Source organism: Phocoena phocoena, chromosome 20 (assembly GCF_963924675.1).
Source record: "Phocoena phocoena chromosome 20, mPhoPho1.1, whole genome shotgun sequence".
In the NCBI taxonomy this organism is placed as follows: domain Eukaryota; kingdom Metazoa; phylum Chordata; class Mammalia; order Artiodactyla; family Phocoenidae; genus Phocoena; species Phocoena phocoena.
Genome location: NC_089238.1, coordinates 11652487 through 11712416, shown reverse-complemented (window position 1 = coordinate 11712416; position 59930 = coordinate 11652487). Strand labels below are relative to the sequence as shown.

At 45.6% G+C, this 59930-nt stretch overlaps 2 protein-coding genes across 2 annotated transcripts; both read left to right on the top strand.

The window, feature by feature from the left end:
* Positions 1-2982: 2982 nt before the first annotated feature.
* On the top strand, positions 2983-4491 carry ERICH4 (glutamate rich 4). Its single transcript, XM_065898312.1, has 2 exons — positions 2983-3156; positions 4300-4491. Exons 1-2 carry the CDS (start codon positions 2983-2985, stop codon positions 4489-4491), a joined length of 366 nt encoding a protein of 121 aa, XP_065754384.1.
* A 13288-nt stretch (positions 4492-17779) lies between these two features.
* LOC136140230 (carcinoembryonic antigen-related cell adhesion molecule 7-like) lies at positions 17780-29300 on the top strand. The gene is given in 8 exon segments (XM_065898310.1): positions 17780-17843; positions 18771-19130; positions 22890-23165; positions 26830-26992; positions 27738-27790; positions 27934-27956; positions 29182-29245; positions 29248-29300. Coding segments are annotated over 8 exon segments (1056 nt in total).
* Positions 29301-59930: the final 30630 nt, after the last annotated feature.

Here is a 59930-nt window from a genome sequence, read left to right as displayed (position 1 = left end):
AATAAGCAAGATAATTTCAGACAGTGTTTGATAAGAGGCAAATAAAAACAGGCAATATAACAGGGAGTGACTGGGGCACAGGGCCATGAGCAATGACCTCTGTGAAGTGGTGACATTTAAGTGGAGGTGAAGGATAACAAGGAAACAGCCATTCAAAGATCTGGGGGAGGGCTTCCCTGGTGGCGCAGTGGTTGAGAGTCCGCCTGCCGATGCAGGGGACGCGGGTTCGTGCCCCGGTCCGTGGAGGATCCCACGTACCACCAAGCACCTGGGCCCGTGAGCCATGGACACTGGGCCTGCGCGTCCGCAGTCTGTGCTCCGCAGCGGGAGAGGCTGCAGCAGTGAGAGGCCCGCGTACCGCAAAAACAAAAACAAAAACAAAGATCTGGGGGAAAAGTGTTTCAGGCAGAGAGGTACAGCCAGTGCAAAGGCCCAGAGGTGGGCCCAGCTTGCAGGGAGAGAGGTGGGAGACTGGGTCAGAGAGGTTAGCAAGAAACTGCTTTATTCCATTCGCCGGGGCATGCCACGATCTGATTTACATTTTGTAAAGATCATTTCTGCCAGGTGGAGAACAGACCGTAGAGAGCAAGGGGGGAAGAACGGAGCCAGCACAGAGGCTACTGCAGTCGTCCAGACAAGAGATGAATGGGGGCAGCAGCAGGGACTGAGCAGTGGAAGTGCTAAGTGCTCAGATTATGAGTCTTTTTTTTTTTTTTTTTGCGGTACGCGGGCCTCTCGCTGGACGCGGCCTCTCCCGTTGCGGAGCACAGGCTCCGGACGCGCAGGCCCAGCAGCCATGGCTCACGGGCCCAGCTGCTCGGTGGTACGTGGGATCCTCGCGGACCGGGGCACGAACCCGTGTCCCCTGCATCGGCAGGCAGACTCTCAACCACTGCGCCACCAGGGAAGCCCCTATGAGTCGGTTTTGAAGACAGAGCCAATAGTTCGAGAAACTAAAAGGATAGCGATGCCATTTTTGGAGAGGGGGAAACTGGGAAAGTAGCAGGTATGGAAGGGTAGGTGTGGTAGGCTGAATAGTTCCCCCGCCCCCCAAATGTCCACATCCTGACTCCTGGAACTCGTGAATATGTTACATTGTATGGTAAAGGGAAGATGTGATTAAGAATCTTGAGATGGGGAGATTATCCTGGATAATCCCGACAGGCCCAATGTAATCACAAGAGTTCTATTTTTTTTTCTTTATAAATGTATTTTTATTTATTTATTTATTTTTGGCTGCGTTGGGGCTTCGTTGCTGCACGCGGGCTTTCTCTAGTTGCAGCGAGCAGGGGCTACTCTTCGTTGCGGTGCACAAGCTTCTCATTGCGGTGGTTTCTCTTTGTTGAGAAGCACGGGCTCTAGGCACGCGGGCTTCAGTAGTTGTGGCTCGCGGGTTTAGTTGCTTCGCGGCATGTAGGATCTTCCCAGACCAAGGCACGAACCAATGTCCCCTGCATTGGCAGGCGGATTCTTAACCACTGCGCCACCAGGGAAGTCCCAAGGGTTCTATTTTACTTTTTTTTTTTTTTTTTTTTGGCCACGCTGCACAGCATGTGGGAATCTTAGTTCCCTGACCAGGGATCGAACCTGTGACCCCTGAAGTGGAAGTGCAGAGTCTTAACCGGTGGACCGCCAGGGAAGTCCCACAAGAGTCCTATTTGTTTATATATTTATTTATTTTAAAATATTTATTTATTTATTTGTCTGTGCCAGGTCTTAGTTGCAGCATTCAGGATCTTTAGTTGTGGCGTGCGAACTCTTAGTTGCCTCATGTGGGATTTTAGTTCCCCGCCCTGGGATCGAACCCCGGGCCCCCTGCGCTGGGAGTGCAGGGTCTTAGCCACTGGATCTCCAGGGAAGTCCCAGAGTCCTATTTAGATGGAGGCAGGAAAGTCAGTAAGTAGAGGACGTGATGACAGGTGCAAGAGGTTGGAATGATGCAGGGAAGGGCGTATGAGCCAATGAATGCAGGTGGCTTCTGGAAACTGGGAAAGGCTAGGAAATGGATTCTCCCCCACAGCCTCCAGAAGGAACCCAGACCTGTGGACACACTTTAGACTTCTGACCTCTAGAACTGTAAGATAATAAGTCTGTGTTGTTTTAAGCCACTAAGTTTGTGGTCACTTGTTACAACAGCAATAGGAAACTAAGACAGTGGGGTAGATCCCAGCTGAGAGCTCTGTTTTGACCACATTCACCCTGAGATGCCTGAGACATCCAGCAGGAGATGCTGAGTAGTGGTCTGCAGGTCAGGACTGGAGTCAGAGACTTGGGAGACTTGGGAGCCATTGGCATATAGGTGGAATTTTAACACCCCTGCAAGAGGGGTTCTAGCGGAGGGAGGCCCGCAGTGCCTCCCCACCTTCTCCATGACGGGCCCAAGCTGCTAGTGATAATGTCTCTGGGCAAGTCTAGGGTCGGCAGAACTGGCTGCTCAGCTGTGGGCCAACAGCCTGGACACCGAGGCACCCTGGCCAAGGGATTGTTTTCTCGGAAGCCACTCCTGGCTCCTCAGGCACATTGTCTGGGAAGCCCTGGGAGGGCCCGAGTGGAGAAGACTGGCAAGGACCAAGCCAGGGAAAGCCAGAGATCAAGCGGAGAAGAGGGCTGCAGGGGAGGCTGGGGAGGAGTGGGTGGGACCCAGGAGGGGGTGGGACGAGGTGAGGCCGGACATCCACACACTGGGGAGGGGTCAGGCCTGAGAAGAGGCCGGGAGAGGTGGAGTTTGACCTCCGTCAGAGGGGCTGAGGTTGGATCCCTGTGAGCAGAGTTAAGGTTAGACTTTGATGAAAACAAAACAAAAACACACGAAGCTGCTCATTCTCAGTGGAGAATGGACTTTGGGTGGCCCGAGGGGTGGGGCTGGCCCTCTCCTACCCCCCACTGCCCTTTACTCCCCACACCCAGCCCCCGGCTCCCCAGGGGACTGGGTCACTCTGGACCTTGCTACTTCCTGCTCCTGGCTGCCACTGCTCAGAGACTATGGAGCTGTGGAAGCAGCTGAGGCAGGCTGGACTGGTGCCCCCAGGGCTGGGCCCACCCCCGCGGGCCCTGAGGGTGGTGCCCCCAGTGAAGAGGGTGGATCAGACCCTCATGTTCCCAGGGGCTGACACTGGAGGTGCCAGGGAGAGTCTGCTGTGGCTCTGGGAGGAGCTGGTGAGTGAGGGGTTTGGAGGGGTAAGAGATGGGGTGGGGGGAGTGGATAAATGAATAGGAATGAATGTAAGTAAAAAGGGCCAGAGATTGAAAGAAAGTCAGAGACAGGAATAGAGAAATAGAGGCAGAGGCAGACACAGACACACCCAGAGAACGATGGACACAGACAGAGACACAGAAAGGCACAAAGAGTGAGAGACAGGACTAGAAAGAGGCAGAGACAGAGAGACCCCGAAAAAGAGATGGAAAGCAGAGATTGAGAGCCGCAACGAGGACAGACTCATTAAATCTGAAAGACAGAGAGGTGGAGACAGTCCAAGGCAAGGGCAGAAAAATAGAGACAGACAGAAAGACAGGGATATGGAAGGACAGAGACAGACAGAGACAGCCAAGTAGAGACAGAGATGGAGACAGATCACAAGAGAGGGAGACCCAAGAAGAGAGACAAAGAGACTAAGGCTCAAGACACAGAGAAAGAACGAGAGAGATGGAGACAGCGAGGGACAATGAAATGGAGAGACCAAGACAAAGGGAGACAGGGCAGAGATCAGAGACAGAAGCAGGATGGCAGAGTCCCGGGACACAGTGAGGATCCCACCTGTGGTGCTGTGGGCCAGGACTGTTAAAGAGAAAGTAATTTATGACACCTGTTAAAGATGGCAAGGCTCTAGGTATGAAGACTGCTGTGATGGGGATTTTGCAGTAGAGGAGAGAGATTGGGCTCAGCTCTGAATACAGCATGGGCAAGGGGGAATTTACGGCCAAGGAGCATGAGAGGGGTCAGGGGGTAGAAAATTCCAAGGAGGAAACATCAGGGGTATAGGGGGGATTCTGGCTCAACCTATCTAGCAGGATTCTTGCTGAAGGCAGGTCAGGGTGAGCCGCCATCACCTGGGGGAGGGTGGAGGGTGAGGAACCCGATCAAATAAGGAGGAGGGGGGATTCTTGCTAAAACTGGATTTTACAAAGAAGTGCTGATGGGCCTAGGAAAAGGTTCAGGATCCTGAGTAAAGTTTGGTCAGGCAAAGAATCTTTTCTGGGACTTGAGCTGAGACCTGCTGCCGCGCAGGTTTCATGGCAGAGGCACACTAACCCCTTGCCCTCTGGGGTGGGATGCCCATGACTCCCCCTTCCCACCCGCAGGTGAACCTCCGCCTAGTGGATGTCCAGCTGCTGGGCCAGCTATGCAGCCTGGGCTTGGAGATGGGGGCACTTCAAGAGGAACTGATCACCTTCCTGGAAGAGGAGGAGGACAGAGAGCTGGAAGGGAAGCAGGAGGGGGCCTGCGGTCCAGCCCCAGGTCACCGCCTCCCCGACTTTGAAATGACTATCTGAGGCCCTGCTGCTGTGCTTTTGGACCCATGAATAGTATGCAAATTTATGCCAAGAAGATGGGGAGATTTGCAGGTCAAATCAACCTGCAAACGTCGATTTGGCATTGGCACGCGCTCCTTGAGCAAGTGCTTTCTCTGAAAATGTCGGAGATTAGATTGAGGGGTGGGCCCCTGAGCTGCGGGCATGTTTGCAGGGGATGTGGGAGGCTTGCAGAGAAACTCTAGGTGTATTTGCAGATGTGCTGCAGGTGTGTTGCAGGGGAGGCGTGGGTCTTTGCAAATATGATGGAGATGCGTGCAGATGGCTATTAAGTGCTTGAAAAGTGGCTAGGTCTGACTGAGGTGTGCTGTACGTGTAAAATACACGCCGAATTTCCAAGTTGGGTGTGATAAAAAGAATAGACAACATTTCAATAATCGTAAAAATTAATTACATTTTGAAATGATAATATTTGAAATGATAATATTCTGGGATAAATAAAAATGTGACTAAAGCTAATTTCTCACCTGTTTGTAAACTCTTACTGTGGTAAAGTACATATAACATAAAAGTTACCATTTTGACTATTTTTAAGTGTACAATTCAGTAGTGTGAAATATATTCACGTTGTTGTGTGAATGTGTTTTCATCTTGCAAAACGGAAACTGTACCCCTTAAACAACAAGTCCCCATTCCCCCTCCCCCAGCCCCTGGCAACCACCCTTCTACTTTGTGTCTCTATGAATTTGCCTACTCTAGGGACTTCATGTAAGTGGGATCACACAGTATTTGTCTTTTCGTGACTGGCCTATATCACTTAGCATAATGTCCTCAGGGTTCATCCATGTTGCAGTGTGTATCAGAATTTCCTTCCTTTTTAAGCCTGAATAATATTCCATACATGTGGTATGTACAACCACATTTTACTTGTCGATGGGCCCTTGGGTTGTTTCTACCTTTTTTGGCTGTGGTGAAATACGTTGCTCTGAACAAGGGTGTACAAATATCTGTCCAAGTCTCTGCTTTCAATTCTTTTGGGTATGTACCCCAGAATTGGAATTCCTGGATTGTATGGTAAGTCTCTGTGTAATTATTTGAGGAAGTGCCATACTGTTGGCTGTACCATTTGTCATTCCCACCAACAGTGCACAAGAGTTCCAACTTTCCACCTCCTCGCCAACACGTTATTTTCATTTTTTTTCTTTTTCCTTTTTTCATGATAGCCATCCTAATGTCTGTGAGGTGATACCTCATTGTGGTTTTGATTTGCATTTCCCTAATAACTGATGATGTTGAGCATCTTTTCCTGTGCTTATTCATCTATTTCTTTTTACATCTTAAAATATGACTGCTAGAAAGCTTAAAGTTACATAAGTAGCTCCCACTGTATTTCTCTTGCACTGCACTATTTCAGACGTTTGAAAAAGGAATGTGGGTGTGAGCAGATGAGCGGCGAGGTTTCCTCGATATTCCCAGACGCGTTGCAATTGTGTTACAGCGCCACCTTCAGGAGACAGGCAGATAGAAGCAGGGCTGCAAATATAACTCCTGCCCAGGTCCACATTTGTAGAAAAGATGCCTAAGACAGCAGGTGGAGGGCTCCAGCCTGAGGAGAGAGCTCTTCTGGGAAGACATTTGGACATTCTTCATAAAACCATTACTCCCAGTGAGGAAAAATACACGCTTGCGTTTCTTCGATTCTTCAAAACAATTTTCTGGTTGGGAGTGAGGATATTCCCAGAGAAGTGAGATGCTGGCAGGTGCTGAATTCCTGTCCGTGGGGATTTCTGTCTTCAGAAAAACCTGCTTCTACTCTAGAGCCCGCGAGCCACAACTACTGAAGCCCGCGCGCCTAGAACAAGAGAAGCCACTTCAGTGAGAAGCCCGCTCACTGCAACGAAGACCCAACACAGACAAAAATAAATAAATAAAATAAAATTTAAAAATACTCTGCTTCTTTTTGTGCACTGGAGTCACCCAAGACTCGAGGGGTTTGGGGGTTTGGGCTCCATCCTCAAACTGGTCCTCCTTTGCCTACCTTAGCCAGGTCTGCAGCCGCTGGGAGTTCTCCTGTAGGGCGTGGTGCTGGGGAGAATGCTGGAAGTCAGACCCCAATACCCAGGGAAGGGGAAAGATAAAGCAGAGCTCCCTCTCCGATACTGGGCACTCTAGAAAGAGGCTGGGGGCAGTCCTGGTCTCTTGGCAGCTACATCGAGTCCGTGGGGGTCACCAGGGCTGGGGAGGTGGGGCTCCATGGCCACAAGGTCTGGGTCATGCTTCACAAATGCCAAGGTACTCTGCCTCTTGGGGAGAAAGAGACCGGGAGGAAGGGAGGCACAGACGGGAGACTGGAGGGGGCGACTTGGGAGGGAATGCTTACTGTTCAAGAACAGCATGGTGGGTGGCCCCTGATGTCTGGGTGGGAGTTGCTCTGGGCCATGTCCTGGGCCCTAGAGGTGACATCTATGGGGGAATCACCTCAGTCAAACACTCAGGGAAGCTTGGGTGAATGTGGTCAGCTCCCCATCCCCAGTACTGTCCTTCTCAATGCCAACTTACTGAGCTACATCCAGTAATGATCAAGTCAGCACCAAGTCTGCCCTCTGGAGCTCCCAGCCCAGCAAGGTGGGGGGACCCCTTAACACACAGAGACAGCTAAGATGATCAGGGCCGGGATGGGGGAGCACGGACTCCCCCATCTGCCAACATCTCACTTCTCTGGGAATATCCTCACTCCCAAATAGAAAGTGTTTTGAAGAAGAATTGCAAAAATGTAAGCGTGCATTTTTCCTCACCGGGGAGCATGGAGCAGGAGGGGAGAGGATTCAGATAAGGCAAGAGGCCCAGCCTGAAACATCAGGAAAGTGTTCTTGGAAAAGAACCTAAGGAATAAGTAAATATGGGCCAAGCAGAGAAAGAGAATGGAAAAGAGTAACAAGAAGGAAAATTGTACATGCGAAAGTCCTAGAAGGTCTAGTGATCTAGCTTCTTGCTACTCAAAATGCGGTCCATGGACCAGCAGGATGAGCATTGCTGCAGCTATCTACTGCTGCATAACAAACAACCCCCAAACTCAGTTATTTTAAGCAATGACAGCATGTATTTTGCACATGAATCTGCAGTCTGCGGGGATAATGTATGGTGGGGACTTCCCTGGTGGTCCAGTGGGTGAGACTCTGTGCTCCCAATGCAAGGGGCCCTGGTTCGATCCCTGGTCGGCGAACTAGATCTCGCATGCATGCCACAATTAAGAAGTCTGCGTGCCGCAATTAAAAAAAAAAAAAGATCCCACATGCCACGAGGAAGATCCCACATGCTGCAACTGAGACCTGGTGCAGCCAAAATAAATAATTAATTAATTTTAAAAAATTAATATACAAAGGGCAAGAATATACAAAGGGGAAAAGACAGTCTCTTCAGTAAATGGGAAAACTGGACAACTCATGTAAATGAATAAAATTAGGACATTTTCTAACACTATACACAAAAGTAAACTCAAAATGGATTAAAGACCTAAGTGTAAGATCTGAAGTCAAAAACACCTAGAAGAAAACATAGCAGAACACTTTTTGATATAAATCACAGCAGTAATTTTTTTTGGATTTGTCTCCTAAGGCAAAGGCAAGGATGAATGGGTAAGCAACATGTCATGTATCCATACAATTGTACATTATTCAGCCATTAAAAGGAATGAAGGACTGATACACACCACATTATGGATGAACCTTGAAAACATTATGCTACACTAAGGAAGCCAGATACAAGGCCACATATGGTATGATTTCATTTATACAAAATATCCAAAAGAGGCAACTCCATAGAGAAAGTAGCTTAGTGGCTGCCAGGGGCGGAGAGGAGGGGAGAATGAGGAACGTTGCTTAATGGGCACAAGGTTTTATTTTGAGATGATGAAAATGTTCTGGAGTTAGTTACAGTGATGGTTGTCCAACATGAATACACTATAACCACTGAATTCTATACTTTAAAAGGGTGAATTTTATCTTATTTATTTTTTTATAATTTTTTGTTTTTTGACCATGCCACGTGGCATGTGGGATCTTATTTCTCTGACCAGGGATCCAACCTGCAACCCCTGCATTAGAAGAGCGGAATCTTAACCACTGGACGGCCAGGGAAGTCTAAAAGGGTGAATTTTATGATGTGTGAATTATATTTCAAAAAGCTACAGTGTTGGTCAGTAGAGGACCCTGGTGGGCTAGGATGGGGCTGGACCAGGCAGGGCTGTGGGGAGGGGAGGAGAGCCCCGGGGGGAGGGAGGCTCAGGAGACCGATGGGCAGGGCTGGGGTGGGGAGGAGTTTAATCCTCGGGACTGGGGGACTGGGACACAGAGGAGGGTGATTCTGGGGGGAGATCACATTTGTGGTTCTGTTGCATCTTGAATGCGTGTATGGGAGGCGTGCAAAGGCCCATCTCGTGTGTGCACACACGTGGACATGTTAATGCCACTGCCTCTTGGCCTTTATGGCCAGGCCAACCCCTCCCCCAGGCTGTATCCCTTCTCAGAGTTCCCTCCCCCCACCTGCCCTCCACTCATCCCTCTCTCTGCCCCTCAATCTTCCTCTAGCTCTGTGCTGTCCAATATGGCATTCAACCGCTACGTGTGACTTCTGAGCACTTGAAATGTGGCTGGTGTGAACTGAGAGGTGCTGTTAAGTGTCAAATACCCGCCAGACTTCGAAGGCTTAGTATGAAACAAAGATTTGAAAGTACTCGCTGTTTTTGTTGTGGATTACATGTCAAAATGAGTGTGTTTTAGATACATTGGGTTAGATAAGCTATACTATTGAAATAATTTTCACCTCTTTTTCAATATGGCTATTAAAAAATGAAAAATTACATACCTGGCTTGTACTGTATTTCTATTGGACGCACACCTGCTGTGGCACGCTGTGTCCACCAGATGGCGCCAAATACAGGCCGCCGCAGCTTCACTAGAAACGGGAGAAACTGGGCGGAGCTGGCGTGGTAACCACATGTGAAGCCCTTTGAAGTAGGACCTTATTAAGGACATTGAAATATGCTCTTCCCACACAGGAGGCCACTGTGGGGGGAGAACCCCCAAGATCTGATGAACAGGAGATAGACAGTATGGTAGGCTGAATGATTACCCACTAAGACATCACTGTTGTAATCCCTGGAACCTGTGAATGTTACCTTACAAAGACGGGACTTTGCTGATGTGATTCCATTAAAGATATTGATGGGAAGGTTATGGTGGATTATCCAGGTGAGCCCTAACCCACCTTGGCCTCTCTACTCTCCAGAATCACTGGGGCTTTGGACCTCCACCCCCCTCTCAAAGGCCCCAAGAGTAACTACCCGAGGCTGAAGCAGGCTGATTGGAAACAGGAAATGAACCCTCAGACCACCTGCACTTTGTACTTATCGAGCCCAGAGCTTCCCCTTCAAGGCAGGAGGTTCTCAAAAGCCCCAGGGTTCTTAACCCCAAATTTCTCCCTCAAAAATCTTTAATTATCGTAAAAAGCACAGAGCATTAAGTTTACCATCATAACCCTTAACCAGTATACAGTTCAGTGGCTGTTATATGCAGGCTGTTAGCTGTGCAACAGATCTCTGGCACGTTTTTATCAGCAGAACTGAAATTCTACACTTTAACAACTCCTCACTTTTTCCCTCCCCACCCTAGCCACAGGCAACCACTGTTCTTTTTCTGTTTCTATGTATTTGACTACTTCAGATATCTCATATACGGGGGAGCACACAGTGTCTGTCTTTTTGTGACTGACTTATTTCACTTAGCATAAAGTCCAGAAGTACCCTCTTTTCTAAGGCTGAATAATACTCCATTGTATGTATAGACCACATTTTCTTTTTCCATTCCTCTGTCTGTGGACATTTGGGTTGCATCCATCCCTTGGCTATTGTAAAGAATGCTGCAGTGAATATGGATGTGCAAATATCTCTTCAAAATCCTGCTTTCAGTTCTTTGGGATATAAAACCAGAAGTGAGTTTGCTGGATCATATGGTAAATCTATTTCTTGCTTTTGAAAGAAACTCCATATACTGTTTTCCACAGCAGATTCACTATTTTATGCTTCCACCAACAGTGCTCAAAGTTTCCAATTTCTTCACATTCCTGCCAACGCAGGTTATTTTCTGCATGCGTGTGTGTGTGTGTGTGTGTGTGTGTGTGTGCATGCACGCATTTTATAGTGGCCATCATGATGGCCACTATAAAATGAATGTGAGGTAATATCCTACTGTTATTTTGATTTACATTCCTCTAATGATCAGTGATGTTGAGTATCTTTTCATAAGCTAGTTGGCCACTTGTATATCCTCTTTGGAGAAATGCCTATTCAAGTGTTTTGACCATGTTTTGATCAGGTAATTTGGGTTTTTTTTAGTGTTGTTGTTGTTGAATTGTAGGGTTTCTTTATATATTCTAGGCATTAACCCCTTAACAGATATATGATTTTCTTTTCTAATAAATTTATTTTATTTATTTATTTATGGCTGCATTGGGTCTTCGTTGCTGCACACGGGCTTTCTCTAGTTGTGGCGAGCGGCGGCTACTCCTTGTTGCGGTGCACGGGCTTCTCATTGTGGTGGCTTCTCTTGTTGTGGAGCACAGGCTCTAGGCGCGAGGTCTTCAGTAGTTGTGGCGCACAGGCTTAGCTGCTCCGCAGCGTGTGGGATCTTCCCAGACCAGGGATCGAACCCGTGTCCCCTGCATTGACAGGCGGATTCTTTTTTTTTTTTTTTTTTGCGGTACGCGGGCCTCTCACTGCTGTGGCCTCTTCCATTGCGGAGCACAGGCTCCGGACGTGCAGGCTCAGTGGCCATGGCTCACGGGCCCAGCCGCTCTGCGGCACGTGGGATCTTCCCCGACCGGGACACGAACCCGTGTCCCCTGCATCGGCAGGCGGACTCTCAACCACTGCACCACCAGGGCAAGCCCTGTTTTTTGTTTTGTTTTGTTTTACTGTTAATATTTCTCCCAGACTTCCTCCCCAAAGTAACTTTTGACCTTTTACCAGAGTGACTATACCTCAGGGAAAAAGACATAATCAGTTTTGGGGGGATTGATGGACACAGGCTCTGAACTGACACTAATTGCAGGTGACCCAAAATGTCACCGTAGCCCACCAGTCAGAGAAGGACCGTATGGAAATCAGACAAGCAATGGAGTTTTAGCTCCAGTCCATCTCACAAGGGCCCACTGGGTCCCTGAACTCATCTTGTGGTTATTTCCCCAGTTTTGAAATGCATAATTGGAGTAGATATATTCAGCAACTGGAAGAATCCCCACATTGGTTCCCTGACCTGTGGAGTGAGGGGGATAGGCCAAATGGAAGCCACTAGAACTGCCTCGACCTAGGAAAATAAATCAAAAGCAATACCACGTTCCTGGAGGGACTGCAGGGATTGGTGCCATCGAGGAACTGACGAATGTAGGGAGGGTGTGATATTGTGCTTTGTGATAAGAAGCAGACATTTGGTCTTCATCCCCATTTCTGACACAGAGCTCCTTAAAACCCTTGGAATTTCCTAAGTGCTTAGAGCGGAAGGTGTCTTTTGTTATGTTAATGAGAACTCTACTGGACTGCATCTAAAGATGAGGGCTGGTGGCTAGTGGACCCAAAGGAGTGATCAGAGGGTCGGAACTTTCCGTCCCATCCTGCCACTGGACAGCCACATGCAAAAGAGTAAAACTGGATGACTATCTTATACCATAAAGCAAAATTAACTCAGAATGGATGAAAGACTTGAATGTAAGACCTGAAACCATAAAAATCCTAGAAGACAAACATAAGCAGTAAGTTCCTTGACATTGCTCTTGGTGATGAGTTTTCGGATTTGACACCACAAGCAAAGGCAAGACAAGCAAAAATCGACAAGTAGGACTACATCAAACTAAAAGGCTTCTGCACAGTACAGGAAACAAACCATCAACAAAATGAAAAGGCAACCTACTGAATGGGAGATAAGATTTGCAGATCATATATCTGATAAGGGGTAAATACCCCAAATGTTTAAAGAACTGATACAACTCAATAGCACATAACCAAACGATCTGATTAAAACATGGGCAGAGGATCTGAGTAAGCATTTTTCCAAAGAAGACATACAGATGGCCAACAGGTACAGGAAACAGTGCTCAACACCACTAATCAACACGGAAATGCAGATCAAAACCGCATGAGCTATTACCTCACAGCTGTTAGAATGGCTGTTATCCAAGAGACAAGAAATAACGAGTGTTGGTGAGGGTGTGGAGAAAAGGAAACCCTTGTGCACTGTTGGTGAGAACGTAAATTGGTGCAGCCACTAGGGAAGACAGAATGGAGGTTACTCAAAAAGTTAGAAATAGAACTACCCTATGACCTAGCAATTCCACTTCTGGGAATTTATCTGAAGAAAATGAAAACACTAACTTGAAAAGATTTATGAACCCTCATGTTATTGCAGCATTATTTACATTAGTCAAGATATGAAACGAACCTAAGTGTCCATCGACGGGTGAATGGATGAAGATAATGTGGTGTACATATATATAACGGAATATTACTCAGCCATTAAAAACATGAAATCTTGCCATTTACTACAAACATGTATGGACCTTGAGGAGATTATGTTAAGTGAAATGTCAGAGAAAGACGAATGCTGTATAATCTCACTTATATGTGGAATTTAAAACAAATCAAAAAACCTCAAGCTCAAAAACAGAGGACAGATTGGTGGTTGCCAGAGATGAGGAGTCGGGTGTGTGTGAAATGGGTGAATGGAGTCAAAAGGTATATATTCGGGTTTGGGCTTCCCTGGTGGCGCAGTGGTTGAGAGTCCGCCTGCCGATGCAGGGGACACGGGTTCGTGTCCCGGTCGGGGAAGATCCCACATGCCGCGGAGCGGCTGGGCCTGTGAGCCATGGCCGCTGAGCCTGCGCGTCCGGAGCCTGTGCTCCGCAACGGGAGAGGCCGCAACAGTGAGAGGCCCACGTACCGCAAAAAATAAAAATAAAATAAAAAAGGTATATATTCCATTTTAAAATAAATAAACCATGGGGATGTAATGTACAGCAGGGTGACTATAGTTAGTAATACTGTATTACATATTTGAAAGTTGCTAAGAGAGTAGATCTTAAAAGTTCTCATCACAGGAATAAGATTCTGTAACTATGTATGGTGACAGATGTTAACTAGACCTCTTATGGTGATCATTTTGCAGTATATACAAATATTAAATCATTACGTTGTACACTTGAAAGTAATATATGTCAATTATACCTCAATTTAAAATAATTTAAATTTTTAAAAAATAAAGCACTCACTAAAAAAAGGACAGGGTTCAGAGAGCTTCCAGACCGGTGAACACATGGAGATTTGGGGAGAGTGGAACACTCAGAGAGCATGGAAGCTCTGTGCCTTTCCCCCCATACTTTGTCCTATGCATCTCTTCCATCTGGCTGTTCCTGAATTACATCTTTTAACAATAATCCCATAATCTGGTAAGTAAAATATTTTTCTGAGTTCTGTGAGCCGCTCTAGCAAATTAATCAAACCCAAGGAGAGGGCTGTTGGACACTCCCATCTGTAGCCGCTCTGTCAGAAGCACAGGTGACAACCTGGACTTGTGATTGGCATCTGAAGCAGGAGGGGAAGGCTTGGCAATCTTGTGAGGAAAAGGCCCACACAGTGGAACTGGTGACCAGAATCACGAGGAGGTGATTTCCACCGTATCCTCTTTCAGCTCCATTTGGCCTGTACAGAAGACAGACGGGTCAAGGAGAAGGCACAGTGGATTGTTATATGCTTGTCCTATCTCAGGGGTTTATCATCTCTCCAGCCCTGTGTCATAATTTAGTGCACAGGGATCATGGTAGCCTTCTCCTTTCATAAGACATCACTCTGGTCCTTGATGACATCATGCTGATTGGACTAAGAGAGCAAGAAGTAGCAACGACTCTAGGCCTAGTTTACAGACAGTTCTACTTGATATGCAGGCACCACGTGAAAGGGGAAATTGCAGCACTATAGCCCCTTTCTGAAACTTCCCTGAAGGTCAGAGTGAAGGGAAATTGTCTCGGTGGGCAGAACTTCAGGCAGTGCACCTGATTGTTCATTTTGCTTGGAAGGAGAAGCGGCCAGACGTGTGATTATATACTGATTCATGGGCTATGGCCAATGGTTTGGCTGGATGGTCAGGGATTTGGTAAGAACATGATTGGAAAATTGGTGACAAGGAGGTCTGGGGAAGAAATATGTGGATAAATCTCTCTGAATACTCACCATTCACTTCGGCAGAAGAAGATTTAAATAATCAAGTGGATAGAATGACCCATTCTGTGGACACCAGTCAGCCTCTTTCCCCAGCCACCCCTGCCTTCACCTGGTGGGCTTATGAACAAAGTGGCCACGGCGGCAGGGATGGAGGTCATACATGGGCTCAGCAACACAGACTTCCAGTCACCAAGGCCAACCTGGCTACAAGCCACTGCTGAGGGCCCAATCCGTCAGCTCAGAGACCAACTGGGCTTCTGATAGGGCACCATTCCCCAGGGCGATCAGCCAGCTACCTGGTGGCAGGTTGATCATAGTGAAGCACCTCTGTTACGAAAGGACAGCATTTTGTTCTTACTGGAATAGGCAGTTACTCTGGATACAGATTTGCCTTCCCTGCAAGCAAAAGCTTCTGCCAAAGCTACCATTCATGGACTCACAGAATGCCTTATCGTCCAGCATGGTTCTCCACACAGCATTGCTTCTGATCACAGCAAATGAAATGCGGCAGTGGGCCCGTGCTCATGGAATTCACTAGTCTTACCATCCTGACACAACTGGCTTCACAGAAGAGTAGAGTGGTCTTTCGGAAACACAATTTCAGCACCAGCTAGGTGGCAATACCTTGCAGGGCCAGGGGAAGGTACTCCAGGAGGCTGGATATGCTCAGAATCAGAGTCCACTATGTGGTGCTGTTCTCCCACAGCCAGGATTCTCAGGTCCGGGAATCAAGAGGTGGAAATGGAAGCGATGCCACTCACTTACCTCTAATGATCCACTAGCAAAATTTACACTTCCTGTTCCCGTGACTTTATGTTCTGCTGGCCTAGAGGTCTTAGTTCCAAAGGGAGGAATGCTTCCACCGGGAGACACAAAAATGATTCCACTGACACATCAGGGTTCCTGGCTTTCAAGCTGTCCAAAAAGTGTAGAACCTGGACAGTACCAATCTCAGCTTCAACCCCCTTTCCTCACAGGGATCAGGGGTCAGAGAAAATGAGAGAGACTAGTGAGGCCCAGAGATTGTGAGGGGGCAGAGATCACAGGGATAGCTGCCTAGAACGGAAGCAGGTGAGGTCACTGGCTGAGGCTGTCCACAGAGTCCCAGGGAGAAGGTGGTACAGGAGAGAAACCCCAGGAATGGGGGAGGGAGAAGCAGAGGATCACAGGCGCTGCGGGAGCTACCCCGAGGTCCTGGGTGGGACTGTGTGTGTGAAGCCACCTCAAGACCAGGGGCCTCTCCATTCATAGCCTATGTGTACAGAGAGCGCCAGCGACAACACTGGATAATAGTGGACTTAACACTTGAGAGTTCAGCCATGGGCATAGGGCACACGTGAGGCCCAGCTCTTGATGAACAAGAGGGAACCAGCTCCCTTCTCACCTGACCCAGGCCCCAGGAGCGAGAGGGGAAGTTGACTGTCCATCCTTTCCCCCTCTGCTCCCCTGACACAGACCTTCCCCTCCTGACAAGCCTGGTTCCCTGCTCCTGCCTCTTCTTCCCATAGACCCATCACCTAGTGCTCCAGCCACATTCACTACTGTCTCCCAGGGATGCACACAGTATAACCTACTGGAGACAAACACAAACTCATCTACATTCCTGGAAATCTGAGCTTGGTGACATCTCATTAAGGAACGGGGCTGGAGTTCTTGCAGCAACAGAGACTGTGACTCACAGAGCTGGGACATGATGCAGCATTAACGTGATATGTAACCCATGTAAAAAGTTCATGGTGTTGAATAAACATGCAGAGCAGCGTGGCACGGTGACTGCTGCACTTCCCTCCTTGTCCACCAGAGAGCGGCAGAGTTATTCCACAGGCTAGAGCCTCCCCAAGGGCTACAGACCTCCCTCAGCCCCGCAGAATAGGACCCTCACCAGTGTCACCTTAGGCCACAGCTCTCCAAGCTCCCCACAATGGACAGCTCCTCCATCCAGCCAGGAGTTGGCCCACTTCACACCTTTAGGAACTACTATTCCTTCAGGTCATCAGTGTGTGTCCCAGGAAGCTGTGGCCCAGCTAGACCCCCATGGAGAGAGAAGGAGCGTCCCTCTCACCAGACATCACTCACTTTGCACCCTTTCCAGCCCCTCAATCCTTTCCTGGAGCCTTCTGGCAGGAACAGAAGGAAACCTTCTCAGAGCATTTGAGAACATTGGAAAGACCCTCCGTGTCACAAAGGGAAATAATATCCTGGTTTGGGGACCTCTAGGTGTCTGTGTGGTGCTACTGAAACTGTGCTCCACAGCCAGTATGATCAGCATCACCTGAGAGCTAGTTCGATGCAGACTCTCAGGTCCACCCAACACCTGCTGAGGCAGACTCTGTGCTTTAATAGGATCTGCAGACCCTCTGTGTCTGTGTGCACAAGAGAGGGGAAGAGTCTACCCCAGCCCACATTATGGGGTCTCAGCCTGGCTGGGCATACATGTCACCTGGGCAGCTGCTGAAACAGCATTTCTAAGGGGTCATCTGTGCATTCACAGTCTTTATAAAGTTCCACAGTGATTCCCATATGCACAATGTGGGTGACATTCCTGTGACAAGGGTATGAGATGTAGCTGCAGGGCTCCTGCTCTAAAGGGAAAACCCAGAAGGGGAAGGGGAGGCTGTGGGGCAGAGGCTGACTGTGCACCCCAACTGCAAACTGTGGGGAATGCCCAGGACATTGAGCCCCAGGGTTGTGCTCCCCCCAACCAATGGCAAATAGTGTGTGTGTGTTTCTAGGCTGAGGAGTCAAGCTGAAAAAGGCAGAAAGAGCAGCGGTTCACAGGGAAATGAATTGTAAACAGAAAGGGAAGATGGAGGAAGAGAGAAGCCAGGCAGAAATTAGAGAGGAGGGAGAGGGAGAGGGAGGGCCCTGGGCAGAGACCCAGCCCCTGGCCCACGTGACCCAGCGAAGTGCTCCTGCCCCAGCAGGAGGCCCAGCACAGAGGGAGGAAGAACAGCAGAGCTCACACATCAGACAGCAGTGCTCGTGAGCGTTTCGGGAGCTGAAGCTCTTCTCACAGAGCGAGGGACACAGCAGACAGCAGACACCATGAAGCCCCCCTTAGCCCATGCCCGCAGAGGGTGCATCCCCTGGAACGGGCTCCTGCTGGCAGGTGAGAGGGGACAATTTTCAGGGTGTGGGCAGGGGTGGGAGAACAAAGACAGGCTGAGGTCTCTGGGGGAGACAGGGCTCTAAGAGTGGACAGAGGGCTTCTGTTTGGACCTGAGGGAAGAGGACATGGGAGCAGGGGAGGGTGGAGGGAGGGACTGAGCAACAGGAAAATCTCAATGAACTGGAATTGGTGAGGGGCAGGAAAACCTCAATTACTGTACATTTTCCAAATTATTCATCACTGAGCAGTAATTTTTCAAAAGTGGTGACAATAACAATTTATGTCAGGGTGTCAATCCAGAAAAAAACGCAACCAGGAAGCTAAACACTGTCCTTACCCACCACCCTTAGAAATTGACAAATAAACACCAGGCGGTGGAGGCCCTGGGAACACTCATTCCTTCCTCACCTGGTATTTGGAGCCTGGTCCAGGCCCTGGGTTACAACCAGGATCAGACAAGTCCCGGCCGTCCCAGAGCTCACACTCTATGGGGAGGAAGACAGACAAGCAAAGAGATCTAGAATGTGCTGTCAGGTGCTGACAAGTGTCATGAAGGAAACGGAGCAGGGAAAGGTCAAAAGTGAAGACGGAGGGTCTTCAGAGCAGGTGTCAGGGAGGGCAGCTCCCAACAGGCCCCTGAGTGTGAACAAGCGTGTGAGGGCAGCAAGGGAGTGAGCCAGGAAGACACCTGGGGAAACAGAGGAAATAACAAGCTCAGAGGGGCTGAAGTAATGGGGGTCATGCTGCTGACCCTGAGCCAGTAGCAAACACACATGCACACACAGACACACACACACACACACACACACACGCACTACAAAAACACACACCAAGGCTGAGGGATGAAGAGCCCTGCTCAGGACCCAGGGCCCCATTTTTCCATCCCAACACATAGGTCAGAATATTAATTTCTCTCTTCCCTCCTAGTCCCACTCATAACCTTCTGGAAGCTGCTCACCACTGTGAAACCCACCATTGAATCGGTGCCCGTCAATGCTGCAGAAGGCACGGATGTGCTTCTACTTGTCCACAGTGTGACAGGGGATCTTCTAGGCTACAGCTGGTACAGAGGAGAAAGGGTAGAGAACAACCAACGAATTGCATCACATAGAATAGACGACAGTACAAGCACCACTGGGCTTGCACACAGCGGTCGAGAGACAATATACCCCAATGGGTCCCTGCTGTTCCAGAATGTCACCCAGCACGACACAGGATACTACACCCTGTTCATGATAAAGAATGATTTACAGACTGAAAGCCTAGCTGCACAGCTCCGCGTATACCGTGAGTGATTCCTCTCTGACCTCTGGGTGTGGGGTGGGGTGAATTCTATTCCCACACAGAGGACTGACAGGCCTGGACTGTGTCTCCATCCCCCTCTGTATCACATCCCAGGTTGGGGGTTGAACATTTAGTGCAGGACACACACACAGTGGAGACAAACTTCAAAGGATCAGAATTCTTTCGCAGAATCCGGACCCTGAAGACATTCTGTGCAGGAAGAAGGACCAGGCTGATGGAAGCAACACAGCAGAGGAAGATCAGCCGCAGTTCAACCCCCTGGGCCCCTCCCTGTGCCCATGACGCTGAGGAAGACCCTGTAGGACTCAGTATGGGCCTGGCCTGAGGGCCCCCTGGGACCCCCACAGAGAAGCTCAGCGCCGGGAAGCCCCTGCCCAGCTCCTCAGCTCCCGCCTCCAACAACCCCGGAGAACATTTGCCACTGTTGGGCTTTATCCTCCTGGACGGGGTTGACTGGGAGCAGTGACTTCCCAGCTGCCTGAGTCCCAAGGCTTCAGAGCTGGTCACCAGCCAGGGCTCAGCCCCAAGAGCCACATTTGGGCAGGGGTGGAGTCTGGGCCTTCACCTGAGACTCAGCCTGGAGAGCAAGACAGGTTATTAGCCGACCACCTGGGGGACTAAGGAGACTCCAGAGGAAGGTCAGCATCCTTAGGGAGGAACAGAGGACAGAAGATGCTCCTGGCAGCTCCTTGACCACCGGGCACAGCCCAGGGAGCCCTCTCCTGTGGATGCAACTAATAATAGATGCAGTTTTTATGGTCAGCTCCTCTATGCTCAGCTTTAGGTCAGTTAATTATTAATGATTTAAGGTTAATACACAGGCAACATGGCAATCCTGAGACAATTTACCATTTTTTCTATTTTAATGAGGAGAAACTGAGTTAAAGGGGATTACACTCACTGAATCACAGTCACACAGACCATGACTGGCCAATCAGAGTCATGCCAAGATAACAGCCCCGTCCTCTCCTCCATCCCGGGGGCCTTGTTGTGCATCTTTGGACCCAGAAGCCAGCTGTTGGTTCAGATCCTTTCTTCTTGGGCATCACCAGCTCAGAGGGAGACTCTGGCATGGAAAGTGAAAGGAAATGGAAAATGAATCCTGTTTACTCTAGAACTAAATGACCTGCCACAATGATCATAGTCAGTGACAGGAATGTCCAGGCCTTCCCTCTTCAGGTAGCCAATGCACAAGCTCCTTGCACTGGATGAGAAATCATTTATTTATTTGTTTCCTAATGTGCTGGGTGTCACTCCCGCTGGAATAACATGGGAAGGACGTGGTTTCCTCACTCTCCGACCTACACCTGCAAGCAGCATAGGGCCCAACAGGTAACCTCTCAATTTTTCTTTGATGAAGGAAGGATGGAAGGTATAAGAATGAGTGAATGACCTATATAATCTCTTCAGGCACTGGAATCTGGATGCAGAATCCTAGGAGGTACTGGCCACACCTACTGCCTGTCTCTCCAGGGATGGGACCCATGTTCCATTCTCTGACCACCCGCCCCTAAAGCACGTTGGGAGCCAGGTCTCACGGTGACTGTGGGGCTGCTCGGCCATGGGAGGGTTTTCCAGGGCTGTAGGGGTCCTGCCTCTGGGCAGCAGTAGGGCTTTTGGATCTTTGATCTTTGACGGCACTTGTAACCCCCACTTTGAAGTCACTTGTAAATGGATATTTTTTGCTCTCTCTGCTGCTTCCATGTCTCGCATCTTCCTCCTCCTTCTTTCCAGCCGGGACTGGCCCTGCTCTGCACAGCTCCCCTACGCTTAAGCCTTCCACAGATACTCCCGCAAATGGCTGACTGCCCTGTTCCCGTCCTGCTAACACCTGTGGCCAGACCCACCCTCCCGGGCAACAGTAAAGACACAGAAATCAGTGGGAGCAGCAGCCTCTGTGAGGCTCCAACACGAGCCAGTTTCCCCAGGTCACCAGGAGAATGAGCTCCCACTTTGCCCTGGTCCAGGGCTCTTTCCCTCCATGATGCCAACAAGTGGAACATACCACGTAACAGGTGGTGAATCTAAGCCCTACATGACTCAACCAGGAAGTCAAAGGCAGAAAGACAGGTCTGCAGTCCCCAGTGGCTCACTTCACCTCTTTGATTTGTGACTCACATTCTTGTCCTTCTGTGAGCCTCCCATTCCTCTCAGTGGTTCCCAAGACCTTCCCAGGGTGGGGCTGACAGACCCTGTGCCATCTGACTGCTTTACTGACTGTTTCATTGCCCGTGTGTCCTCATCGTGGCACCTGTATCATAGGGCTCTCCGACGATGAGGTGCCCAAGCCACTGTCCTTTCACTTAGACTTGGCCCAACTCAGACAAATTTGATCCAGCTCTAGCTGTGTTTCCTGAGGTAGAAAGAAAAGAAAAGAAAACATGCCACACGCCAGTGGTGGGCCTCCTCCCCATTTGCCTGACTGTCCACAGAAATTGGTGACAGGGACCTCTTCTCCTAAAGTTATTAACATAACACAGAACGTTTCTACTAATTTAAATCATTCCTCTCTTTATAAAACAGACTCAGACCTCTCCCCGATCAATTCTGTCCAAGACTAAGGGCAGAGACGTTGGTTCTGCTGCCAAAGCCAGCCAGCATGTCCCCCTCACTCTTTTTTCTTTTTTTTTTAATATTTATTTATTTATTTTGGCTGGGTCTTAGCTGTGGCATGCAGGATCTTAAGTTGTGGCAGGCGGGCTTCTTAGTTGCGGCATGCGAACTCTTAGTTGGGGCATACATGCAGGATCTAGTTCCCCGACCAGGGATCGAAGCCGGGCCCTCTGCATTGGGAGCGCAGAGTCTTACCCACTGGACCACCAGGGAAGTCCCTCCCCCTCACTCTTTTCTAATCATTCTTTGGACTTGCCTAGCCTTTATGGGGTCACTGTCTTGTCAATCACCTTTAACACCTGGGCAGAACTGCCCCACCTCATGGCCCTGCAGCCTGAATACTGGACTGACCACCAGGCTTGCTCTGGGTCGTCCCATGTGTTATTTCTGCTCAAACACCCAGTTCCAGGCCATGTTGCCCAGTCTTCTTGGGGTTTAAGGACTATGGGATGGCCCATCATTACCTATCTCTAGGGAACCTTGGAAATCGAGGACTCAGTGAAAACACATCTCCGCCAGGCAATGTAGGTCTGTGCAGCTTGAAGGGTCTCAGGACCTGCATGTTCCAGGTGAACACCCCAAGGTCAGTCAGGTAGTCACCTGGTCAGTAAAATACTAAATGAGGGGGCTTCCCTGGTGGCACAGTGGTTGAGAGTCTGCCTGCCGATGCAGGGTACCTGGGTTCGTGCCCCGGTCCGGGAAGATCCCACATGCCGCAGAGCGGCTGGGCCCGTGAGCCGTGGCCGCTGAGCCTGCGCATCCGGAGCCTGTGCTCTGCAACGGGAGAGACCACAACCGTGAGGGGCCCGCGTACCACGAAAACAAACAAACAAACAAAAAACTAAATGAGGGAGCAAGGGGTCTCTAATTTCCAGGCCTGTTACTGCTATCAAACCTTGATACATGACAGACACTTGAGGAAGTCCGTGCTTTCTCTCAGACATAAGGCAGGTGGCCTTATACTCTCTGAGTTCAGATGTTCATGCATTTGTCTTGTGATACAAAGACCTGCCTTATTCTTTAAGGACTCAGTTTGGCTCAGAGGTGAGAAATGCCAACTCTGACTGAAGATGCTATTGGAGGAATCAAGGTATAAAATGGGCAATGTTCTCTCTGTTGTCTTCACAGCGGTGTTGCCCACCCCAGTCATCACCAGCAACAACTGCAACCCCATGGAGCAGGACACTGTAGTGTTAACATGTGGGACTGAGACTCAGAACACCTCCCACAAGTGGTGGGTCAACAATCGGAGCCTCCCCAACAGCACCAGGCTGGAACTGTCTGAGGACAACAGGACTCTCACTTTATTCCATGTCACGAGGAATGACACAGGACCCTATATGTGTGAAACTCGGAACCCAGTGAGTGTCAGCCGCAGTGACCCATTCACCCTGAATGTCATCTGTGAGTAGCCTCTGTTCCTATGTGCCCCAGGCAGCCCGACTGAATCTCCACTGCTGGAGGCCAGACCACACCCATCCCTCTCAGGTCCAGGTACATGGACTCTCACCTCTGGATATCAGGCTGGCCATGACTTCCTGTCCCAGGCAAATCTGGGCAGGCCCAGCCTTGAGCCAAGTCTAGGAGGCAACAGTGGCTGACAGGGGTCTCTCACTGTTTTGCGGTACACGGGCCTCTCACTGTTGTGGCCTCTCCTGTTGCGGAGCACAGGCTCCAGACGCACAGGCTCAGCGGCCATGGCTCATGGGCCCAGTCGCTCCGCGGCATGTGGAATCTTCCTGGACCGGGGCACAAACCCGCGTCCCCTGCATCTGCAGGCGGACTCTCAACCACTGCGCCACCAGGGAAGCCCCGTAATACCACACTTTTGATTACTGTAGCTTTGTAACAAATTTTGAAATCAGGAAATGCGAGTCCTCCAACTCTGTTCTTCTTTTTCCAGATTTTTTTGGCTTTTAGGGGTCTCCTGAAATGCCATATGAATTTTAGGGCTGATTTTCTATTTCAGCAAAAAAAAAAAAAAAGTCATTGGGGAATTTTGATAGGGATTGTGATGAATCTTAGATCACTTTGGGTAGTACTGTCATCTTAACCATGTTAAGTCTTCCAATCCATGGACATGGAATGTCTTTCCATTTATTTATGTCTTCTTTAATTTCTTTCAGCAGTGTTTATTTATAGTTTCTCAGTGTATAAGTCTTTCACATCCCTGGTTAATTCCTGAATATTTCATTATTTTTGATAGTATTGTAAATAAAATTTTCTTAATTTCCTTTTTGAATGTTTCATTGTTTGTGTATAGAAACAACTGATTTTTTAAATAGTATTTATTTAGTTATTTTTGGTTTTGGCTGCATTGGGCCTTCGTTGCTGTGCGTGGGCTTTCTCTAGTTGTGGCGAGCAGGGGCTAGTCTTCATTGTGGTGCACGGGCTTCTCATTGCAGTGGCTTCTCTTGTTGCGGAGCACGGGCTCTATGTGCGTGGGCTTCAGTAGTTGTGGCACGCAGGCACAGTAGTTGTGGCTTGCGGGCTCTAAAGCACAGGATGAGTAGTTGTGGTGCATGGGCTTAGTTGCTCTGCAGCATGTGGGATCTTCCCGGACCAGGGATTGAACCCATGTCCCCTGCATTGGCAGAAGGATTCTTAACCACTGCGCCACCAGGGAAGTCCTGAAACAACTGATTTTTACATGTTGATTTAGTATTCTCCAGCTTTGATTAATTTGTTTATTAGTTCTAACAGTTTTCTTGGGGATCTTTATGGTTTTCTACATATAAGGTCATGTTATCTGCAAACAGAGATAATTTTACTCTTCTTTTCCAATTTGGATGTCCTTTATTTCTTTTTCTTGCCTAATTGCTCTGGCTAATACATCCAATACTATTTTGAAAAAAAGTGGAAAAAACAGGCATTGTTGTCTTGTTCCTGACCTTAGAGGAAGAACTTTCAATCTTTCACCATTCAGGATGATGTTAGCTGTGGGTTTTTTATATATGTCCTTTATTATGTTGAGGTGGTTTCCTTCTTTTCCTAGTTTGAGTGTTTTCATCATGAAAGGTTAGTGGATTTTTGTCAAGTGTTTTTTATTGGTTTAACCTCCTTACTTTATGTCTATTCATAGTCTCTATTTCTTTGTGATTTCATCTTGGCAGCTTTCAGGTTTCTAGGAATTTGTCCATTTTGTAGAAGTTATCCAATTTGTTGCCAAATGATTATTCATAGTACTCATATTCTGTAGAATTGGTAGTAATGTTCCCACATTCATTTCTGATTTTAGTAATTTGAATCTTCTTTTCTTAGTCAACCTAATTAAAAATTTGTCAATTTTGTTAATATTTTTGAAGAACCAAATATTGGTTTTATTGATTCTCTCTACTGTTTTTCCATTCTCTAATTTATTTATCTCCATTCTAATTGCTATTGTTTCCTTCATTCTGCTAGCTTTGGTATGTTTTTTTTTTCCCTTGTTTTGTTTTTCGTGTCCCTTAAGTTGTAAATTTAGGTTGCTGACTTGAGATCTACTTTTTTAATGTAAGCATTTACAATTAGAAATTCTTGCACAGGATTCTTGACTTCTCTGAGCCTCAGATTCCTCAGCTGAAAATTGCAGTAAAAGTACCTGCTTCATGGTTTTGTTTCAGATTTAATGTAATATTCAATTAAACCCACAGCAAAATACACACAAAGGAAAATTTTTCCAAAAATGTTAGCTGCTATAATTACTACTATTATCAGTAGGTTATGTGAAATCGGGTACTCCGATTCAAGAACTACCTAACTCTAGATCCACCTCTTATTAGCCATATGACTTTGGGTTTTTCACTACTGGAAGCCTCAGATTTTCCATCTGTAAAATGGAAATAATGTTTATCTGACAGGGTTATTATATGAATTAAATGAGATATATGGGAAATATTATATATAGCACAGAATCTGGCACATAGTAAGTACATCATAACAATAGCTAACATTAGCATTAATTTTCAGTTTTGAGTTGAATGGTGAGGAAAACTGAAATAAAAAAGAACAAAGAGGGCTTCCCTGGTGGCGCAGTGGTTGAGAGTCCACCTGCCGATGCAGGGGACGTGGGTTCGTGCCCCGGTCCGGGAGGATCCCACATGCCATGGAGCAGCTAGGTCTGTGAGCCATGGCCGCTGAGCCTGTGCGTCTGGAGCCTGTGCTCCGCAGCGGGAGAGGCCACAACGGTGAGAGGCCCGCGTACCGCAAAAAAAAACCCAAAAAACAAAGAGGCAAAAGGTATTATATATTTGGGGAAGGAAGGCATAACACAAAAGACCCATAGGAACATGTTACTGAGTACATATGGAAGAGAGAAAAAAAGGAGTTGAGTGCAAAGTTTCACATCTAGTATGTTAGTTTTCATCCTGTGAGATGCATCCCAGATGGGATTCATTGGGAAAAATGCCTGTGAAGGAAAGTGGGGCAGGAGTGGGAAGAGCCTGGGAGGGTCCTCAGACCATGATGCATATTGGATCCCTAGGAAGGAGAAAGGGAAGGAGGAAGTTTTAGGCTGCAGTGCAGTTCTAAGAGAGTGTCTGCAAATCTGGTGAGGAGTCCTTGAACTAAAGTCACCCAACACAAAAAATTCATTTCTCGCAGAACTGGGATTGATTTCATATTCCTGCTGGGAACCTGTGTGAAGGGTGGTCTCTGTGCAGAGGGGCAGTGAATTCAAAGGGCCTTCCACCAATAAATCCCCACCAAGACACCTAACAGGCACATATTCATGGTGGCCACACCTGGGCCACACCCAGAGAAAGATGTACTCATGAAAAGATGGGAAGCTATAACATAGGAAAATAACCATCAGTGCTTCTTCCATTTCCAAAGCCTTCAAAAATATCTGAGTGCAGAAAGGCCACACTGGAATTGAGGCATGTCCAACCACCAACCTAGAAATACAGTCAGAGAGAAAAAGATTACAAAAATATAGTTGGCTAGTCACCTCACAGCAACCTTCCACAGAAATTTTATTCCTTGAAGGAACAAGTCGAGACTATTTCATATTGAGAGTTATTTCCCAGAGCACCCTCCACTGTAAAATAATGTCACCTTCATTGACTCTTCATTTTTCTTTCCATGACAGATGATTCAACACAAGGAAGTTTTTCTGGCCTCTCAGGTGGTGCTATTGCCGGCATCGTGACTGGAGTCCTGGCTGGCGTAGCTCTGATTGCACCCCTGGCTGGCGTAGCTCTGATTGCACCCCTGGCTGGCGTAGCTCTGATTGCACCCCTGGTGTATTTCCTGTATATGAGATAGACTGAAGGGTATGATGCCTTTCCTCTTGTTCTGCTTTCTCTGAGGCTAATCGTCATGCTCGGGAGAGGGAAGGAGACTTCATCTCTGTCTCTGGCCTGGATCTGCTCCTCATGCTTCCTAAAGCCCTGCTTCTTGGCACTAATTCTAATGGGTCTCTTCTTCCCTGGTCTTCACGCTTCCTGTGCCCTACTCTCTCTTGGACATAGTTATTCCCATCCCCACCTGGTTTAGAGGGGGCAGAACCAATTATGTTCCTCTGTCCCCAGTCAGGGAAGCCAATGTCCAAGAAGGAAAACTAATGAGGAAATGAAAGAAGCAGGAGGAAGGGGGTCCTGCGCTCTGTCGACAACAGTAGCAGGAGGAGGGAGGGACAGGACAGGACGAGAACCTAAGAAAAGCAGAAACAACCAGAGGCCTCCTGGGCAATAAATAAAGTGACAAAGAAACAGCATCTACCTACAAAAGGGGAAAGGTGTCAGGGTAGAAATAAGCTCAGAAGCAGTTGGCATGAATGGCCCCAAATGTGAACAGCCAGTAAGAAGGAGAGGAGGAAACACCAGAAGGGATGATGGGTAGATTGAAGGAGGAGGTCCTCAGAGGAAAGAGGGCCAACCAAGGTATAAAGGAACACTGAGGAGCCCCAAGGAGTCATGCTGACAGGGTCCTTCCTAATTCAAGGAGCAAAGGTCCTGTGCCTGGGAATAGCAGTCACAGTGTCTGATATTTATTTAGGGCAAGTGACCAGCGCGATCTCACAGAGCACAAATCCTCAGACCACAACCAGAGTAAGTAAACCTGCTCACCTAGTGAGAGCTCGTATGTTCTACTATATACCCTGCCCTACCAGGGAATCCCGGATTTCCAAGTGAATCCCTACCTTCTGAATTATTAGAGGGGATCTCCGTTTCCCAAGCTTAAACTGGCATAGGTCCTCACGCCCTTCCTAGCCATGTAAGATTCCCCTGAGACACAGCTGGGGGAGAGACACTCGCCCCTCCTAGGCCAGGCAAGCCAAGCAGGCCATGAGATGGACATGTTTACAGGAGCCTTTTCCTCATCCTACCTCCTTCCCCCTCCTGCCTCTATTACGGATGCGGGCATCTCCTTTGGTGAGACTTTCCCTGCCTTTGGTGCTCTGGGTACTGTGGGCCTCAATGCCCCTCCTTGCCGCTGGAGCCTGCTGCTGCTGAGACACACACCTGGGCAAAACTCGGGCCTTGTGAACTGGAAGAAATCTTCAGAAGTGCACTGAGGCCTCTCCCCACCCCTCCTTGGTCTCATGCCCTGGGGTCTGGACCGCAGACTGAGGGAAGCGAATTCCTTAAGTCTTAATCATGGGCCACCCCCCCACTCCACCCTCTCACCACCTGCCACCTCCTTCAGCTAGAAGCACAACAGCTTAGGAACACCACGTTCTGAGGCAATACGTTAGTTCTGCATTAAATGACATAACAAAGGTAAAGCACCTGATACAATGCCCAGCTCAAGGAAGGCACTAGATGATTCTCCCTCTTCTGCCTCCAATCTGACCCTGCTCTTACCATCAAATGATAATTTCCAATCTAATAGATCTGAGGTCTTAGTTCCTTTACTTTCTGATAATTGTACTGAATTTTTCTCATCTTAACCTTCAATAGAATATACATTTATATTGAAAAATGCTTCAATCATAAGTATATTTTAACAATGTTTAAGTTTCTACATACCTATGTAAACAGCACCCAAATCATTTAAAAAAAATCAACCCCCCCAACAAACACACACACAAAACGCTCCAGTTACTTCCCTCCAAAGGGTAGTGACTATCCTTATTTCCAGTGCATTAGGTTAGTTTTACCTGATTATGCACTTATATAAATGAAAAATACAGTGTATACATGTGTCTGGCTTCTTTGATTCAAAATTGTTTTGTGAGATTCATTCATATTGTTGTATGCCCTTGTGCTTAAGTTATTCTCATTGCTGTATCATCATATTCCATTGTAGCATTCCATAATCTATCTCTCCTAATGAACATTCAACAGGATGTTAGTAACCAGAGAAAATGGGTAATAAAAGCCCTTCTCTGAACTAAAAGTTTCAAAGTGGTGAAAGCATGTGGTGCTGACTCACACTGGACAAGGTGAGGGCCTGGCCTACGACACGGATTTAACTGACTGCTGTTCATTCCTTTCAGATTGACGAAGTTGCGTATTCTGCCCCGAACTTCAATGCCCAGGAATCAGAGAAACCAACTTCAGCCTCCCATCCCCAATAGCCACAGAAACAGTTTATTCAGAAGTGAAAAATAAGTAATGCAACCAGTCCTGCTCACTGCACTTATTCCAAGCTTCTCGTCCCCATCCCTAGGAGATCCCTTTGCCCTCCGGGGAAAATGCGAATAGTGTCTTTCCCCCCCTTTCATCCCTAATGAGGCTCCTCCAGGCTGCCTGGTCACAGTCCCTTCCTTCAGTGTCAGTAGATGAAAAGGTACATCCAGGAGGAGGTCTGTAGGAAACCCAACCTTCCTTGTCATTGAACTTTGGCAAAGCAGACCTGGGGAGAGAGTTGCCAGAACCTCCATGCCTCCCCATTTCCTGACCTAAACTGGTTTCAAACTTGCTCATTCCTTCCCACCCCAGTCCTTTCATACTGGAGTTTAATTTGAATTTGCCATAACCTGGAAAATTATGTCCTTGATCCACTGAAATGCATGTGCCAGAAAAGGAAAGGAAAAGGAAAAACTTCTCCTGCTCTCTGAAGCCCGGTGTGAACCCACCATTCACAGGAAAACACATACATAACCAATTCTGAACTGGGAAATTCTATACCTTTGTCCACTTTCAGGGTTGTCTACCTGCAGGACCAGGGCTAAACAACTTACTACTTAGCTAGAATACCACCTAAACCTTTGAAAGCCTGTCTTCAGAGAACCTACTAGAAGCAACTAGAAAACAACTTCTCAAAGTCCATAAGTGAATCCTAATGGAAATTGCAAAAAATGCACATACTGTTTTAATAACTTTATGGACTTCATTAAAGGCAATGCTCAGAGATGGAGGGATTATCGCTTTAGAGGACAATCAGCTCTTAACAGAGACAATCTGCTGGGATTTGGGAAAGGAATCAGAAAGCTACCCTTCAGAGATGATCTAAATAATTGCTAAAGAATGCACAGTTTGTGGTACTGAGTTTTTCCCCTTCCTTCTGAGACATTCTGCAATTTTAATTGTTGTAACTCCTTTCTATGTGAAAGGGGTTGTTTTCTTAATTTGCTATGTAAGCCAATCTGACTGCGTTAGGTGAAAGACGCCACCAAAACCCCTCAAGTCCCTCTGGCCAGGAGCTCCTCAAGCTTTTTATGTCAGGGGCTCCACATAGAAAATAAGAAGAAGCAGCTTTTTACATTCGTGGCCAGAAAGGGATCTCGCTCAGTTTCTAGGCACCTCAGACCAACCATCAGCACCATTCTATTCCGCGTTTCTGCCTGTGCACGTTCCATCTGCCCCACTCACCTTCTCAGGAAACCCTGGCCTCTGCTAAGGTGTGTTTGGTTCTTGAGAAGCAGGAGCACCTGCAGGGGACACGACCACCCACGCAGCTGGCCTCGTTTACAACCTAGAAAGCTGCACTGGTGACGTTGCTCCTTAGGACGCAAGGGGAGGATCATAGCTCAGCTCTGGGCTTCGTGAAAGCCTCTGAAATTTGTTTTCTCCCATGGGGTCTATGAGACCCAATGTGTCAGCATAAAAAGGACGGGCAGGAGAAGGAGAGGCACGTCTACTTCCCACCCAGCCTCCTTCTGCATGGATGGAACCTCCTTGAGGCTGTTGAGAGAAAGGTTTTATTCCATATTCATTACTTGATCTAATGCTGTGTGGAACTGGCCCCCTCAAAGAGGGTTGGTTGGGAGTTCTCTGTACTCAGGTACCTCTTTCAGGGTTTTTTAACCCTGACACAGACTGTATATACCTCTCCTCATCCACACTATTCTGTGTAATTTAATTTTGCCTGGCTAAGGCCGCTTCTGAATTATTTGTAAAATTTGCTCTATATTTGTAATAAAAATTATACATCAGGCATCAACATGCTGCCTCAAAGTTGGTACTATTTTCTACAATGTTTTCTTTACAGGCAGAAGAAACAGAAATTGCTTAATAGAGAGTCAGCGTGAGCCTATTTCTAAGTCCACATGGTATCTGATCTAGCGATCAGAGAATTCGCTCAATTCATTTGCCCACCTGCTAACAAAGTGAGTCTATCTGGAGCAACAAGCCACAGCTCCAACCTGCCTGGGAGAAACTGCCTGTCTTCCTCTGGGACAGAAGATGATTTCATGAGTAGAAGATCTCCTGGCCTCTTTACTAGGGACAAATCACACTTCCCACGCAGATGGCTCCAGTGAATCAGATGCAGCGATACAGCTTTCACTCCAACAGTCTCCACGGCTTCAGGGTAGAAATCTCTCTAGCACCCTCCCTCCTCCTTGTACACTGTTCCTTTTTTTCTGCCCCTCAGAGGGTCAGAGCTCTTCTAACCTGGGTAACCTTCATTCCTTAATTAGCCTGTTATCTCATTTCCTTCACTTCCAAGCAATTGAAACGTGTGCTGTCTTTCTCCTTCCTCATGCCCTGGTTTCTCCTAGCCCTCTGCAGTGCTGGCTCCCTTCCCAAGACCACTGGAAGCAGCAGAAAATCAGCACCCATCTCTTGGCCAATTCAAAGGTACTTTCACTGTCCTCACATTGTTCACTTTTACCACATCTGAGACCACACACAACTTCTTCCTTCTGGACACTCTCCTCCTACCAGCCCCACCTGTGCATTGCACCCCGACCTCAGATTTCCTACTCAGACCTGCTTGTCTCGCTCCACACCACCCTCTTTCCACAGCTTCCATGACCTCTCTGCAGGGGGCTCCTTCATCTATATCTCTAGCCCGTCTACTTCCCAGACCTCATGACACTCACATCCAAATACCTTCTGAAATTGCTCCCCATCTGAACTGGCTTTCCCCCACAGGTCACTCACTCCTCTCGGTGACGCCACTGCTTCCTCGGCTCTTGCTCTTTCGTTTTCTAGATTCAATACATCGTCGAAGCCTGTTGATTCCTTGTTTAACATCTCTCAGTTATGTCATTCTCTCCATTCCCATACACCTAAATAAGCCAGGCCCTCAACACCTCTGCTGGAAATACTGCTTCCAGTACTGAAGTTAGAGTTAGCATCCCCCGACAACTAGGGCGCCTGCCGGCCCCTGGTGGGGAACTCTGACCCCCAAGGAGACGGGAGGAACCCCAGAGTGAACCGGTAGGATGTAGGGGGACCGAGGGGGGAAGAGAAGTGAAGGCCAGACAACATCGGCACCCCTGAGGCCGGGGAGATCAGGAGAGGCAGGTGGGAGGGACTCTCCGGGAAGAGCGGGAGAGGAGCGGAGGCCGTTTGCCCCGCTCACTTGGGCCCTGGGGAGCCTGCTGAGTTCGCAGGCGTATCCCCTGCCCTCCAGACCCCTCTCCAGGCCACGTGGGTCCTTGGGGGCGTAGGAGGGAGACGGGGGACATCAGGAGAGGCAGGCAGGAGGGGCCCTCTGGGAGGAGCAGGAGAGGAGCCGAGGGTGATTGCCCCACCCACTCAAGCCCAGGAAGCCTGCTGGGCTCCCAGGTGAGGTCCCCCACCCTCTGATACCAGGGGTGGGGGGCACGCCTGGGCCCCTTCTGTTCTGTTAAGACTAAGCCCCACCCACCACAGCCCCCAGGGCCTTTTCCAGCCCTATGGGTCCTAAGCATAGGCCCCGCCCACTGCCCAAACCTCACCCTTGCTTAGGTCCCGCCCTCCACAGCCAAGGCCTTTTTCCCCTTTGTTTTTTCTTTTTTTCTTTTCCCTCCTCCTCCTCTTTTTTTTACTATTGTGGTACTGTTGCACCTTCTGGTTCATCTATATTTCTACATTTTTATTTTTATATTCTTTCTAACATATCTGTTATTTTCCTAGTCTAATTTTATTTTGTACTTTGCCATTGTTCTCTCTCTCTTTTTTTTTTTTTTTTGCCAACCCCACCCCACCCCGTGGCTTGCAGGATCTTGGTTCACAAGCTGGGGGTCGGGCTGAAGCATCTGTGGTGGGAGCTCCCTGTCAGAAGCCCTGGACTAACAGAGAACCTCAGAGCCCAGGGAATATTCATCAGAGTGAGGTTTCATGGAGGTCCTCATCTCAGCACCAAGACCCAGCTCTCCCCAACAGCCTACAAACTCCAGTGTTGGAAGCCTCAGGCCAAGCAACCAGTAAGACAAGAACACAACCCCACTCATTAAAAAAAAAAAAGAGACGGCAAAAAAATACGTCACAGATGAAGGAGCAAGGTAAAAACCTACAAGACCAAATAAATGAAGAGGAAATAGGCAATCTATCTGAAAAAGAATTCAGAGTAATGATAATAAAGATGATCCAGAATGTCGGAAATAGAATGGAAGCATGGATTGAGAAAATACAAGAAATGTTTAACAAAGATTTAGAAGAACTAAAGAACAAACAGAGATGAACAACACAATAACTGAAATGAAAAATACACTAGAAGGAATAAATAACAGAATAACGGAGGCAGAAGAACGAATAAGTGAGCTGGAAGACAAAATGGTGGAAATAACTGCCAAGGAGCAGAATAAAGAGAAAAGAATGAAAAGAATTGAAGACAATCTCAGAGACCTCTGGGACAACACTAAATGCACCAACATTCGAATTATAGGGGTCCCAGACAAAGAAGAGTAAAAGAAAGGGTCTGAGAAAATATTTGAAGAGATTATAGTGGAAAAGTTCCCTAACATGGGAAAGGTAATAGTCACCCAAGTCCAGGAAGCACAGAGAGTCCCATATAGGATAAACCCTAGGAGAAACACACCAAGATACATATTAATCAAACTAACAAAAATTAAATTCAAAGAAAAAATATTCAAAGCAGCAAGGAAAAAACAAAAAATAACATACAAAGGAATCCCCATAAGGTTATCAGCTGATTTTTCAGTGGAAACTCTGCAGGTCAGAAGGGAGTGGCAGGATATACTTAAAGTGATGAAAGAGAAAAACCTACAACCAAGGTTACTCTACCCAGCAAGGATCTCATTCAGATTTGATGGAGAAGTCAAAAGCTTTTCAGACAAACAAAAGCTAAGAGAATTCAGCACCACCAAACCAGCTTTACAACAAATGCTAAAGAAACTTCTCTAAGCAGGAAACACAAGAGAAGAAAAAGGCCCACAAAAACAAACCCAAAACAATTAAGAAAATGGTAATAGGAACATACATACTGATAATAACCTTGAATATAAATGGATTAAATGCCCCAAGCAAAAGGCACAGACTGGCTGAATGTATACAAAAACATGACCATTTATATGCTGTCTACAAGAGACCCACTTCAGACCTAGGGACACATACAGACTGAAAGTGAAGGGATGGAAAAAGATATTCCATGCAAATGGAAATCAAAAGAAAGCTGGAGTAGCAATATTCGTATCAGATAAAATAGACTTTAAAATAAAGAATGTTACAAGAGACAAGGAGGGACACTACATAATGATCAAAGGATCAATCCAAGAAGAAGATATAACAATTATAAATGTTTATGCACCCAACATAGGAGCACCTCAATACATAAGGCAAATGCTAACAACCATGAAAGGAGAAATAGACAGTAACACAATCATAGTAGGGGACTTTAACACCCCACTTACACCAATGGACAGATCATCCAAACAGAAAATAAATAAGGAAACACAAGCCTTAAATGACACATTAGAACAGATGGACTTAATTGATATTTATAGGGCATTCCACCCAAAAGTGGCAGAATACACTTTCTTCTCAAGTGCACATGGAACATTCTCCAGGATAGATCATATCTTGGGTCACAGATCAAGGCTCGGAAAATTTAAGAAAATTGAAATCATGTCAGGCATCTTTTCCGACCACAACCCTATGAGATTGGAAATCAATTACAGGAAAAAAACTGTAAAAAACACAAATACATGGAGGCTAAACAGTACACTACTAAATAACCAAGAGATCACTGAAGAAATCAAAGAAGAAATTAAAAAATACATAGAAACAAATGACAACAAAAACACGACGACCCAAAACCTATGGGACGCAGCAAAAGCAGTTCTATGAGGGAAGTTTATAGCAACTCAATCTCACGTCAAGAAACAAGAAAATCTCAAAAAAAAATCTAACCCTACACTTAAAACAATTAGAGAAAGAACAACATAAATGAAATAGAAATAAATGAAATAGAAATGAAGAAAACTATAGCAAAGATCAATAAAACTAAAAGCTGGTTCTTTGAGAAGATAAACAAAATTGATAAACCCTTAGCCAGACTCATCAATGGGAGAGGATGCAAATCAATAAAATTAGAAATGAAAAAGGAGAGATCACAACTGACACTGCAGAAATATAAAGGATTATAAGAGACCACTACAAAAAAAAAAAAAAAATAAGAGACCACTACAAACAACTATATGCCAATAAAATGGACAACCATGAAGAAATGGAAAAATTCTTGGAAAGGTACAATTTTCCAAGCCTGAACCAGGAAGAATTAGAAAATATAAACAGACCTATCACAAGTAATGAAATTGAAGCCATAATTTAAAATCTTCCAAAAAACAAAAGTTCAGGACCAGATGGCTTCACAGGTGAATTCTATCAAACATTTAGAGAAGAGCTAACACTGATCCTTCTCAAACTCTTCCAAAAAATTGCAGAGGGAGAAATACTCCCAAATTCATTCTACGAAGCCACCATCATCCTGATACCAAAAACAGGAAACGATATCACAATAAAAGAAACTTATAGACCAATATCACTGATGAACATATACTGAACAAATACTAGCAAACAGAATCCAACAGCACATTAAAGGATCATACACCATGATCAAGTGAGATTTAACCCAGGGATGCAAGGATTCTTCAATATATGCAAATCAATCAATGTGATACACCACATTAACAAATTAAGGAATAAAAACCATATGATCATCTCAATACATGCAGAAAAGCTTTTGACAAAATTCAACACTGATTTATGATAAAAACTCTCCAGAAAGTGGGCACAGAGGGAACCTACCTCAACATAATAAAGGCCATATATGACAAACCCACAGCAAGCATCATACTCAGTGGTGAAAAACTGATCCACTAGGAACAGGAACAAGACAAGGATGTCCACTCTCACCACTCTTATTCAACAAAGTTTTGGAAGTCCTAGCCACAGCAATCAGAGAAGAAAAAGAAATAAAAGGAATACAAATTGGAAAAGAAGAAGTAAAACTGTCACTGTTTGCTGATGACAGGATACTATACATAGAGAATCCTAAAGATGCCACCAGAAAACTACTAGAACTAATCAGTGAATTTGGTAAGGTTGCAGGATACAAAATTAATGCACAGAAATCTCTGGCATTCCTATACGTATACCAACAATGAAAAATCAGAAAGAGAAATTAAGGAAACACTCCCATTTACCATTACAACAAAAAGAATAAAATACCTAGGAATAAACCTGCCTAAGGAAGCAAAAGACTTGTACTCAGAAAACTATAAAACACTGATGAAAGAAATCAAAGATGACATAAACAGATGGAGAAATATACCATGTTCTTAGATTGGAAGAATCGATATTGTGAAAATGACTATACTGCCCAATGCAATCTACAGAATCAGTGCAATTCCTATCAAACTACCAATGGCATTCTTCACAGAATTAGAACAAAAAATCTTACAATTCGTATGGAAACACAAAAGACCCCAAATAGCCAAAGCAATCTTGAGAAAGAAAAATGGAGTTGGAGGAATCAGGCTCCCTGACTTCAGACTATACCACAAAGGCACAGTAATCAAGACAGTATGGTACTGGTACAAAAACAGAAATACAGATCAATGGTACAGGATAGAATGCCCAGAGATAAACCCACACACATATGGGCACCTAATTTACGACAAAGGAGGCAAGAACATACAATGGAGAAAAGACAGCCTCTTCAATAAGTGGTGCTAGGAAAACTGGACAGCTACATGTCAAAAAATGAAATTAGAACACTACCTAACACCATACACAGAAATAAACTCCAGATGGATTAAAGCCTTAAATGTAAGACCAGACATTATAAAACTTTTAGAGGAAAACATAAGAAAAACACTCTTTGACATAAAACACAGCAAGATCTTTTTTGATCCATCTCCTAGAGTAACAGAAATAAAAACAAAAATAAACAAATGGGACTTAATTAAACTTAAAAGCTTTTGCAGAGCAAAGGAAACTATAAATAAGACAAAAAGACAACCTTCAGAATGGGAGAAAATCTTTGCAAATGAAACAACAGACAAAGGATTAATCTTCAAAATATACAAACAGCTCATGGAGCTCAATTTAAAAAAAAAAAAAATCCAGACAAAAAATGAGCAGAAGACCTAAATAGACATTTCACCAAGGAAGACATATAGATGGCCAAGAAGCACATGAAAAGATGCTCAACATCACTAATTATTAGAGAAATGAAAAGCAAAACTACAATGAGGTATCACCTCACACCAGTCAGAATGGCCATTATCAAAAAAGCTAGAAACTAATAAATGCTGGAAAGGGTGTGGTGAAAAGGGAATCTTCCTACACGTTGGTGGGAATGTAAATTGATACAACCACTATGGAAAACAGCATGGAGGTTCCTTAAAAAACTAAAAATAGAACTACCGTATGACCCAGCAATCCCACTACTGGACATACACCCTGAGAAAACCATAATTCAAAAAGAGACATGCACCACAATGTTCACTGCAGCACTATTTACAATAGCCAGGACATGGAACCAACCTAAATGTCCATCGACAGATGAATGGATAAAGATGTGGCACATATATACAATGGAATATTACTCAGCCATAAAAAGAAACTAAATTGAGTTATTTGTAGTGAGGTGGATGGACCCAGAGTCTGTCATACAGAGTGAAGTAAGTCAGAAAGAGAAAAACAAATACCGTATGCTAACGCATATATACGGAATCCAAAAAGAAGAAACAAGAAAAACAAATAACATATACTAACGCATATATACGGAATCCAAAAAAGAAAAAAATGCCCCGCAACTAGGTTCGTCAATCAACTGATGAACCTAGTTGCGGGGCAGGAATAAAGAGGTAGACATAGAGAATGGACTTGATGCCATGGGGTGGGAGGGTGAAGCTGGGGCGAAGTGAGAGTAGCATCGATGTATATACACTACCGAATGTAAAATAGTTGCCTGGTGGGAAGCAGCAGCATAGCAGAGGGAGATTGGCTCCATGCTTTGCGATGACCTAGAGGGGTGGGATAGGGAGGATGGGAGGGAGGCTCAAGAGGGAGGGGATATGGGGACATATGTATGCATATGGCTGATTCCCTTTGTTGTGCAACAGAAACTAACATGGTATTGTGAAGCAATTATACTCCAAAAAAGATGTATTAAAAATAAAAAAAATGAAAGACTGATGTTACTAAGTGTTGTTGAGGATGGGAAACAACAGGTATTCTTACAGACTGCTGGTAGAAACATAAAATGGCACAACCACTCTGGAAAAGAGTTTGGCATTGTCTTATACATTTAAATGTACTTATACAGTCCAGCAATGCAACACCCAGGTATTTACCCAAGAGAAATGAAAATAGATAACCACACAAAGAGTTATACACGAACATTCATAGCAGCATTATTCATAATAGCCAAAAAGTGGAAACAACTCAAATATCCATCAACGTGTGCATGGATAAGCAGACTGGTATATCCATACAACGGAATATTAAATGGGAATTTTAAAAAAGGGGAGGGGGGCACAAACGACTACTAATATAAGATGGATGCATTTCTAAAACATTCTGCTATGCAAAAGAAGCCAGACACAAAGGAGCACATGCTCTATGATGTCATCTTAATGAAGTTTAAAAATAAACAATAGTAATTAATGGTGTTAGAATTCACCATAGTGGGGTAGAATTAACTATAAAGGTGCACACAAGAGCTTTTTGGGCTGATGGAAAGATTCTACATCTCATTTCAGGTGGTGATCACATGGGTGTGTACAGTTACCAAAAATCAAACTGTACACTTAAGATCTGTGTGCTTTTTAATGGATTTTAATTTTATCTGAATTTTTAAAAATAAAATAAACAAAGGAGCAGCTAATTCAACCTATCAGGTAAAAAGCACCTGTATTCATTTTCTACTTTTGCAAAACAAATTACCACAAATTTAGTGGCTTAAAGCAACACCCATTTTTTTAGCTTGCAGAATTCAGTTCCTTGAAGTTTTAAGACCGAGGTCCTCACTGTCCTGATACAAACACTCTCAGCTACTACAGGACCTTCTCAGGTCCTAGGCATGAGGCCCCCTCTATCTCAGTGATGGAGAACATCCCCTAAATCCAATCCCTCTTACACTTCTAATCTCTCTGATTTCCCCTTCTGAGACCAGCTGGATAAAACTGCTCACTTTTAAAGGGTTCCTGTGATTACACTAAGCCCACTTAGATCATCTCTTTTTGTTAAACTTAAAGTCAACTGATTAGTGACCCATTTACATCTGCAAAATCCCTTTTGCCACATAAGGTAACACAATCACGTGCATGATTACTCATCGTATATTCACAGTCCAGGGATTAGGAGTAAATCTTGGGGTACCATCCTAGAATGCTGCCTACCACAGCACCATATGAAAGTTGTTCATGCTCTCAGGGAGCTCCTTCAGGGTCCCTGTTCTGAGGAAATGGCAAAAAAGCCAAACGGGGTCGGTCCAAACTCAATTTGATATTACAAGAGACTAAAGACAAAAAACAGAGACAAGAAAGCAATGGCCCATTTCCTGCTAGCCTGTAAATCTAAGTCACAGGTGCATTCATTGCCCTCAAACCTTTAGTAATGTTCACAGGCACTGATAGTAGCTAGCACCGAAGTTAACCCCTAACTAAAGTTATCAGAAACCAAAAGCCATTCCAATAAACCAACCAAAAGTTACAGTAACGCTGCATTAACTCAACCAGGACATTTTATAAACTTCCGATGATTCATTTATTCAACATCACTTATTGAGGATGTACTATATGTCAAGCACTAAGCCACCTGCTGAGAACACATGATGATTATAAAATAAAGCCCTTGGGGCTTCCCTGGTGGCGCAGTGGTTGAGAGTCCGCCTGCCGATGCAGGGGACACGGGTTCGTGCCCCGGTCTGGGAAGATCCCACATGCCGTGGAGCGGCTGGGCCCGTGAGCCATGGCCGCTGAGCCTGCGCATCCGGAGCCTGTGCTCTGCAACGGGAGAGGCCACGACAGTGAGAGGCCCGTGTACCGCAATAAAAAAAATATATATTGAATAAATAAAGCCCTTATTTGGATTGTTTTTCAAAACTTCTGTAAAAAGAGGAGACAAAAAAGAAAAGTAACAAAAAATGGGAAGGGAAGGAAAGGGGAAAATTCTGAGGTAACTGCAGAAATTCAAATACTGAAAATTTTACGGTACTGAGGAAGTACTACTTTTTAGTGTGACAATGGTACTGTGATGATGTTTTTCAAAAAGCCCTTATATTTTAGTAACACAACTGAAATATTTACAGACGATATGATTTGATATCTGGGATTTGCTTCAAAACAATCCAGATTTGGAGAAGGGAGTATAGATGCAACAAGATTGGTCATGAAGGGGATTTCCCTGGTGGTCCAGTGACTAAGATTCTGCGCTCCCAATGCAGGGGGCCTGGGTTCGATCCCTGGTCAGGGAACTAGATCCTACATGCTGCAACTAAGAGTTCACACACCGCAACTTAAGATCCCACATGCTGCAATGAAGATCCCGCATGTGGCAATGAAGATCCCACATGCCTCAACTAAGACCCTACGCAGCCAAATAAATAAATAAATATTTTTTTAAAAAGACTGGCCATGAAATGATAATTGCTGAAGCTGCGTGATGAGTACACATAGATTCATTGTATTATTAGCTTTACTTTTGCAACTATCTGAAATTTTCAAGACAAAAAATCCTTGCTCTCCAGAAGCTTATAACACAAAAGTCAGATATTCCAACAAATAGACTGCTAAGTAGTTTAACAAAATATACACAAGTTGCTAGTCCAGCTCTGGGTACAGTGACTGTCCTGGAATAGGCAGAAGGAGTCAGACAAGGTGTCTAATGAGTGGCTCCCTTGACCAGAGTCTACAAGGAGGAGTCTTCCAGGCAGAAGGGCAGGTGAGCGGGTACAAAGGCATGTGGATGTGAAGCCACAGAGCTTCCGCACACTCTTCGGATGACTTACTAGAGGCCATGTTACTTAAGAGCACATGTTCTAGAGCCGGACCAGCTGTGCTGGAGTGCCTGCTCCTGAGTCCCTACTGTGAGACCTCAGGCAAGCTGTCTGTCATGTCTCTGTGCCTCAGATTATTCACCTATAAAATGCAGATTACAACAATACCTACTTCACAGGGCTGTTGTCAGGAGTCAATGCGTTAATCCATGTGCAAAGAGTTAAGAAAAAAATGGGTGAAGAATAAACATTAGCTGTTAGTGATGGAAGCGGTACCCCAGCCCACAATACCACACATCTTGAAAATCTCATCTAATTTCTATTTGTTACTTATCTTCTTTGATTAGACTGTATATTTGAAAATTAGGGACTATGTCTATTGATCTCTACAGCCCAGAACATAGCCTAAGGTCATGGCCATAACAGGCACCAATCGGTCAACTCTTCTTTCAGGCAGCAGGGGTGGGACCACCCAAAGGCTCTGTCTAGGCCCCTATTTATTCTTCTACGGATTAGACCCTGAATTCTTACAGTTCTTTGGCTTCCTTTCACTTCCCTTCCTTGTTTGCACCTTGTCCCTTACTCTGCTCCAGAGATGTTCATTCACTAATGGTGCTCTCTGGTCCACTTCCTGGCAGGTGATCCAACGCCTCCTTTATCTCTCTCCCCACTGCTATATTATCTAAACAGACACTGCAACACTTGTTCTGCAACTCATAAAGGGTGAGAGGAGGATGAATTTATAGACCACTGGCCTCACACCTATCTGTGAGAAGTAGACACCTCTGGAAAAGAGAAAAGCAAGTAAGATGGTAGCCAGAACATAAGGCCTTCACACATAGCCCCACTACTGAAGAGAACCCAGAGACACATTAGTAATAATCAGCTAACACCTCACTAGGGTTTGGGGGTACTCAGAAACTTCTGGGGAGGAGAGAGAGGCACAATGGGCCAGGAGTCCAGTTTTATGTTAATTTTTGCTGTGCAGAATAATTTCTTTCTCCCCCACTAGTAGACATCCTCAATTACCCTCCAAAGCAGAGACTTAGAGAGGGAGATCCAGAGTCTGAGAACTCAGAAGACACAAGACATATAGACTCTAAAGATGAAGGATGAAGCTCAGATGCAGGTCTCTCTTGGATCGCAACTGTCTGTACAAAGTGCCCTCTGCCCTGAGCAGCAATCTGGGGCTGGAACATGATCCTGGTCTCCCCAAGAGTGGGAAGTGCTGGTAGAACATTAACAGCTATCTGAGCGCAGAAGGAAATGGAGCCCTCTGAAGGGCCTCTCCCTCTGAGAGCTGGGCAATTCAAGGCCATGTCCCAGCCCTAGGATTTGATGATTCTTTTCTTTTATAACGTTTGGGGAGGGATCACAGAGGAGAAATAGGACACTGGAAAGGACAGACTAAAAAGAACTGGTTAAGCATGCTTTGTTTAAAGGTCAAAGTCTTGTGAACCGTGCCAACCTCCCTTCCCTGCCTGGGCTCTCTGTGATGATGAGTCTTGCCCTGTGCTTTGAGCCCCACTGAACCCAGAACTCTTCTTGCTTGAGGACTAGAGAAGTCAAGGAAAAGGGGAACTGGAAACAGGAAGACAAATGAAAAAAGCAGGGTGGCAGGACTCTTAAAATACTCAGTGTGATAAGGAAATGAAACTGGTCTTCTTGTAGGGCTCAGACTAGTTTTGAGAGCAGCTCTACATGAGTGACTAAAATATTTTGAGTAATGACAGAACTTTTGGAATAAAAAGGTAGCCAACTAGGACAACTACTTTTAAGGTGCCCATACTTATTTGGATATGATATACTTGTAAAAGGAATCCTATAACTCACTTGAGTCTCATAACTTTGTCTTAACATAGGACTGAAGAACAATTTGATACAACGGGGAGTTTAAGGAGAAAGGGAAGATTAGGGGGAAAAGGAGTGTAAATGGTGGCAGAGATTTGTAGATAAGAAAAAAGAAGACCCAAAGGAAAGAGTAATACAAAGGGAACGATAAATTCCAGAGATGGAAGCACTGTTAATTATGACCAAAATCAGCTAATAGGCCCCCTTCCCCAGCTGAAGCTTTTCTGGGTAACGCTGTCACCCAGCTCTGTGTGGTCCAGGATGAAGTGAAGTAGGAGTGGAAATGGGCAGAAACAGACATTAAAGTCTCCCAATTCCATTTAAACTGAAGAAGGGCTTTATTACCCTACACTGGAGTGTTAGACTTTGTGCATTTTATGGTTAGTTTACATTAGACAGAGAAATTTGTTTACATCAACTCTTCAATGATAAAGAATTGGTAAAGAATCAACCATGGGACACAGAGGCAACCTAGTCCCAGGGCAGAGTCTGTGTGGGGTGGTGGTGGCCATTGTTGGCACTTACTCAAATAGTTCCTCAGAAGCAGCCCAGATCTCTGAGGGCAGCTACTCCACCACAGCTCACCCTGATACATGCTGAGATCCCACATAGGCCCCACCTGCCTTGCAGCATGGTTCTACAACACAGCAGGGGTAGCAGAGGCTGGGGACAGTGACCAGCTGTGAGGGACAAAGGGGACTTGCAACCAAAGCTATGTCAGAGCAGAACCACAGGCGCCTGCACAGGCAGTGCATTGGACCTCTGTCTGCGGCCAATGCAAGCCAAGAGCCCGCAAGAGCCCCACTTACTTTGGCCCTCCCCTGCTCTGGGGCAGGGGTCTAAGTATGGGGAGTGAAAAACGTACACTTAAAGGGAACAGAGCCAGTTCAGGCCAACGCTCACAGCTTCTTCTCCAGCAACTTGGTATCAGACCCCACCTCCAATAGGGCAGTGATGGCCACTGAACAGAGGGGAAGTCCCACCAGACACCCGGCTCCAGTTCTAGCCCCTCCATCTCCAGCCCCACACCCTACCAAGGTTATAGATACCAGCACACTCAGAGGCAAGACATGACTTATGTCCATGTCAAATCCAGTTTTCCCACCAAAGGCACTGGGTACATGGAGTCTATAGAGGGATGCTCCCACACAAGAACACCATTTCAAGACCACAGTAGGTACCTATTTCACCTAAACTCATAGAGGTAGAGAAAGTTAAGCAAAATGAAAAGGCAGAGGAACTACTCTCAATTGAGAGAATAAGAGATTTATGATAAAAACTCTCCAGAAAGTGGGCATAGAGGGAACATACCTCAACATAATAAAGGCCACATGTGACAAGCCTACAGCTAACATCATACCCAACAGTGAAAAGCTAAAAACATTTCCTCTAAGATCAGGAAAAAGACAAGGATGCCCACTCTCACCACTTTTATTCCACATAGTTTTGGAAGTCCTAGCTATGGTAATCAGAGAAAAAAAAGAAATAAAAGGAATCTAAATTGGAAAAGAAGTTAAACTGTCACTGTTTGCAGATGACATGATACTATACATAGAAAATCCTAAAAATGCTACCAGAAAACTACTAGAGCTCATCACTGAATTTGGTAAAGTTGCAGTTTACAAAATTAATACACAGAAGTCTGTTCCATCTCTATACACTAACAATGAAAGATCAGAAAAAAATTCAAGAAACAATCCCATTTACCATTGCATCAAAAAGAATAAAATACCTAGGAATAAACATACCTAAAGAGACAAAAGACTTGTACTCCAAAAACTATAAGACGCTGATGAAAGAAATAACTTTTCTTCTGATGCAGAGGCAGGAGCACAAGCTTCGAGGTGAAACACACTAGCTCTGTCATTAACTGGCTGGATGACCCTGGACCAGTCACTTCACCTCCCTTAGCCTCTTCTTCCTCACCTGTAACACAAGGGTAACTCTTACTGCATTAGGAAATGACAGTAAAAGAGTAGGTGAGATATCTAAGGCATTAAACACTGAGCCTGGTACGTGATGAGCCCTCAGTAAACATTCCTTTCAACCCGTGCCTTTTTCCAGCCCATTTTCTCTCACCCTCGTCCATTTTCTCCTTCGTCTCCTTTCACTTCAGTGACGCAGTCTAAGCTAAAATGGTCATACACCCATTTCCTGTGATTCTGCTTCAGTGCTTCTTTGGATGGAATCTGATATCACTCAAGATAGCTCACTATATTTATACGGAGAGATCTGTTTTTTAAAAAGTCCTTTTACGTTCACATGAAGCTTTTATATACGTCTTTGTAACTTACACCTGCCAGTCCTAATTCTGCTCTGTTAATTTACACATACATTTCTTTATTTTATCCTTTTTCAGTCTTTCCCTTACACCTTATGAATAAGGATGGTACACAGACAAAAGTAATGCCTGGTCACAACAGGGAATTCCTTAAGCAAATGAGTTCATTTTGCAAGACATCCCCTGAAGCCTGTTTCTAGGCTTGGCTTTCAGCGAAACCATTTAACTCTAGGACACATTCCCAGACCCTCAGGGACAATAACTGTGACCCAAGCCATACACCCTCTGGGTATTCCTGACATTGCTCTAAGACATTTTCCAGAACGTTGTTTATGAGTTACCGCTACCTAATCCTTCCATTCCTGGAAGGTAAACCTCCCTCTGTCATTTCTTTTCCAGCTGGCCTGCCAGGACCCTGGCTAGAAGATGCCTCCCCCCCAGATAACCAGGGTGGCATCTTTGCCTGTTCCCATAATTAATATAGCTCACACTCACTCACACTCACCATGTGCCAGGTACTGGCACCTAAGGACTCTATATGTAGGTACAGTCTTCACTAAAAATCTCTGCTTTTACAGATTAAAAAAACTGAGAAAGAGAAGTTAATATTTACCCAGCATCATACAACCCCATAATTTAACTTCATCTCTCACTCAATTAAATATCAATTATTTAATCTGGGCAAAGGACACTCTAAGATTTCTGAGGTCTCCTGAATGAAATCCACCTTTCAGAATGATTTTGCCCCCTCTGTTTTCAGGATGCAACAAACACAGCATTTTGTTTTCTGTCTTGCCCTTGACTTACACATCTGTTCCCTAACATTATACTCACAATTACACATCCCTTCATAAGAGCTAGCTTTTATGAATTTCAATCTCCTTGGGAAAGAAACAGGCTCAGGTTCCTAGTCCCCACGAAAAGTCATTTTTATTGAATTGTCAGCTATTTGTGTTAGGAAACTGTTGACCGAAACCATTGACTGAGACCCCCTGCCCCAGGCCTGCTTGCCTGAGTTGTCTCACAACAGGAGGTCCTGATAAGGAACTTGGTGCTGCTTCTGAAAACTCACGGTGAGAATTCGGGAGGGGCCCAAAGAGGGAGGAGGTGACCAACCTCCCAGAGTCCTTCTCGCTGGAAACCATCTTGGCTGAGAGATGCGTGAGCCACCAGGAAGGACCCTGAGTCAGACTATGGGCCAAGCAAGATGATTGACCACAGACAACCTGGAAACTAACCCCATTAGCATAAAACCCGAGACTGCAAGCCACATGGCAGAGCAGCTCTCCTGGGTTCCCTTACCCTGCCGCTCTCCGCCCAGGTGCCCCTTCCCAGTAAAGTCTCTTGCTTTATCAGCACGTGTGTCTCCTCAGACAATTCATTTCTGAGTGTTAGACAAGAGCCCACTCTCAGGCTGTGGAAGGGGTCCCCTTTCCTGCAACATTTGCACAGCCATTGTCTGGTCATATAAGGGGTGCACTAAGAAAACAATGTGTAGTGAGAAGGAAAAAGACGACGGAGAGTCCCTGGAATGATCACAAAGGAGAAGAGACTCCAAATGCAGAAGCAGTCATAAAACACACCCAGTCTGTGGCCTTTGAACAATGGCAGCCCCACCTGCCTCTTTTCAGTGCCTGCTGGCCTCTGAATTCCTCCTCAGCCCCACTTCCTGGCCTTGACTTCTTAGACCCAAAGTAGGGCCCTGGGACCTGGGGCCGAACCACAGCACCCAACACTGAGCTGTGTGGTTAGAGGGAGCAGAAAAGGTGAAAGTATTCAACTCACAGGGGACCTGACACCTGTGTACACATCACTTGGCAAGCAATGGATTAGTGAAGGGTTGCTATGCAGGACTCATGGTTCAGGGAGTCTTACTAAGGAGTCTACTTTCTCAGTGCTGTCCTGCTGAGAGCAAAGGTGGGTGTGGGAGGCATCAGAGCTTTCTCCCAATGTTTCTAACCCATTCTCCACCTGCCCCCACCCCGTTGGGTTACATTCCTCTATCCTAGGTCACTTATTTCTGAGTTGGCTTCCAGGGGAAAAAAATCTCAGTTGAATTGCTTGAAGACTCACGCACTTAATTCAGTTCAAGTGTGTCTGTCATCTTAGTGCTGACCAGACACAAATATCTTTTACAGGCTCTGGAGGAAATTTTGACAAGAGCCTTTCACCACACACCTCCTCTGTCAGGACAACTGAGCTACGAACAAGAGGAGGAAGGCGCCTCTTGTGTGCTGGGACCTTTATGTTTATACCTCATCTAAGGCTCACAATGACCCTCTAAAGTAGGTACTAGTATTATCCCTATTTGGCAATGAGAAACCAAAACTCCAAGAAGATCAGTTAACTTATCCCTTATCCAAGAACTGGTAGAAGTGGAACCAGGATTCAGACTCACATATTTCTGAATCTAAAGCTCATGTTTTCACTCCACACCATCCTACCTACCAGAATTCAAGGAGAGGAAAGATGACTGCTTCTAACAGAAATACTCATAAAAGACTTCAATGAAGGGACAGGATGTGAAATAGGCCTTAGGATGAAAAATAATTCAGGAGGCTGAGCAGGAATGGAAGGGTATTATAGGAAGAAGGAAAATAATTTGAATAAATGCAGACATGGGAATGTAAAATGTGGGTTCAGATCTTACTACATAGACCAAAGGAGCAGACAGGGTCATGCTTTGAGAATTTCTGAATGGCAGCTTAAAAATTTGAACTTCGTCTTAACAGATGATAGGAGTCACTAAAAAGTTTTGAAAAAGTCACAAACATGACAAAAAGCCTTTTCAGCAAGACTACTCTCCCAGTATTAGGCAAGATGACTTAGGAAAGTGGTTCTCAACTCTGGAAACTCATTAATTACCTGGAAGCTTCTTATTTTGCTTTTCTTTTTTTAACTTTTCATTTTAACATAATTTTAGACATTCAGAAATAGTCCGAGTTCCCATATACCCTTCACTCAACTTCCCCAAATATTAATGCTGTAGGTAAAACCATAGAGATTAACAAAAACAATAAATTATTATTGATATAATCAACAAATCTACAGATTTTATTCAAATTTCATCATCTTTCCCACTAATGCCCTTTCTCTGAACTAGGATCCAATCTAGGAAACCACACTGCATTTAGTCGTTTTGTCTCCTAAATCCCCTTTAATCTGGGCCAGTTCCTCAGAATTCCTTATACCTTCCTGACCTTCACATTTTTAAGAGTATTAGCCAGTTATTTTGTAGAATGACCCTCAGTTTGAGATCATCTAATATTTCTTCATGATTAGACTTAGGTTACGCAATTTGGGCAAGAATACCACAGAAGCAGTGCTATGCCTTCTCAGCCCATCATATCAGGCCCATGATATTATCTCATTACTGGCGATGTTACCTTTGGAACACTTGGCTAATGTGGCTCAAAACTTTTTAGTGACTCCTATCATCTGTGAAGATGAAGTTCAAATATTTAAGCTGCCATTCAAAAGTCCCCAAAGCATGACCCTGTCTGCTCCCTTGGTCTATGTAGTAAGATCGGAACCCACATCTTACATTCCCCTGTCTGCATTTATTCAAATTCTTTTCCTTCTTCCTATAATACCCTCCCCTTCCTGCTCCCTCCGCTCTGAAATGACTACTGTTTTGCTTGGAAGCTTCTTAAGAGCACCAGTGCCTGGGCCACACCACAGAACAATCAAAAAAGCCTCTCTGAGGATAAGGCACAGGCGTTGCTAGGTTTCGGTGTCCTGCAGGTGACTCTAATTAGCATCCAGGGTTGGAAACCACCAGCTGAGACAAGAAGATTTAGAATTCTGGAAATCAGCAAGGAAGCCATTCTTTGGGCCTCTAGCACAGCTGGTTCCAGGCACAAACAATAACTGGACTTCGGCATGAACCCATGGTAGGGGGAAGTAAAGGCCAAAAATCGCCTGATTGAGAAAGTGATAGGTGAGTAGACTGCTGTCCCGTAAAAGAGAAGGCAGGATGCTTAGGTAAAGTGTCCAGCTCTCCTGGTCTATTTTCTCTCCAGACTTCAGAGAAACCTTTGCTGCAGTGAAAGCACACGCCATATAATTGTACCGTCATGAGCCTGATGTGAGCTCCTAAGCGCCACTGAGGGAGGGAATTATGGATCCCGTGATATAAATATATGACCACACATGCAAAGATGAACACTTCCGGGACAGTTGAATGGATAATTCACAGAATCTAGGTCAGAGGTACCGCCCTTAAATGACCTTGCCCTCCCCACCTGGTCTTTTGTCCTTAACCTCTTCTGAAATAAGAGAGGAGGGACTTCCTTAAAAATTTCATGAAATAGGAAAGTGTACACGTCACCAGGCTGTTGAAGCAATGATACTGGGCTCTACACTTCCTTATTGCTTTTTTCTGGGGGGTTCCAGAAAGAGATATCATCAACCCCTTCCCTGGAGGGGCCATTCAATAACATACAAAGGGAAACACCAACTTACCCAAAATGCAGAGGCTGGAAGGAGCCTGACAAGAACTGGCCCTAAAGAATTCCCAGACTACCAGGACCTGGGGCTGCTAGCACAGGAGGAGCTGCTGCTAGGCAATAAGTGACAAAAGGAAAGGCAGGGAGTACTCTCAAGCTCAGCGAATACTAAAACAAGAGTTCATTCATTATCCCTCAATTCTTACACAGCCAGTTATCCCTGAAGCCTCGCTATGGGGTCTCACTGAAAGGGCTGGCAAATAATAAAGTGCTAATAGACAGATGAAATAACTTATAGAAGCATGGGATCAACTAGGTGAGGAATGGCTGGGGAAGGTTTCACGAAAGAGGCAGGATTCAGGTTAGATCTTTGGTTAAGTCTCAGGGAAACAGACAAAGAGAAACACAAACACAGAGAACCAAGTGTCAGGCACCACTGTAGATGCACGTTTTGAAAAGGATTTCAGAAATGAGAGTAGGTTTGCATATGTTACTTTATTTACTCCACTTAGTCACTGTATGGGGTTATTTCAGAGGAGGGTGCTGGCCCTCAGAAAGGTGAAGTCACTTGCCAAGGTCATCGATGGATCTGGAATTAGAAAGTAGGTATATCTAACTCCAAGCCCATGCCAGTACCACTACCACTGAGAGAGGACTGAACAAAGTACGTTTAGGGAACAGGAAGGAGCAGGGAAAGCTACAGAGGAAACACAGGGTTAAGGAACCATGGATTTAAGTAAGCTTGCAAGAGTGGGACCACATGTTGTACAGCCATGAAAATGAGACTGAGACATTTGAACTTTATTTTGTGGTAAAAGAAGAGCCACTGAAGGTTTTGAATAAGGGAGTAACCAAAGTGATGCCTTGAGCAAAGATTAAACCAAATGGTGGTAAAAGCGCGAGTTCTGGTTCCTAAGCTACAGAGATGCCACCACAACAGGAAAGGGGGCCACACGATATAGTGGAGCAGGAAGTGGATTAAGAGTGAGAAGCTTGGGTTGAGATGTAGAAAGCTAACTGCTGAAGTCATGGCTACGCCAGGCAAGGCACCTGCTCTCTCTGGACTGCAGCCTCTCTTCATCCATAAATCGGGGGAAAGGAGAATTAATCTACGTGACCTCTAAGGCTTTGCTATTCAGAGTGGGGTCCAATAACCAGCAGCAACGGCATCATCCGAAAGCTTGTTAGAAATGCAGAATCTCAGGCTCCACCAGAAGAAGCAAATCTGTATTTGGACAAGATTCTCTGGTGATCGGTCTATAAGCACGTTAAAGTTTGAGACGCTTCTCTAAAGTGTCTTCCAGTTCTAAAATGCAATGGTTTGAGACTCATCTCAACTCTCTCACTTCTCAGAAAAAGAAAAGTTCACCTAGTCACTTCCCTTGCGCCCTTTTCCTGATCCTAACTTCATCTCCGACTTGACCACGTCTGGGTAGTCTTGGGAAATACCAGCACTTAGGCGGTGCTGCCACCCTGTGGCCAAAATCTGTAAATGCACTTCATCTTACCTTTCTCACCAGTTAAGGAGTTGGGAGGGTTGGCACTTCTTGCCCCAAATGTCAGCACTTATTAAACATGACTCATTCCAGAGGCTTCTTTCTCACCAGTTAAGGAGTTGGGAGGGTTGGCACTTCTTGCCCCAAATGTCAGCACTTATTAAACATGACTCATTCCAGAGGCTTCAGGAAATGGGCTCAAAGACGGCGGGAGGCTGGGCTTAAGTGCTGGGTGATATTTATGGGGCTGAGGGGAAGGTTAACAGGAAGTCCTCCCTGGCTCTTCCAGGCAGGAGTGAGTAAAGGTGGTGTGACTTTTGTTCCAGCCAAGAGGAGGGAAGAGGCCAGGCATGGTTTTTGTTTGCTCATTCTTACCCTCTCAATTTCAGATTATTTCTGCCTATGGACATGTTGGAGGGTTGACTGTAGACCTTGCTACTACAAAGTTTATAAAGCACCTGCAGGAGGCAGGCACTGTGCTAGGCAGTGGAGATTGTCCTCGAGTTGGAGGCTCGGTCTGCGCTTGGTCTGATGTAAACCACCGATGTGGCTGCTCCCTGGAAAATTCTAACAATGGTCTCTGTCCTCAGGAAGCTCAAGTTTAGCCAGGGAGATGACACACACTTCATAAAACCTAGAGATATCGTGCTACCAAGTTTCAGAAGTCGCAGCAGTTCACCATGGGCTGTGAGTAGCTCAGCGGACTCTGGGTTCGGTGGGACTCGGGCTGGGTCTGGAGGCTGGGGTAGGATTTGTGCTGGCGGATGGCAGACAGGAGGGCAGGGCCGAGGAGGAGCATGCAGCTAATTGGGTGGGGATTTTTGAGACTTGGGCTGTTAATCGTTCATTTTTACGTTCCTGAACTTATGTGGGGTGTGGCACTTCGTGAGTACTCTGTAAATGTTTGTTGAATTGAATGATATTTTTGTAACCCTTTAACTAGGCCTGCTATGTTAGAAAGCATGTGAAAGTGCAGTCCATTACCAGAAAAAAAAAATTTTTTTTTCACACACATGGAGCCTGAGGGGGTGCTTTACTTTCCCATCAAGTCGCGCACTGGTAAGTTTAGTAAGTGCTGATGCTCTGTGCCCTTCATGTTTGCTCCAAGTAATGTTGTTACCCACCAGGGTTCCTGGCCTCCTTAATCAATGGAAATTGATCAGAGGCCAGACAAGAAATTCAGGCAAGGTGTTATTGGGGCCCCTGCTGCACCAGGGGGGAATGAGAACAATTAACAGGTTCCCTTGCTCATCTGTTCCCTGAGTGGGGGTGAGCTTGTTCCTTATGTGAGGTGAGGGTAGGGGTGTGTCCAGGGGTCGGGCTGCAGGGGTAGCTAAGGTGGTTTCCCCATTCCTTAGGTGGTACTGTGTGCAGGGAGCATTCACAGTACCCTGCTTTTGCTCCCGACCCCCTGCTTTTACTCTGGGCTCTTCAAAAGTGGCAGTTGGGTTTTTTGGTCTCTATCTTTTGTCAAGAATTTGCCCCAACTGCCAGTGCATGCAGTTATTTTTAGTCCCATACAGTTTCTTTGTATTTTGTTGCTCCAGGAGAGGTGTGTCCAGGTGCAAACATTGTAGCACTGCAGCAAAGGGTCCCAGGTCCCAGCCTCAGTATCACCTCCCTCTTTCACTTTGGGCTGTTTCCAGACAAGGTCTGAAACAAGAGCCCCAGCAGCCTGGGCAAACACCTTCCCCGCTGTGGCTCCTGTTTCTCAAACCCTCTTGGACATGAAGCCTTGAGGGTCTTCCACCAACCCAGTTCCCTCTCCTTTAGGCGGGAGCCACGAGCCCACAGACACCTGCCTGACCAACAACAAGGAGGCCTGCTTTGACCCAGTGCTCCAGGCCAGGGTTCGGGGCAAGAGAGAAGAGCCTCTCCTCCTTGATCCTCTCTGCTTCCCTCCTTACGTGGCCACAGACTTGGAGGAAATTGTAAACAGTGGGGACACGGCAACTTCCCAAACGACGCTGCTATTGCTGGTCCAAGGACGGGAGTGGGGAGGACAGAGGGGAAACACGCCGTGTGAGCCTCTCTTTGCCAGCCCTTAGCACTCTCTTTCCTGCCAGACACTAAGCTAGAAAATGTCACTCACATGTATTGGGAAATGCAAACAAGGAAAAAGACTTGGGGAAGCAATCATAGCACGCTGGCGGGTAGGGAGGCGGGAGGGGGGCGGGGAGGGGCTGAATCATAGCACACTGGCGGGTAGGGAGGCGGGAGGGAGGGGGGGAGGGGCTGAGAACTGCTGCCAAGTTATCTGTCGCCCTCTCATGTTCCTAAGAATACGCTTCACTCCTTCTCTTTGGCCACCTTTACCTTCCAGATTCCCATAAATCACATGGTCCAGTTACCTAATGAGACCAGCGTCACTTGGCCGTTCTCGCCCTCTAATGGGAACACTGGCCTGGGAGTAAGGCTCAGACCCCCAAGCCACGTACCACGCATGGCCTGAGCCACTCCAAGAACTCGGGACCCTCTCACTGGGAACCTTCCACACACTCTTCAAGCAACGCACAGCAGCACCAACAGTTGAAATGAAAGTTCTAATCTCTTCCCTCCTTCTGTTGCTGCCACTAATGCTGGTGTCCACGGTCCGCAGCAGCTCAAATCCAGGTAAAAAAAAATTTTTTTTCTATGAACGATAAAGAGGGGGGAGAAACATGGAAAAACAGAAAAGAACGTGACCACACATGCAGTAAAATGTAGCCCTTTTAGGTTACAGGGATTAGGGGCAAGTTAGCCTGTCTCAGTGCCCGTTTCTTCACTTACAAAAAGGAAAGAACTGTACATAAATCCAAAGAGTGTTGTGAGAGTTAAAGAAGCCCGTGTGTATGGAAGTGTCTGCAACTGTAGCTGGTGGGGGAGAAAAAAATAATGGCCCAACAAAGATTTGCTGCCTCACCTGCCCCCCAGTCCCTGTGCTAGAGAGTAATGAATGTCCCCGGGGCCAGGCTTGGAGGCAGTGGTGGCAGGGTGCTGAAGGCAACTGTACAACCACAGACAGTAAGTCATCCTCGATTGGATTCTTTACAGCGCACCAGATGTGCCCCAACAATTTTTAATGCTGTTTCACAGTATGGTGATAAACTAGAAAAATCACACCACCAGGTAGTACCCATGATTGAAACTGTAGGCACACCAAGCCCTGTTTGAACAGCTCACCTTTGGGAAGCAGACCCTGGGTTAGGGGCTCCGAATCGGCTCCACTTTTCACTACAGCTGAAGTGGCCTAGCCCTTAGCAGAACAGCTGTGCAGAAGAGACCTCATCCCGACCTATGTCTGCACGCGAGGGGAACATCTCCCCACGGGCTACTTTGAGGTGAAATAGCTTTGTTATATACTGAGCATCAACTCTGTCCTAAAATCAGGAGTTCTCCCTACTCCACCCCAATTTCCAACGTTCCCTCCCTTACAGAGAGAGCTCTCTGGAAGCTGCTGGCCCCCCCAGCCCTGGGGCCTAGACCACCATTCTGGAAGCGAAGGCTTTTCCACCACTAGGACAGACACCACTAGAGTCCTCAGCCTGGACTTCAAGCTGCAGCCGCAGCTGCCTTTCCAGTCCAGCCCTCCTGGCACTAAGTGCTCCGTGCTCCACTCAGCTAGGCCTCGGGCTGCTCCGAGCTGCTCCTGTGCTTTCCCACCAGCTCAGCTTCGCTCACAAAACCCACCCCAAGCCCCTCCTCCCACAGCCTCCCTTGATTCGTCCCAGGACCACACGTGAGCCCTCCCGCCTGTGAACAAGCTTAACCCTAGCTCGACTCTCTGCCCTTTTCACGTTCTACCTTAAGTTGAGGTGTTGGTGTGCCTCTCCCACCTCCACCCCTGCCCTTCTACACTGTAACCTCCCTCTGGCACAATCTGGTGTATTGTTTCCACACCCCTCACACTATCCCGCACGGTGCTCAGTAAATATTCGCAAAGTGAAAGAATAAATCCTCAGGTTTCTGAGCTCAAAATGTTGCCCTTAGGAGACTCGACACCCGCGTCTCATAGCAGGCCCACTGACATTAGGGCTGGATAATTCCTTGCTGTGAGGAGGGGGGGCTGTTCTGTGCTTTGTAACCTGTTTAACAACAGGTTACAGGATGTTTAACAACATCCACGTGGCCTCCACCTGCTAGAAGCCAAGAGCAGCCTCTCCCCTACCACCCTGCCCCGCCCAGTTAGTAGAGCCAAAAATATCTCCAGACATTGCCAAATTCCCCCTGGAGGGGGAACCACTGCCCAGTGGGGCCGCTGCTCTCTACCAATAATTCTCAGACATGGCGACACGTTTAGACCCACCTGGACCTTGAGACTCAGACTTGAATTGAGGGGAACCGCGATCCAAATCCTGCTCCATCACCTACTTTGAAACCCTGGACAAGATGCTTAACGTTTTTCAGCCTCAGTTTCATCTTCTTCAAATGAATAAAATACCACTTAGCGTGTGCAACTGTTGTAACGAGTCAACGATGGGTAATGTGAACCTAGTAAGGGTTCAGTCAATCAGATGAGTAAAGTAGCTACTAAGGCAAAAAGGCAATGAGTTGGGGAAAGCTCACTGAGCTTCCAGGTGGCGCAGTTCCCTTTTCTCCACACCCTCTCCAGCATTTTTTACTTGTAGACTTTTTGATGGTGGCCAATCTAACTGGTGTGAGGTGATACCTCATTGTGGTTTTGGTTTGCATTTCTCTAATAATTAGCGATGTTGTGCATGTTTTCATGTCCCTGTTGGCCATCTGTATGTCTTCTTTGGAGCAATGTCTATTTAGGTCTTCTGCTCATTTTTTGATTGGAATGTTTGTTTTTTGGATATTGAGTTGTATGAGCTGTTTGTATATTTTGGATATTAACCCCTTGGCAGTCTCATTGTTTGCAAATATTTTCTCCCATTCCACAGATTGCCTTTTTGTTTGTTTATGGTTTCCTTTGCTCTGCAAAAACTTTTAAGTTTGATTAGGTCCCATTTGTTTATTTTTGCTTTTATTTCTTTTGCCTTAGGAGACTGATCTAAGAAAATATTGCTACAATTTATGTAAGAGAATGTTTTGCTTATGTTCTCTTCTAGGAGTTCTGTGGCATCATGTCTTATATTAGGTCTTTAAGCCACTTTGAGTTTATTTTTGTATATGGTGTGAGGGAGTGGTCTAATTTCACTGATTTACATGTAACTGTCCAGTCTTCCCAACACCACTTGTTGAAGAGACTGTTCTCAATCGTATATTCTTGTTTCCTTTGTTGTAGATTAATTGACCATAGGTGTGTGGGTTTATTTCTGGGCTCTCTATTCTGTTCCATTGATCTATGTGTCTGTTTCTGTGACAATACCACACTGTTTTGATTACCGTAGCTTTGTAGTATTGTTTGAAGTCTGGGAGGGTTATGCCTCCAGCTTTGTTCTTCTTCCTCAGGACAGATTTGGCAATTCAGGGTCATCTGTGGTTCCATATAAATTTTAGAATCATTTGTTCTAGTTCTGTGAAAAATGTCATGGGTGTTTTGATAGGGATCACATTAAATCTATAGATTTCTTTGGGTAGTATGGCCATTTTAACAATATTAGTTCTTTCAATTGAAGAGCATGGGATATTTTTCCGTTGCTTTGAATCATCTTCAATGTCCTTTATCAATGTTTTATAGTTTTCAGCATGTAGATCTTTCACCTCACCTCCTTGGTTAAGTTTATCCCTAGGGTTTTTGTTTCATTTGTTTGTTTTTTTTTTTTTTTTTTTTTTTTTTTTTTTTTTTGCGCTATGTGGGCCTCTCACTGCTGTGGCCTCTCCCGTTGCGGAGCACAGGGTCCGGACGCGCAGGCTCAGCAGCCATGGGTCACGGGCCAGCCACTCCGCGGCATGTGGGATCCTCCCAGACTGGGGCACGAACCCGCGTCCCCTGCATCGGCAGGCGGACTCTGAACCACTGCGCCACCAGGGAAGCCCCTAATGTCTTTTTTTTTTAACTTTTCAGACTTCAAAAATATGGTAAAAATAATCAGAGTTCCAATATATCCTTCATGCCGTTTTTTTCCAATAACATCATACATAACCATAATATGATTATCAAAACCAGAAAATTAGCAATGATACAGTACTATTAACTAATGTACAAATTTTTAGGTTTTGCTAATCATCCCATTAGTATTCTTTTTTTTAATTTTATTTTTTTTATACAGCAGGTTATTAGTTATCTATTTTACACATATTAGTGTATATATGTCAATCCCAATCTCCCAATTCATCCCACTAGTATTCTTTTTCTGATCCAGAATCCAATCCAGGATCCTACACTGAAGAATGTAGGATCTCCTGGTCTCCTCCGATCTAGAGTACTTTGTCAGCCTTCCTTGTCTTCCATGATCTTGACACTTTTGAAGAGTGTTGTCAGTTATTTTATAGAATATCCCTCAACTTGGGCTTATCTGATGTTTCCTCATGACTAAATTCAGATTACGCATTTTTGGCAAGAACACCGCAGAAGTGACATTTGCCTTCTCAGCACATCAGAGGCCCACGGTAACAATACTCATTTATGGGTGATGTTAAGTTTGAACACTAGTTAAGGCGGTGTCCATAAATGTACTATATTCTCATTGTAGTTAATAAGTATCTTGTGGAGAGATACTTCGAAACTATGCAAATAGCCTGTTTCTTCTCGTCATACTTTTGCCTATTAATTTTTAAAATCCATTGATGATTCTCGCCTACAACAGGTATTACTATAGTCTTAGCCAAATGGTGATTTTCTATTTCCAACATTCCTTCTAAATGTATTAATTAGGATTCTACTATAAGAAAGAGCTCTTCCGGGGAATTCCCAGTGGTTAGAACTCCATGCTTTCACTGCCAAGGGCAAGGGTTCAATCCCTGGTTGGGGAACTAGGATCCCTCAAGCTGTGTGGTGCAGCCAAGGGGAAAAAAAAAAAGAAAGAGCTCTTCCTTCTCTCTCATTTATTCAGGTATTCAATTATTTATTTATATAAGTAAATTCTCAGGGATATTTGTGGATTATAATCCATTACTATCCTTATTTATAATGTCATTCATATTGTCCCAAAACCGGCCACTAAGAACTTCTTCAAGTTGGCTTCTGCATCATTTTGACATATCGGGTTTTTTTTTAGCAGTTTCTGACTTTCTGACACCACTAGATGTTCCAGGCTCATCTTCTACTTTCCTTCCCTATCCTTGGAGTCAGCCATTTCTCCTCGGAGCCAGGGCTCCTTTCAGGGGAAAATGATATACACAAACCTTGGGCACAAGGTATTGCCCATTGCTACAAGGGCTATTGCATCTAGGCCCTCTGGTGGACAGATGTATGCATACACACACCAATGTACTTTTTTTAGCCCCATTTTATAAATTAGGTAAATGAGGCACAGAAAAGTTAAGCAACTTGTCCAAAGTCACAAAGCTAATATGTAGTAGAACTGGAAAGTCAAAAAAATAATAGATCTACTGCAAAAACTAACAAGTGGAAGTTACTTCTTTACACATGCAAATCAGCAGAAAGCAATAAGACAAACACTCCAGCATAGACACACCCTTTGGGAAATAACTAGAAGTCTGCGATAATAACCACAATAATACCCATCGTGTACTGAGCACCTCCTTGGGCACCAGGCCCCCAGTAGCTCCTTTATTCCTAACAACACTGCAAGGTGGATACTAACATCCACTCTTTACAAACCAGAGAACCAAAGATCGTAGAAGGTAAGTGACTTCTCCCAGACTACAGAGTTAACTGACAGAGGAAGCAGTTGACCCCAGGTCTGCCTGGATATAAAGTCCATGCTTATTACATTGTATCAATATATTCCAAAACTGATTTTAGGTAGAACATAAATTAGTTTTTACTGTAATAGTTACATGCTTATTTTAATGCATGTTAGAAAAAAATCTAAGCATATATCAAATGGATAATCTCACAAAAAATATTGCATAGAATGAAGATGTTATGTAAATTAAATTTATTTAAAGCAAAAAGTATGAAATAAATAATAGTAGAGGTGTATAAGCTATAGCAAAAATCATTAAGGTGGTCCAAAAATGCCTGACGTTTGGAGGACATAATACTATAGTAACGGCTTCGTTTTCAGTTACACCATGACATTAGGTCATGTAGGGCTGCAGAAAGAACAGCAGAGTAGGAGTCTTGGACCTGGATTTTAGCTCCAGATGAGTCACCATTACCTTTGTGAACTTGGGCATTTCATTTGCTCTCTCTGGGTCTCAGTTTCCTCACCTGAAAATAAAAGGGACAGTGATTTAGTTAATTAGTACAACTCTTTTAAAAGCAACTTGGTAAAGATATCAAGAAACATAAAACAAAAGTTCTTAACTTTTGACCCAGTAATTCCACTTGGGAAGTCTTCCCAGAGACAGAAATCCAACATTTAGAAAACAGTTACAAAGAAATTTATCAATATCCAAAAATAAAACAATCTAAATATTCAACAATGAGAGAACAATTAAGTAATCTGGGGACTTCCCTGGTGGCCCAGCAGTTAAGACTCTAAGCTCCCACTGCAGGGGGCCCAGGTTTGATCCCTGGTCAGGGAACTAGATC

Excerpts from the sequence above, each read along its gene's own strand:
- ERICH4 (XM_065898312.1), top strand. The coding sequence starts at position 2,983 with ATGGAGCTGTGGAAGCAGCTGAGGCAGGCTGGACTGGTGCCCCCAGGG. Across the intron at positions 3,157-4,299 it reads TGTGGCTCTGGGAGGAGCTG|GTGAACCTCCGCCTAGTGGA; the intron begins GTGAGTGAGGGG and ends TCCCACCCGCAG.